Source organism: Cuculus canorus, chromosome 2, assembly GCF_017976375.1.
Source record: "Cuculus canorus isolate bCucCan1 chromosome 2, bCucCan1.pri, whole genome shotgun sequence".
Lineage (NCBI taxonomy): Eukaryota > Metazoa > Chordata > Aves > Cuculiformes > Cuculidae > Cuculus > Cuculus canorus.
This window is the reverse complement of record NC_071402.1, coordinates 125,778,912-125,851,000: the sequence shown is the minus strand read 5'-3', so window position 1 is coordinate 125,851,000 and position 72,089 is coordinate 125,778,912. Positions and strand designations below refer to the sequence as shown.

Genomic DNA, 72,089 nt, shown 5'->3' with positions numbered 1-72,089 from the left:
CCCCGGGTGTGCAAAAGGGCTCCAGGCTGGCTGCACCATCAGGCGCTGCCACTTTCCAGCTCTTCCTGCCCGCAATACAAGCACCAGGCAGCATGAGAGCACTTTTCATGCATTGCTGACAAAGAAGCACAGTCGACAAATTTTTTGAAGGCAAAAAGTGTCATTGTCATCAATAGGTGTAATACTTTTCAAAATACTCCACAGTACCACACACCACTTCTTTTTCTTCTTCTTTTGTGTGATCGGTACCAATTCTCATTCTTCAATTCTCCCTCTTCAGGAAACAAGGACTGCTTGGCCTGTATTCCTGCTGCTACATTCTGTAGCTCTGTGGCCTTCCTTTCCTAGACTACAAATGATGATTTTCAAGCTAAACGAAAGCTAAAGCCTGCTTCTGGCTACAGAAACAGACTCAGAAAAATAAAATAAAATAAGTAAAATAAAATAAAATAAAATATATTAAATTTTAAACCTGTTTGCACTGGTAACCTTTTTGATTTGTGTCCTTGGAAATGTTAATAGAGCTGAAAAACCTCTACCATTGTAGGCAAATAATGGCCTCATTGTTATTCAACTCATCGTGAATGCAAGGGATTGGATTAGATTGGATTGGATTGGAATGGAATAGCATAGCATAGCATAGCATAGCATAGCATAGAATAGAATAGAATAGAATAGAATAGAATAGAATAGAATAGAATAGATTCTGCTATGTTATGACTAGCATTGTACATGACAAGCTATGACCTAGGTCTATGGGGTCCACCCAGGAGAACAGCTCTCTGCAGTGCAGGTCCTGGGCCTACCCAGGAGACAGGGTCAGAGATGGACACACCTATAGCATCACTGAGGTAGGGGCTGAATGTCGCAGACTGAGCTGAGACATCTTCCCTTGGCAGGAGACAGGATAGTTGAGGGCCCCAGGGGATGTTGGTCCCAGCCATTGAGGTCTATGAACACCCCAGAACCCTGACAGAAGTGGATCCATGCTGCTGTCATATAGCCCTTTAGACATTTATGGTTGGCCGCTGACTGCCAAACAGAGGTAGTCCCGTTCACTACAACCGTTTGAGCCCTGACACTCAGCCAGTTCCACACCCAGCACACCATCTACCTGCTCATCTCACAGTTGGATAGCGTGTCCAGAAGGCTGATGTGAGGGACTACCAAAAACCTTACAAAACCCCAGAGAAACTATACACACCACTATATGCTCACTGGCTAGGCAGATGACCTTATCACAGAAGGATATCAAACTAGTTAAACAGGACTTTCTCCTTGTGGCCCCATGTTGATTGTGCCTGATGATTGCATTGCTCTTTAAATGCTTTTCAATGATAATCACCCAGCATGGTCTTCTCCATGCTTTTTCCAGGTAATCAATCAGTTTTGCATATAGAGTTGCACATGGGTTCTAAACCTCCAGTAGAAGGAGGTGAAGGAGCTGTTATAGCAGATTAGGTGAGGTGTAATGATTCTAACAGACCCCATGGATCACTGCACTGTAATTCAGGGCTTTGTGTTCAGTGGGTTGTTTACCATCATTTGAAACAATTGACCCGAAACAAAAAACTCTGCAAATAAGCATCGAGTCTTAACATTTCAGAAAAGTGCACGTTGGTGAAATCATAGTTACGTAAAGGAAGTGCCTTTGCATAGCTAAGAAATAGTACTTTTATTAAGTAATTTGGTTTGGATTATGTGAGCAGAGTTGCAGTTTGGGTTTTCAGTTAGATTCCATTTATTTGATTAATTGAAATTAACAGACACATACCTGTAAAACTAGAAAGGAGAAATTTTTCACCAGGTTAAGGAAAAGATCTACTTTATATGCTGAACATTTAAACTCTATACTCCAGCTGTGGTTCTTTGCCACAAATCCTGCTAAGGCACTAAAACCAGACATTCAGGGGAGAAACAGCATCTCACCTTGTTGTCACAGACGTTCTGCAATTGCCGCAGGAGCATGCTTTTACTGAGCAACATCTCTGATTATACCATATAATTCCATGTGTTGTATCTGATTAGTTTAAAGTTTTGGATGCTATTGGTGAACAGTTCTTGATTTTGTGAAGTTAAAGTATGGTCAATTTCTAGTAAATGCATCTCTCTGAATTCAAGATTTTGTATTTGGCAACCACCTCATTGTTCCAACTGGAATATAAAATCTGACAAAGAAATAGATGGGTGGAACTCTACAGATGAGGAAATTTAAGGCAAAAGACACTACAAAGATACATCTGAGATGCACGTAAAGGTGAATAAAGAGGATTTACTTCCTTAAGAAATTAAGTATCTGGGGAATAAGAGTTTCTCCTTAATGTGCACACACTATGGTCAGCAAGCTAAAAATATCCCTCATTTTTGTAGACAAACCATTTCAAAAGAAGCCGAGGGAATTAAACCTATCAGGATAAATACAGTTACGGAGGCTACTATGAAGGAACCAATATGTCTGGAAAACATGGACACTACAAGACTGCTAAATTTATTGTTTTCTTCCACTGTCTGAAATTCAAAGGCTGCTTGAACTTATTACCCCATTTTTTTAAAATACAGATCTAAAGGCAGACAATGAATTGTGACTTTGGTTTCCTCAGAACTGCACAACACTGTTTGTGCTAAACTTATTGGGAAGGTTAAGAACTGAAAGCCCACTGGTTCTTTCCGTCATCAAGCACCACAAGTAGGCTGGACATGATGCAACATTTCTGTTGAACAAAAACCAGCTGAAATAACATGCATCCAGCATCCTTCTAGTCACCAAAAAAAAAGGTTTGTGTCCTTCCAATGTTAATAATCATAGTAGTAATGATCCAAGTGGAGGCACTTAAAGCTTTTGCTTTTATAAAATAATGTACAGTAGTCCTTAGATAAAAAGCAGAATTTGCAGGATTCCCTTTGAAATTATATTGTTTCTTTTAGTTGCCATGGACCCACAGGTGTCACGCTTGTCAGAAATCTGCACATCACTGAGATGTAGAATGTAGAAACATAGAAAAACACTAGTTAAACCCATCTTTTTTTAACGAGTTGTTGCCTTACAGCAGGTTTTAATCCTTCAGGGGTAGTTTAAGATACAGTTTAAGCACTTAAACATGTTGTTAGATATAGCATGATTAAAATATCTGATGTGTAGCTGCTTTTATTTCAAATGCCATGGCTAAATCCACAAACCCTAACCAAATTGCCATAGGCAACAGTAGTGGTCATTCAGTAGATGGCACTCCAGCCTGGGAGTCATGTAGTTGCCCGCACCCAGCCCTGTCAGCCCCCAGCAGGTGGAGTGGCTGTGACCACACTGGCTGAGCAGGCATCTGTGAGGAGAAAATGATGGAGAGACACAGGATGTCTCTAAGCACAGGAAATCTCTAAGGTTGTGCATGGTGTGAACGGTGTCTCGGCCATCTATAAGGTGCAGTTGACAGCAATACTAAGAATTGGGGTCACATTAACAATGCACTGTTTTTCCATGTTCAGTGCTCCACAGTTAAATTCCTGCTGACACTCTAGGTGCCATTTTCAAAGTACCGTGTACCATCTTTCTGAAAAACACTAATACTAAATAGTTCTTCAGATGTATTTGCCTCCATCTTCATGGATGTCTTTGAAGAGATGGAAGATGCCACCAGCCTGGCCATTGCGACATAACATGAACAGTATTGTTTCCACTATTTCTGTATGGCCATGTCCTTGAGATGCTTCTTTTGGGATAAGATAGTCCGAGCATGGAATGGCAAGCAGTGGCCAAAGAATTTCAGAAGCGAACAACATCTTCTCTTAAGATAGTTCCAGGCACTGATGTCTCCTTCAGGAATCTAATTGTGCTCACTGCTTTCTAGTGACTAATCTATTTGCCGCCAGTAGATCAGCAGTTGGAGTTGCTGTCATGAAGATAAGCACCTCCATCAAGAGGATGTTGTGTTCATATAGAGGGAAATAAGGGCCTGGGGAGAAAAGGCAGGAATGTCTATGTTCAATACTATCTGCATAAATGAAGTTAGATGTTTGAATGGAGACTTTGTTTTCCTCTGTCCCATGGCAGACATGCAAGATCCATGCTGAAGTTTGAAAACATATTTTTAGGATGAACAACTAAACTATAAAATTTAAAAAATCTAAACTTAAATTGAATAGATATGTAAGATAACATCAATTAGAACATTAAAATCCCTTACCAAAGATATTATAAAGGACTCTCTCAACCTTCTAATAGGCCTAATAAAAAAGAACAGTTTCTCAAGCTGGTTTTGGGGCAGTCACAGCTGCCTTCTTGCTTGTGATTTCATGGCTGTTAGCCAGATAGATGGCGGTGTGATGTCCTGAAGATCCAACTTACTGTTTGCTTCTTTGGCTTCCCAATGGTTTTACTGAACATTGAGACAGGAGGCAGAAGCTGTTAAACTTCATCTAGGAGAGTTTTGAAGCAGCAGTAGGGAGCAGATGTGGAAGACTGAAGACTAGCTGTTACATGGCAATGTGAGCAATTTGCTTGCTCTGCACATGTGCAAGGGCAACAGAAGACCCATAGGAAATGCTGGTAAACAGATTTGGGAAAATTTATCACTGGCTGGAAATGTTACCTCTGTAAAATGCAGATATTTCAGATTGGTTAAAAGATTACACACTGATAAATCATTATCTTTCTGAGAAAGCTGTTGCGCTAAAACAGCACTTGAAACAGCACCTACTGAAATGTTCATGTTCCTTTTGCAATTACATCAGTAAATGCTGGACTAGAGTCACAGAGCTGACCTGCTGATGCAGGGTTGCTGACCTGCTGATGCAGGGTTGAGGATGGAGCAAAGTGGTTGAAGAAAAACAACACAGAGAAATGAGAGCAATTTACCCTTACAAATAGAACAGATATAACACACACTCGGGATGTTAAGTGGAAATAGTTATGGAGCATTTCACTTTCTTTACACAATTGCAAGAAACCTACAATACTGAGACCATTGCTGGGCTTGATTCCTAGTCCCTCAGTCTTCACCATAATGAATACTAACCGCTCCCAAGAGCTTCTGTATTTTAAAAAAGAGGTTATTTGATTTGATTTGATTTGATTTGATTTGATTTGCAAAAGCAAAAGCAAAAGCAAAACTGAAGTTTAAGGCAGTACTAGAGCTTGAATTTGTGAAGGACAATATAGGTATATAAAGCCACCTGTGCGGGAGTAAATTTCAAAGACAAAATTGCAAACTTAAGAAATCATAGAATCCTAAAGTGGTTTGAGTTAGAAGGGGACTTTAAAGGTCACCTAGTCCAACTCCCCAGGAGTAAGTAGGGACATCATCTAGTAGATGAGGTTGGTCAAAGCCCCGGTCAACCTGGTCATAAATGATTCCAGGGATGGTGCATTACTTTAGGTAACCGGTTCCAGTGTTTCACCACCCTTGTTGTAAAAGATTTCTTCCTCATATCTAGTCTAAATGTATCGTCTTTTACTTTAAAATCATTTCCCCTTGTGCTTTTGCTACAGGTCCAGTTAAAAAGTTTGTCCCCATCTCTCTTATAAGCCCTGTTTAAGTATTAAAGGGCAGCAACAAGCTCTCCCCGGAGCCTCCTTCTCTTCTCCAGGCTGAACAACCCAACAATCTTAGCCTTTCTTCTTAGGAGAAGTATTCTAGCAAAAGTTTGTCCGCATCTCTGGAGGTTGTGGAGAAGAGGGAGCTGGCCTCTTCTCCCAAGTGACAGAGGACAGGACAAGGGGGAATGGCCTGAAGCTCCGCCAGGGGTGGTTCAGGCTGGATAGCAGAAAAAAATTCTTCACGGAAAGAGTCATCGGGCACTGGCAGAGGCTGCCCAGGGAGGTGGTCGAGTCGCCTTCCATGGAGGTGTTTAAGGAACGAGTGGATGAAGTGCTTAGGGACATGGTTTAAGGGAGTGTTAGGAATGGTTGGACTCGATGATCCAGTGGGTCCTTTCCAACCTGGTGATTCTATGATTCTATGATCCTCTTATAAGCCCCTCTAGCATGGCTTCTAGGAGAATCTGTTCCATGATCCTCCCAGGCACAGAGGTGAGGCTGATACTTTCTGTTAGTGGAGAAGTGAAATTAAAACAACCGAAGGTGTCTCACTCTTCCTTATCATTCACTCTTACTTGCCATTTGAAGCGGCTCAATTAGACCTGCTATGGACTGCTCACTGCCTGTGTCTATTTTGAATAACCACAGAAACGGAACCAACTTCATCTTGTGTCTGACCCAGTCATATCTCACTATGAAGACAACTCAGCAGGCTCTCACTTAAAATTTGCATGCCTCTCTGTTCCCTATGCTTTGTGAGAAATTAATTTTGTAGTTGCTGAGACTGGTCTGAGTGGAGGTCAGTATGGAGAGGCCTGGATTCTTGCTGGTAACATGCTCTGAAAAGGTAGGTGAGCACTACAGGTAGGGGAGACTTGCTTATGTACTCCCTTGAAATCTCACTTCTAACTGTACACCATATACTATAGAACGTATCTGATATAATCAGCATAACTGCACCAGCAAGAAAAATTACCCTTCTCTTAACACACAGAGACAAAATGCTTTAAAAAAAAATTTTAAATTATTCAGGTAATATAAAAAATTTCTAAGAAAAGAAATGCTAATGAGGTGAGAGAGTGCAGCACAGTACAACGTGGAAATACCTATCTGAAATTACAGCAGGCACATGGTAGAGTCCCACATCAGAAGCTGGGCTGAGACAGGAGGCATTACAGACCTCCCTAGGAATATTGCTATACCAACAAATACTAAGGTCAGGCCAATGCATTTCGTAGTCATTTAACTAAGAAATTCTTACCACTCTTCCCATGACAGAAGTTACATTAATATCCAACACCAATGATTCTGACGTAATTAAAAACCAAAACCAAATGTTTCAGAATTTGGAGTCAGAAAGAGGGAATCAAGCCACAGGTGGAAACTATAGAGTCACTAAAATACCTGAAAACATGTCTGATTAAGTAACATACACTTCAGGTAGTCCTTGGCCTTAGCTTTTGTAGCCACCTAATACGATGAATAAAATTCACATTAAGTCATTAAGAGCAGACAAAGATGGTGTACACCTTAGGACTTGTCTATAGAGCAAAGAGCTCAGAACAGCTGCTGCAGGGTATTCGTTCTGAAGCTCTCCCTGAGGGGATACTTTTTTGCAGTAATTATATACTTGTGTGGTTTTGCTTAATGCACATGAGAAGTGAACTATGTTAAAAGAAAACAAAGGCATCCATCATGGAAAATAAGAGCACCTGCTTGCGTAATTGGTGCAGGATAGCTGCTGGGCTTTGGATTCCCCACTTCAGACTGCTTCATATAGCCACTTTATATAGATCAATCCAAAGTGCACTAATCTTTCACTGTGCAAACTTACAAAGTTAAGGAAATGGAAAAACAGACTGCACAGATTTGTGATGAGATAATAGTTAGCCAGAGGCTGCTTGTGGTGCCAAACTACTGCTCTAAAGCACACATGTGGTCTCACAAAGTTCAGGCTGCCAACTGCGGAGGAGCAACTAAGGTCCAGTGCCACTCATGCCCTACAACATGTTTTTTTGGCCATAAACAGCCTTGCAGATATTTATGAGACAATCAAAAAGCTAGTGTATATGATGTAATTTATATTGTGAGTTCAAGTATGACATGGACTTGACTGCTTATTCTATATAGACTTTAGAATGAGTCTGAAAAAAATTGCTCAATTTCTCCACTATAATGCCTTTAAGGCAACAGATACACTCTTCAAAAAGGGACAGAATACATGCCTGTTGTAGCTGATCCGGGCAGCAGCAGTTATCTGATGCACTTGACTTACTACTGAAAGAACTAAACAAGATTCTCTAAAATACACTGTCAAGAAGGGATTCTCAACAACAGGTGGTTTTGCTTGCCCAACTCCTCTGTTTAACAAGCCAGATGGCTTGGTATATTTCATCCACGTGTACTTGTAAAATTTATTTGCAGCAATGAGGTATTGATAGCATTAAAAGTAAAAAGCATCAACATGTTAAATGTGGTACTAGTGGTTGTCTATGTGTAAAAGTCATACTCCACATGACAGTAGTACCATTCTAACTATGCAGGTGTGTCTAAAATAACAAAGCCTTTCCAAAGAGTTCATTAAATTGGCATTAGGAGGTTATATAGATAAGCTTACGCCTGTGCTAAGGAAGAGGGTAAGTTACACTAACGAATGATAGCTTTAAATCAGCATGATACATTAGTACTAGGAATTGTCCCAGTGTATTTATTCTGGTAAAAGGATTACCCCACTAAACGGCACTTACGTCAGCACAAAGCCTGCATGTAACCAGGCCACAGGGCCAAAGGGAGGTAATGGCAGAAGAATCCCTGCAAGGGAGCAAGCTGCCACCTTTCCCTGGCCTGGTGGGAGCCATCCACAGAAGCACTGGGAAGGTTCAAATCTTTCTTGTCTCCTGCTAAGTGAGGTTGTATGATACAGCATCTTACGAGTCAACTGCAGAGTCAGTGAAACTCAGCTGATGCACAGTAACTTATTCAGCTGCCACATCTTCAGCACAGGCACAAACACTGTCCCTTTGCTGTCAAAGTACCAATGGGAAGTGTTCATTCAGTGTGTAACTACAACAAGTACACACTTTCCAGCTATTAGATAAGAGGTCCCTGACACCATAACATAAATATTTTCACTAATGTCTATCTCAGTAAGTCTCAATTTTTCCAGTCCTGCTCCTCATATTTATCTGTCTGCTGTTCTTGATCTTCTTTTAGTACCATTGGTAACCATCTCGCTACCGCTTCTCTTAAAATATTAACCACCAACTTGACCCCTCCCATCCGTGCTCATCTCAGCTAAAATGGATCAACCCGAATGCCTCCGAAAAGGACTAATTCCTCCCAGCCTCTTTATCATATCCCTTAGTTCACATTGCTCCTACTCTTAACTTCCTTCTTCCTGTAAGCAACAAAAAGTTGTCCTAGCAAGTCATTGCAAGGACATTGTCTAGCAGTCAACTGCAGAAGTCACCTCACTGGGTCAGACCCACTTGCTCCTGGGTCTGGGGGTACTGTAAGCAGAAGAAGCAAGTTCCCTAGGTTTCAGCAGTGTGGTGAGAATTGTGGTGCTTGTTTGGAAATATACAGGTACAGTCATCTTAAAGCATGGTTACCTTTAAACTTTATAAAGAATCATTAATTTTTTCATGTTTTTTTCCCAGTTGTGGAATAAATGGCACATGAGAACTTATCATAGGTTTCTTTGCATTGAGAAGAAAAAAACAGGAGACAAACGCAGGAAAGGTACTTACTAACTGAGAATGTTTGAACTGAGACTATACAAGTCTTTTGATTCCATCACCTTTTTTGAAAGCATCAGGACAGTGGTGGGGAGTAGATATCAGTCCACACAGATATTGCCTTTTATGTGATATGTACATTTTCTGTGCTAACCACACACCAGCTCATGGATAAGCCTCTGCAAGCCAAAAGGAAAAAAACAGTCTGACCTAGATGGTCCTCACTCAAGGTACAGAACTGCTCTTGGCTGCCTTTCCAGACACTGGAGGCACAGGTGCTTTCAGAGGACAAATTAAATCCTAGGCAATCTAAATTGTCTGAAGGAGATGTTTGCTTCTGCTACAGAGAGCTGAGGCACGAGTAAATCCCAAGGCAAAACAGGGCATTCAGCTCTTTGACCTTTGTCCATTGCATCCCCATACTGAAGGCTAAAAGTGGGAGTGGGAACTGGGAGACATGGAAATAAACACTCAGCTGGAATCCTGGTCTACCGTTTTGCAAGAAACCAGCACACAACCAGTAAGAAACCACAGATGGAAAAATAGCATCTGAGGCTCTTGTAGTCAACAGCTGCTTTATACTGTTGTCTTCTCTGAAACAGTCATAAATATCAAGCACAATTTTGGGGCTGTATATTTTAATACTCTGGCATTTGCCCTCGGTGTCAATTTTTATTTGGATCTGTGCAAATAAACGTAGTGACTCTACATTATTTTGTTAAATCTGACCTAAAGAAACAGAACTAAACAGAACAAAAATTACCTAGAAATATACAGAAGGAAAAACAAAGACCTTCTAAGAAACAGGGTTAGAGGGAAGAAGGGAAAACAAAGTCTGCATTCCTTCACTTCTATCGAATGTGTAAAGGAGGAGTCCCCTTAAAAATATTCCTGTTTGTTTCATGCTTGCTTATTTTTACTTTAGAACATCATGCAAATCTTGCAGGCTGGCCAGACAGCTCTCTGCAATGCTGAGAATGGTGACGGATCATAGCTCTTCCCGATGGTTTTCAGTTTTTAACAAGGCATTTAGCTTCTGCTCGAGTTGAAAAGATGGTGTAGAGATTTCATTAATAGTTCTTATCTTCTCAGTTGATAACTCTCTTCCTCTTTATGCTAGGACCACCAAGGCCTTCCATTTTATCTTGTCTGCAAGCCACATCTAACACAGAAAGCTGAAATTACAGGGGGAAAAAAAAAGAAAAAAAATTGAATGAAAATGAACATTCCTTTTTCATATTACATGCAAATCCAAATAATCCTGTCCCTCTCACAGTCTGGACCTGATTTCGCTTGGACAGACTTTGTTTTTCTGAGCCAGGCACCTTTGAGACTGCAAACTTAGCAGACACAACTGAATATGAGAACACAGCACTTGCAAAACTAAGTTTAAAGCTACTAAATTAATGGCACTGAAATGTCCAGTGTACTGACAACTTGACTCTTCTAGTCAAAACTCCTCCCTTAGCTGTGCTCACATAAATAGACAAACCAAAGTCAAGAGCTTCATTCCTCCAGAAATTTTAGATATCACAATATTCATTAAAGCTGCTTGAGGGAACATCCTACTCATGGGTATGAGTATTTAAATTATTTTCAACTGCTCATCGCTATATGTACTTGGGAAAGGGATACCAAATATTAGCAGGATATGGCAAATGTGCTGATTTAATTATTTATTGCAAACAAGCTACAAAGAAATAAGTACTTGCCAAGCACACTGTGACAACTTGATTGAAGGACAATTGTTATTTTCCACCACAGAATGAAAAACAGTATGGAAAAATATTTGAAGAGTTCCTTCCTTTCTTCTCATTCTTTTCTTAATCCTTATACCTGCCACAACATTAAAATACCAAATATCTTTTAGAACTGCAATCAGCAACACAATTCCTGTCATTTTTTATTGGTGGTTTCTAAGAGTAATAATGCCTAGGAATCCCACCCTAGCCTAAAGCTGCATGATTTCCTCCCCTCTTTAGCTACACAAAGGAAATGACACGTGAGTTTTAGAAACATATTTATTCTTACTTTGTGTACAAAATAATATACCACGTGTGTTCGTTCTTTAACTCTAGTTCTTTGGTTTGAAGAAGCGTACCTTGTAAATTTAAGAATCTTCCATTGAATCTGAAAATTTTCATATCATGATCAAGTAGGTGGGATCCAGATAGTCCTGCAGCATTTTCTGGATGTAAGGCTTTATTCCAGTCTAATTAAGCTGCTGAGGGATTATAAACATGAGGTAATAGAACCAGAATTTTAATCACTCTGTGATTTAGGCTATGTCTATATTAGGGAATAGGGGGATGCAACAGAAAAAGCTTTACAGTACAAACCAGCTTGTGTGGAGGACCTGACCTTCACACCCTGTGGGCTCTGAAGGTTTGTCCCAGTCTGGCTCCATCAGCAGCTAGAGTGCAGCTTTAGGTTACATTTCAGGTGAAACATTTCTTTTGTGTCTTCTGGGGATGCTCCACAAAATGAACTGAAGGGCAGGAAGGGAAGGCAACCAGAAATTTGCTTCAAATAGTACATATCTCATCTGAAACAAAATGCTAACTTAGACGAATGCACACTTAAGTTTGCACTTCTGAGTAAATGAATGGTCACTGCTGTGGCAAATTTAATCTGAAACAAGTCAAAGCGGTGTCAAGACAGCAGAATAATAACTCATTTCAGTGAAAATTTCAGTGGAAATTTTGAGAGAGAGATGTTGTGAAATAAATTCCCCCCTTTTTTTTCTGAAATGTTGAGAAAATACCTTCTGTGTAGTCAATATGTCTCTGAAGTGCATTCTGTTTATCACAGTGTAAAGAGGTAAGTTCTTGGCATAGAGGAAGATGTCCCCTCAGACCAGCAGTCCAGCCAACACCAGCAGCAGGTCCCGTTGTTCACGCTAGCACTGCAGCTGCACCCTGAGAAAGGCTTGTGAAAAGCCCTCATGCAAGTGAATTCTTATACATCAATCAAGACACAAATGCTGCTGGCTTGAAAACAGCTGGACAAAAGCAGCATGAGAACTTCACAGGAAATGCACAGGAATTTCCTCTATGTAAATTCTAAACAGGTAACAGAACAAAATTGGCAACGCCAGTTTGATAAAACTTGCTCTGGCCTCTGATTTCTGGCTCTTTCCTCAGTATATCAATCCCTTTTTTCCAGTTCTTTGGTCTTTTCCCCCTCCATATTTTGCTTGTGCTTCCTCAATCTTACCATTTGTTTTCCTAGGATGCTGTATTTTACATTTTTTTATTTAGCATCTTCCATAGTCCTGAATTTTGCTGTTGAGCTGATGGCTGTTTCCCCTGCAGTAGGTCCAGAGGTATAACAGATGTTCTGAGCAGTAACCCACAGGTCCCTCTGGATGTCTCACCAAACAGTGTAAGAAAGCTCAAGGCAAACTGTGAGCCAGTTTTGCTGGCAAAAGGAAGAAGGAAAAGGGGTTGGAGCACACAGCCCCATCATCCACAAATGAATAAAGAGCAGAAAATAAAATAGGAAACATCAATGAAGATGGTTGAGATTAGGAAAATGTTGTCTATGCCAGCAAAAATTGGGTGCATTGACTAAACTAGTCTATGGAAAAAGGAAACCCTTTTGAGGAAATTAGACTGGTAAGTCTTGGGCATGTCTTGCTCTTCAGAACCATGAAATATGGATATTGTGATGATTGGCATCTGGTCTAGTTGATGCAAAATTTCCTATAAAAATAGGAAGGAAGAAAAGTTCTGTAGGAACATCATTCACATATTCATTCTGCTGCTCACTGCAGTCATCTTACTAAGGTCTGATGTTCTCCAGTCTCCATCCTTTCATGGAATATATCTGCACACCATATCCTGAAGAAAGGCAGTAATTTGTTATGATATTGAAGTGAGACAGAAAAAAAAATCTGGAAAAAGAAATTAAGGATTGAAATCCTACAAATAAGCAGTTTGGAAGTTTGAAAACACCTTCTCCAAAAACTGGTTTCTGTCATAAATTTTCTTTCCTTTTTAATTAAGAACACTTGCCTGGACAGCCTCTGTTTCTTAGATTTACCTATACGTAATCATGATTCTTTTGCTGGCAAAATTTTGTGGCTTAGAGGTAGCACTAGTTCACACTTATGCAAACATAACTAGGATTAATAAATTTCATTGATAATAATTTTTATTATGCTAGGTTATTAAAAAAAATCTGTTCTCTGAAAATGAGTTTATACCAGCGATCCCACAGAGAGCTACTTAACTGCTATTTAAATGCCAGTTGGTCTCACTCATTTTTTTCCCTCTGGTCTTTTCCTGTGCTGGCCTTCCTTTGTGAATAACTTCTTGGACAGAATGGTTGCTCAAAGCTGCTGCTCAGCACAGCGTCTGACAACAAGAGTAAAAAAAGGTGATATTGAGCCTCGGTGCTTTCACGATGCTACCGCAAAAATCATCTCTATGATTCCAGCAGCCACTTAGGGTCTGTAGGGACTCTGCTGGCAGTGATGTTGAACCACCCACCATTACCAAAAGTGACAAATATTTGGGGAAGAAGGCTGATGTAGACACCTCACGTAATACCCCTGCAATTCTCTATACTTTTACTACGAAGCAACAGTTGACCATGTTGATCCCTACCTGTCTCTGCAGTATTTTGCTTAAGGGCTTTTATCAGGTGAAAGTTTTTGGGTACTCAAGACAAATTAATAATAATTATTTTCTTTTAGAATGTTTATCTTAGAACTTGCTTTATATTTTAACATCTTATTGGAATAAACAGCCCTTTAGTTTACATAAAAAGACTAAGAAAATAAGATATTCTAGGCTTCTCAGTATTTAGGAATGAAGCAAATATGTATAGTAGTATTGAAATGATTCCTCCTTTTTAAAACAGAGGTTGCTTAGATTTTTTGGTGATTCTTTATCAAGACATAGGTAAGTAAAAATCATTCAAGTTCTTCAGAAACAGAAATCCTTACCGCTCCTCCTTGTTGTAACAGAAAATTAACTCTTTTCCCTCCACTCTCATTAGGAGCTATTTCCTAAGGTATTTTATTTATTGCTCTTAAAACAATTTCAGCACACAAGAACAGCCTCAGCAGCAAGAAATAAGCATTCTCACGGATAAACAATTTCCCCAGGCTCATTTCCATAAGTCGGATTCCAGTACGTAGGAACCTGAGGTTTCAGAGATAGAAGTTAATGTGCTGTTTGCAAGATGATCTCCAAGTGCTGGCACACGATGTTAATCATGTATTTCAAATCCCTCTTGGAACTTTTATTTTGAGGAATAAAATACATGATTCAGGTTAAACACAAAACAATAAGTATGGAAACAAAATTACCGTTATTTTGGTTTCCTGAGAAATCGCGCAAAGCTGAAAATAAACCTTAAGGAGAGATTTTATTCACTCTTATAAAATTAATTAACAATTGGATTTATCAGTCTTAATTTTGCTCTTTTTTTTTCGTCTTTAACTAAAGGGGTCCTAAACCCAACTCTTTTTGACGAAAGCCATTCTTCGCACCTCTTCGCGCTTCCAGAAGACGGGCGAAGAAAATGGGGATTAAAAATTAGGCTGCCGCCGGGAAGCGCCCTCGACACCCCCCGGGAAAACCTGGGCCGCTCCTAGGTTTTCCTAGGATCCCAGCTTCTCCTGCCTCCGCCCTCCCTCCCTGCCCGACAGCACCGCCTCCCGCTGCCCCCCCCCGGCGGTGGCGAGAGCCGTGGCTACAGGCAGGGAGGGGGCGTGGCTAGGAGAATAGCTATGAGCATGGCTATGGGCGTGGCTAAGAACAGATGGGCGTGGCTACGGGCAGGGAGGGGGCGTAGCTAGGAGCACGGGTATGAGTGCGGCAGTGGGCGTGGCTATGATAATTACTATGAAAATAGTCGTGGGCTTGGCTATAAGCACGGAAGCGGGCGTGGCTATGAACAAGGTTATGTGTCCATCGGTGGGCGTGGCTATAGGCGTGACAGTGGCTGGGCTATGAGCCTAGCGGTGGGCGGGGCTATAAGCATGGCTGAGTAAGGCTGTGGGCGTGACCATGATGACGGATGGGCGTGGCTATGAGCATGGCTATGAGTACGGCGGGGGGCGTGGCTATGAACACGACCACGCCCCCTTGGTGGCGCACCGCCCCCCCACGGCCTGTGGGCGGTGGCGGGAGCGGCGCCGGGTCTGCGCGGCGGAGGTAGCGGTGAGCGGGCAGGCGGCGGCGGGGGTTGCTGTACCGGTGGTTGTCAGTACGGGTGCGTGCCTGTGTCTGTGGCTGGGCCGGTGCGGAGCCCTTCTCCGGGTGCTGGCGAGGCGCTGCTTGTTGCGGTAACGCGGGGTTTAGGCAGCGGCTCGCGGTGCCCGGGCGCGAACGGCGAGCGCTGCTGCAGGGGAGCCGGCTGCGATAGCGCTTGGCTCCTCCCTCGCTCTTTCAAGTGTATTTGTTCCGCTGATCCGCGGTACGGGGCTACCCTGGGGCTCAAAGCAGCGGGAGGGGCTGCCGTTAGTAACGATTAATGCCAGGCGGTGAGGAACTTTGGTTTAAATAATTGCTAACCCTGTTCTGAACCAAACCTTTTTGTCTTGTTAAAGCAAGTCCATCGCCTTTGGCAACTATGACCTTTGTATATGGATGTGCGAGAGCTCTGCGTGTATATACATTACATTATTACCTACGTAGGTTAAATAATCGTGCATATCATTGCATATAATAGTTATAAATATATAATACATATCATATAAAGTAGGTAATGGCACAATTTTATGCTAAGCACATCATATTTATTTTACTTTTTTGTTAGTTGGGAGGCTGCCTTAGCGTTATCCTTTCAAAAAATTTGGAGCGTTATCCTTTTAAAAAATTTGGAGCGTTATCCTTAAACTCAAGTGGCCTGAGCATTTTAGGATATGTATAAAGAAAGCCTAGGAAAACAGAGTACGCAATTGAAAAGCAATTTATAAAGCAAAGGAAGTTCTAGTGATGGGGTTGCTGGGTTTGACACATGAGCAGCTGCCTGTGCTCTTCCTTGAAATACCTTCAAGGAAGGTATTTGGCTGTGAAAAAGGCCAAACTCAATACCAATTTGGTTATTAAGCAGGTATTGCTTTAATACATAGTACGACATCAGACACACAGGGAATCATTTCACCTAATGTGTGTCCACTGAGGCTGGTTACAGGACTTCTATATTGGTTAAACATACATATTCATATAGATTCTGAGAAACACTGGTTACATATTCTGGGAAATATTGGTTAGACATACATAGAACTCATTATCATATCTTGTCACCCACTCTGGTATGTACATTGCAGTTACTTTGTGGCTTCAGAATCCTCTGATGCTCTTTATCTTATCTCCTTCCTCCTTGTGTCCTCTTGATGAGCTCAGGTCTGTCCTTTGTTCCTGCTGGGGAACTGTCCTTGTTTCAACTAGTAAACGAGCCAAACTCCTGCTACAATCACATTCTCTTTCCGCAAGCCGGCCAAGATTTGATTCTTACTATCGTTAATGATTTATTCCTTTCTTCCTTCAACTGTGTTTGCTGTTTGTCTGGCACCCACCTGCTTGGTTTGCCCTGCAGAGACAGGAGTCACAGTTATCAGCGCGACGGGCAGGGTGCTCTCACAGCTCCATGTGGCATTTTTTTTTGTAAATATTGGCTAATTCTGCTAGCAGCAGTGAAAAAGTAAAGGCAGGCAGAGGTGTGAAGCCGTGCCACTGAGGATCAGGGTCTGGCCAGCTTGCCTGCATTTGGAGCACCCTCCTGGTAGGTGCCCACATCACCCATTGCCCAAGGGAGACGGCAGCTTGAGTTTTTATTTGTCACTCTGCTTTCGCATTAGCAGGAAATAGCTGAAGCAGACAGTCTTCCTATTTGTACTAAGGAAAACTGAAACTAAAAGTATTGCAAGGCAGAGCTTTTCTGAATGACACAAACTGGACTTGGGTTAGAAAAAATGGAAATGCTGATGTTTGTGGCCAAGATGAAAATGCTGTTTATGCCTACTTCAGCCTAGGGTATTATGCTATGCTTATAATGCTTGACTTGAAATCCAGAAGTCTTTTGTTTATCATTTATATTTTATATTAAATCAAAGAAGTAATTACCTATTAATTTCATTTTAAAGAACTTGCATTGGTGCATGATACCTGGATTCATATACTTGTAAGGGCTTATAATACATGTGAACTCTGCGATAGATTATTATCATTCTTCACAATTTTATTTGCAAAATAATTGTGTTTAGGTATTTTAAAAAAGGAGAAAAATACTCTGTAAATGTTTCTACTAATGTATTAACAACATGATCTCTCCAATATGTTAGTGTAATTAGAAGACAGTAGCAACTAGAAGCCTCATCCAGTTACTGGTGCCGAATGGTAGGAGCTGTGCAAATACAGGCAAAAAGGAAGACTTTGGTCCTAGAGAACTTATGGAATAGAAAATGATACTATTTGTAAACAAGACACTGTTTGTGAACATAGAAACAGTTGTTTTGTTTAGTTTAGTTTAGTAACTCCAAATGTCCGCACAAATGCCAAATCCACTATAAATTATTGTTGTTCCTTTTTCATTTTGTGTTTTTGTAGTTTAACTGTAGTTAACTGCTATGAGCTGAGCTACTGGAATTAATGATTTGTTGCCAGCTTGCAGATGCTCTTCCCCAAAATGAGCTGTTTCATGATAGAATCTGCTGCAATTGTTTTTATATTTGAATGTCATAGTAATTTATTTGAATTAGGCAGGTTTATTGGTTTTTTTTTTGGGGGATGGTGTTTTGGGTTTTGCCTTTTTTTTTTTTCTTTCAAGATATATTTGTGGTACAGTGAGCCAGGGCTAGGCTAGTAGAAAGCTGGAGTATTGTCACCACATTGTGTTGCTGTGTTTCATGAAATATTGTCTAGCTCCTATCTCAACAGACTGTTTTCTATTCTTTTTCCTTGTTCCCTGCCTTGCAGGCAGAGCTGGGTAAACATTGCCTTTACTCTTCACGGCCACTCCCTTTGATCTTTTAATACACTTAGAAGTTGTTTACAGCTCTGCTTTTCTGCATCAACTCTTGGGGAAGAGCTGTTGTCAAGGCAGCACCTTTAACCAGCCCTGATGTACCTGCTGCAGCTACCTTTGTGCTCACTGCATGCACACTGCGCTGTGATGCTTTTAGCATAGACACAGCATATGGGTCTGACGCGAGCAGTGCCATGGAGGCTCTAAGTGTGCTGGGGCTTCCTTTCCCAAGCACAGTGACAGGAAGAGCCAAAGCACCGGCCATTTGGGTCAAGCTGAGTAATTCTCAGGCATAAGAAGAGAGGTACTGCTTTACTTCGAGCCAGCAGTTGATAAATATGTCGTGATGTGACTTCTCTTGGTGAGCTATCACCATCTAGCCAGGACCGGTGATGTGATTGATGTAAGGTAGTAGCAATGAGTGGATGAGGACCAGAGCATAGGCGACATTCCCAGATTTTTATTTTTTTTTTAATGCTGCACATTAACCTCTTGCAGAATAGCTTTTCCCAGACAGAAAAGGTCGTGGCAGTCACTGTTTTGAAGCTTCCTGCATCCTGTTCCTAGTTGAGCAATTTACAGCACTTCTCGATGCTTCCTTGCTTCCTCTGGCTGCTTATTACCCCTTCTGTAGAGCAGCATTGCATTTGGCTCAAGGGACTGCTTCTTCTGATACCAAATATGCTTGCTTGATTGTGGTGTTTCCTTCCATCCACCCTTCTGCTGGTTCTCTGATCCCATGGCATGACAGATGCTGTTTAAAATATTGATGTTGGGCCCTTCTGACTATAAAGGGCTAGATGAGTCTTGCAGCCCTATTGTAGTCAATTTTTGCTCAGTACTTTTCCTAATTGGCATAAATTCAGGCAACTTCAACCTTTTCTGCTTTTATCATACCAATTTGTAATTTCTTTGAAAGAAAGAAAGAAAGAAGCACTTCTCTGGCAGGTTGATTAAATAATTATATGCATAAAAAAAGACTAAAAAATCCCCAACACCAAATACTAAAATAAATCACAAAGTTTAAAAGTTGCGAGCATTTGCTTAGCAGCGTGGACTGCTGGAGGTGTTTCTCCCTCCTGGGAGTACATAGTTAGGATATGACAGGTGACAAATTCAGTGTATCATGTCTCTGCAATATATCACATGGATCTTATTTTCATGCATGTGGTATGTAGTATGATAAGCTTTTGCCTTTTGTAAGCAAAGAAATATGAGATCTGGATAATTTAGGATATCCTGATTTTATTTTTTCTCAAACATTTAGCGTCTTTTTATTGCTTCAGGAAAAATAATTCAGCCGCTTTTTTGTTCTTCTGCTGCTAAAAATGCTGAGAGAAAAGCACAGCTATGTGTCCTACAGGATTTCCCTGCCTTCTTGGCGGGAATAGCTCTTGTGATAGAGAAGCAAATCATGCTGTAGTTGTTTGTTGATTACTGGGAACTGTATGCACGAATCTGGTGCATAATAATTTGGTTCTGGATCTGTTGCTAAATCACTGTGCAGTACAGCACGCGGGTCAGGTGCCTGGACACAGGTGGCTGATGCCTTTCACAATGACTGCCCAAGGGATCCAAGACATTTGTATGAGGCTGATGTCATGAGATGTCCTTCAGTCGATCCACCCTTTTCTTGGATAGCAGCTGAAGAGTAAGTAGGATGCCTTGTGATCATCCACGAAGACTCTGAATGTTTATGTTTTAGCCATCTGAATCCTACTTGTATCTGTTTCCCCAGGGCAGGGGAATCAGTGGGAGATTTAACAAGCAAATAATCCAATAACGTAATCGCAAATGGCCCCATGTTTCCCATCATGTTCCTCCAGTGATCCTCTTTCAGCTTGGAGAACTTCAACATATTATTTCTGTTCTTGAGGTCTACGTAGTGATAAGTCTTCACAAAATCCTTAAAAGCGCTCAGGGCTTCCAGTCCCAGAAACCAGTTTCCTTTTCCACTTTGCTGGATGTGTAGTATTTATACACACACGTTTTTTCCCTGACTATACTCACTCCAATACTTAGGAGATGTCCACATAAATAAAATACAGCCTATATTCTTACTACTTCTGTTTTGCAAAAAGCTTATTGTTAAACAGGGTATGTCTTGGGATTGGTGCTGTGCAGGTGTTGCTCAGGGTGTCTGTATGCTGGCACTGCATGCTGTCTCACTGGCACCTCAGTACGAGTTATTTCAGAATGTCTCCCAGTACCACAGAAGAATTAATCAATAGAAATGAACTGTGCAGAAACCTTTATGACTTGGCATTACACTGCCAGCCTGATGGGTTTGAAAGGAGTTCCTCTTTGCTCCAGCATCTTCATATCCCTGGTATTATGGTTTGCCAAAGTATTGTTTAGCAATATGCATACTGATGAGTTGCATTTGTTTGAGAACAAATAAACCAATGATTTTGTTATGGTGTTTTTTTTCCCCCAGTAACTCTTGTGTATAAAGTTAGAATGCAGTTTATTTTCCATGCTTACTTTTTTTGTGGTATGAAGAAATTAATGTTTCTTGGTATTTAAAGGATTTGTGGCTTACGAAAATTACTTCTTCCTCTCCCTTTCTTCTTTACCAGAGTTGTCTAGGAGGCTAAACTCACTTACACAGGTATTCTGCGCCTTAAAGCAAAATGGATGTTTTGCTCCTGTAACAAAGCATCTGTTTTATTACAGAGCTGACAGTGAGTAATGTACCCTGACCTCTTTGTGTGTGTGTGCTGCCAAGACATCCTTCAAGTTCAAGTTCCTGCACCTCCTTTGCCTCAGGGAAGCCCTAACTGCTCACATACCTTGCTCCATGTGTACAACAGTCACCGGGTTATAATTTTGTGTCTTCTAATAGTCTTGTTGTTTTAATTGCATAATGGTGGTGTGTGGTTTTAAATTAGTCATAACTTTGGTACCCATTTTAATGAGATCTTCAGCTGTCTTCCCAGAGGCGAAGGCTTTGTTTTCCCAAGACTAGTGTGCCTTTCCCCAGAAGAAATGAATTTCTACTATTGAGTCATGAGAAGGCGAGGTGGTAAGAGGAGTGTTGGGGAGTATTTATAGAGAAGAGAAATAGCTGCAAGTCTTGGGTGCTGGAGAGTATTTTGATAGTGCCAGAGCCTATGACGTGCTGGGCGTTTGCCTGTATAAATAGTCACATCAGTGCGTAGTGTCATTGCAATCATACTTGCTTTGAGAACATCTGAATGTAATAGCCTTGTCTCTCATAGTGTGGAGGAACACAACCCCAAAATACCCTCACGTGTCTTGAGACATGTGAAACAATGAGACCAGCATTTAATGGTTGCAACACCAGTTGGTCTGGTCACCAAGAATTCAAGATTGTGTTGCGTTAGTGATGTCTGCTCACATGATAACTGGTTGCTGTAAGAGTGTTTGGAGTTGAATCAACAGGGTTGTTGGGGAGACAAGAAGGCAAATCTTTATTCCAGATAAATAAAAATCCTTTATCTTGCCCTCTCTGCGTGGATGAGGGCGGGAATTGCTGTGAAGATGATGGGGAAGGCAGCCACATGGGTGGCTTCAACAGTCTCTCCTCCTCCCAGATCGTGAAACTGGATTTAGTCAGTAAGATCCAAGAATTGGAAAGGATTTATATCTAAAATGTCCCTTTGGGGATTTATCAAGAACTGTTTGACACAATAAATACTTGTGCAGGTACAAAGCCTTCCTAATCTACTCGTCCACAAGAAAGCTTTCTGAGTGCTGTTTCACTCATCACCACGGGTAGATTTGGAAGATCTGTTTGACCCACTGGCCAGGAAAAGGACACCTACTTTAGCTGTGTAGTCCAAGGCTGAATTTTGAAGTAGGAATGCAAGATTCTCTCCCAGCTGAGGTCAGTGAGCTTTGCAGAGCTGAATCACAGGGATTTAATGCAAACCCTGGTAAGTAGGTGTTAATAGTTCAGGTCAGCCTGCAAAGAAAGCAACTTGACTTTCTCAAGAAGGCTCCCCTGTACCAACCATGTAACTAACTAATGCAAGACAACTGCAAAAAGAATTTGTAGTAATGAGGACTATCTTTAAGAAAACATAAAGGCAGTCTTTAGGCTTCAGTCTACATAAAAAATTTACCTTTTTGCCATTACATATTTGAATTTAAATACAAGACTTGAAAAATAACGTGCAGTACTATATGTGAGGTCTTACACAAAACGAACAATACTATGCTTGTAACTCTACCAAAAAGATTAAGAAAGTCAGTTGCAATCATCTTCAAAATAGTACTCTTCTGAGATGACACAAGGCATCATACAATGCGGCAAACATTCAAAGCAATTCCGCAGATAGTTTTCTAAAAGGCTGTGGTGGTTCTCTGTTGTTTTTGCTTTCACATCTTCTACCGACAAAAAATGGGTTCCTTTAAGTGCTAACTTGATCTTTGGGAAGAAATAGAAATCACAGGGAGCCACGCCTGATGAATAAGCTGGGTGCTTAAGCACAGTGATATTGTATCAGCTAAAAACCAGTTCACAGACAAACTGTTGTGGGCTGATACACACTGATTATTTTCCCACCAAGGCTAAGAAAATGTCTATATTTGAACATATGTCCACTTGTACTAAGTGAAGTGATAAAGTTGAATTGTTTTGACCACCTGAGGATGACCAGTGTTTCTGTCATTCTAACCTTGGATGGTAATTGACTTGTCCTTGACATCTGAAATATAAATCTGTTGGCATTGTAGAAAATTATATTTGGTTTAGGTGTATATGATTACTCCTTGACTGGATTTTACTCCTTGACTGGATTTCTTGCGAAGCTTAATCCTAAGGAGCACTGTCTTTTCCTCATAAGCTCAGCTAAACTAGATAACTTTCAAACCTCAAATGGCCTTACACTCTCTTTAATACAGATCTAATTCTTGTTTTCAACAGTTAATAGCTAGATCTTACACTTTAAAAACTTGTGTTGTTTCTAGACTAATTGACAACCATTCTTTTCTTCCTGTTCTCCTGCTAGATCAATGAAATAGACCATGTCAAGCACAGTACTATCCTTACAGAATCCTGTCCAAATATTTAAAGCATTTGCCTGTGCTTAAAGTGCTGCAGGATTTGAAACTTGCCTGTAAAGTGGAATTTGTTGTCTGTAATGCTTACTTCCATCTCTGTTGGCCATAGTGATCCAGTTGCACCAGTTCTGCAGAAAGAGTGCTAGTAGTGACCAAGCAGGCCAGATCCTTGCAGTGAGGCTTTTCTCTGTGCGTTTCCAGCTGCAGAGGATGTGCGGTTACTGATACTTTCTGCTCCTGCTGTAGCCGGGCCATTTGTTTTGCCAAGTGGCCTTGATTATGGTTTCATTATGGAATGCATGTGTAGCCCTGGATGGAAAAGCTGTTGTTCCCACAACAGTGTTGTGTTTCTCCAGAATGGTAGAGCTGGAGAGGATCCCTTGGTGCTTGTCAGGTCCCGGCAGCCACACAATAGACATCTATTATAGATTTAGCTAGAGGACCACAAAGTAGGATTTCAGTTATATCCATACATAATGTGTAGGTTTCAACTGGTTTAGCTAAAGGTGTGATTATATAAATTGACACTTCTGTTTTAAGACTAGATTGTGGTTTTGTTTTTGTTTTTTTTTTACCCTGGAGTAAATATATTTAAGTGAGCATGGAATAAGCTTTACTTAACACGAACTTAAACCAGTTACATCTCAGTCACTTTTTTCCCATAGGCTTGTAATACAGTCTAAACTGAACAGGTTTAAAATGAACTTAAATCTAAGTGTTCTTCTCGTTGAGGTAGTGGCTGCTTTGTGAATTGGAAGTCTTTTCTCCTGCTAAAGGCAGAAAAAATTAATTCAGATTACTTAATGGTCTACTTGAATTCATTGTTAGAGAGCTATCATATGGGTTTGGGCACTGTGAAAGCAAGCTGTGGGCTGTCTCTGTCCTGCAGGCATAAAGTTTTCTAACTTTGCTCACATTGCTGCTTGTCCTTGAGCAAGTGTTTGTTCCGGGCTGGCCAGCAACTCCCTCGACTTGGCTGTGAAGGCAAAGCAATTATACCCAAGTCTTCCTTTTCTTCTCTTCCTCTCATTTTTGTGTGTTTGTCATGTCTTCTGTTCTTTCACAAATTCTTAAAGGAGTTTTCTATACAGGAGATCTGCTTGTCATACTGAGAATTGGCTAAGGGGCTCTTGCCAATCTTGTGAAGTCATGGTGCAGCAGTGCGGTCAGTAACTGGGGTGAAAGTAACCAAAATCACATCTTGTCACTTACTAGGCACAAAAGAGATGAAAAGCAGAAAATCCACGCATATGAATAAATTGCTGATTTTCAGCCTGATCTTCTATTAGTCAGGCTCATGAAAAGTTCCTCCTGCCAAGTGCTGTTGCTGCTTGGAGTTGTTTGCTTTAGTAATGAGTAACAGTGTTTAGAAGCTATTTCCTTCCAAAATATCATTTTCATGCCACTGCCACAGCCTAGCTCAGAAAGAGAGCTAGGCTTGTTGAACCACCAAGCTGCCCAGTGGAAAAATTTATTTAAATGGTTAATTTAACTATTGATAGATCCAGCTCAAACTAGTGCGATATATGGGTGCAGCTACACAGATTCAACATCTGTAGGTTTCTGCTGTAATAATGAGCTTATCTGATGGGCTCTTTAGGGGAAGAGAGCCCAAAGAGTGAATTGCCACTGTGCGAGAGACTGGACATCTGATCCAGCTGGACCATTGTAATCATCCCTCATGGGCTTGGTCAACTTTAGAGACCAGAGAAACAGAACAGTTTGGCTGGAGTTGATCTAAATGCTTGACGAGCACGTTGCATTGACTGCAGCATTTCCTCTCTTCCCCGCTGTTTTGAGCTGCAGCTATAGAGACTGCTTAGGATCAATATGACTCAGGACAGTATTACTTAACTGTTCATTTATTTTTTTCCCATATCTGTGCTTGGTCTTTCCCACCCATCTCCCCAGACATACGTCATGAGACTGGGACTTTCTAATTCTGTGGTTGGTCAAGACTATCGCTTTTGCTTCACTGTCTTCTCTGAGACAAGACCAAGCACTAGCATTTGCTAGGCAGGATTGGGTGACATATCACAAAAATAGCTGTTTTGATAGATTAAGAAAATCTGCATCAGGAAGAAGGCTAAGTTAAAACACGTAGTGCTATGTGACAGCAATTCAAGCAGCAGAGAAAAAAGAATATAAAATGAAAAACATTTAATATGAGCAAAATGAGACATTTCTAGCACACATAATTCAGGATGAGTCAGGAAGGAAAGGGTCAGGTGATGTCAGCCTCTGCATTGGCAGTGCTGAGAAAGAGATGTTGCAATAAGACTGCATGGCATTTGCTGACTTTTGCTATGCTTACTCAGCAGCAAAGATACAACTTCCATCAGCCCTTCTTTTCCTGTGATAAGTCAAAATCAGTTACTACAAAGACACTTTGGGGAGGAAAATATTTTTAGGGCAGTTTAATTTTATTTAATGCAAAGAAATATTTAATTCCTGTAAGAAACGTGAGGTTTTGGACAAAAGAAAAATATACGTTCTCTGAACATAAGCCCTGCTTCAGAAACAGCATTTAAGAGTTTAATCAGTGTTCTGAAATGGTGATACTTTAGTCTCTATTTACAAATCCCTTCTTTTTGGTTTGTAATCCAGCTTGTAAAAGTAACAGCTGTCTGATGTGTTGTTTGCAACTGGCATCATGTAAAAATACCCAGGTGTGGTTTATTTGTCTGGGCATGATTTTATATTGCTGGTTCTAATTAGTGTATCTAATCAGATCTGTGTATGGTTTGCGTATGCACATATACATCTTCACTTGTCACTTTTGTAACTCAACAGAACTTTAACTTGGAAAGTACGCAGGTACTATGTCAGTAAGTGATTTTAGCCTGAAAATTACTTGCTTCTTTCCCTTTGTTTTCTGAGGTAGTTTTACTGCCAGTGTTATGCCCTATTTGTGTAATTATCCGTAAGAAGTCTAGTGCCTATCCATTGTTTTCCATGATGAGTATGGCTGTAGTTGAAAGGTGATTGAATTCCAAACTGCCAAAGTTGCGGCTACTTCTGAAATTGGTTTCTGCTAGCTCAGGCAGATCTCAGTTCTCCAGAGCAAGCGTGCTTATTGGGGCTTTACTTGGAGGTCACCAGTGAATCCCTTCAAAGACTGCCTCATCTCTTTCTTGGCCTTCTGAAAGTGCCCTAGCAACAAAACCTGCAATTATTTATGCCACAAAATAATTTGATGTAGTTTAAGCTAATTATTATGCACTATAGTATTTGGAAAGAGTAGCAAAGGCAGGCTCGCATGGCAAACCGGCTTGACAGGTTGCCCGGAGAACACAGAAGCTGGAGCTGCAGGAGAGTTTTTAGTGGTCCCCAGGCTGCCTGCAGAAGCTGTGGCAAGTGTCAGCCCTGAGTAACAACTAATTACCATGACAAAAACTGGCATTCTGTCTTTACCCACACTTATCCTTCTCCAACTACTGCCTAAATGCCCAGACTGACAGCATTAGCCGTACTGGTGTTCTCTAATGGGAGAAAAAGAAAGTAATAGTTGCTCTAGGACTTTGTAGCTGCACCTTTGCAACAGTGGCTAGAACTCAGAATTTCAAGTGCAGCCAGAAAGACGTGATTTTTGTCAGTGCGATTCTGTGTAGTGGTTGGAGGGATGGGCTATGAGTTTTGTCGGGGATTTGGGAAGCTCTTGTTCTTTCAAAAGCAATTTAGACAGTGTCCTTGGTTTCTGCTCAGCAACAAAGCGATACTGCTGCTACTGTAATACAACACTGATGATGCAGGTAGCTTGAAGCCTGGAAAGTGAGAAGAATTTGCTCAAATGGTGCTTTACTTTATTGACTTCACTAAACAGACTGCAAGCCCCTCAATGGTGTGCAGAGTTTGCTGTCTTTCATCTTCTTTTCCCTTCTGTTGAGCTGAACCTTGTGGTGATTTGCTGATGGAAGGTGAGGGAGGTAACCGTCAAGATAGAGGAGAGAAGGAAGGATGCTCTGTCATGTGCACAGTCTAGAGTTACAGTCCTCACCATCCTGTTCATGGACAGTGATGGGCAGAGGGGAACTCGTGATTCCTGATGAGTGCAGTTGTTTTGGTCCCAGGTATTAAACTGGAATAGGTAAAGTAGAAGGCATCTGCTGAGGCTGAGTTACTTTGGATTGACTGGAAGTCTCTGCTTGGGGAACAGCATTTGAATAGGATTTTTCCTGTCAACAAGAACAGTAGTTCTGTGATGGCCATGTACTCAATTCTTTTAAGTGCCAGGCTATGTTATGATGTGGTCAGTTTAGCATCAGACTGGTACATTTTATATGTATAAATGTATGCTAACTATATATAATTTTCACATTATCTTCTTCAAAACTGGGGAATAAGCACTCAAAATTTTGCATGTTTCTTACACTCCAAAGCTCCACTATCAGTCATAATCTAAGTCACTGCTGGACTAGATGAATCTTTCCATTGCTACATACAATATGGCTGGTCTTACAATTTCAGGCAATTTTGTTCCATAAAAGAGTTAACATTGCTTTCTCCCACTTGTTATCCTTTCCTTTGAAACCTATAGTAATATTTCACCTCAGCTTCTGACTATCTGTGAGTTAGTAGTAAGAGGATATTTGGCCCCTCCATTTCCAACTCATTTTCAACAGCAGTGAGACAGGCACCTCTCAGGTCCTCTGCTTCGTGCAGGAGTTGAAGATGTTCTTTCCCCAGCAGTGACTCTCCCTGCCAATGACTGACTTCTCAGAATTAGTCCAGAACCTGAGACTTTTGCAAATAAATAAATGGTCAAAAAAAACTGGTATTGTCCTATCCGAAATCTAGCTACTACTTATGTTTTAACATGGGATTATTGAGTTTATTATAGCCTTTTTTCAACTCTCCAGAGCTAGCATCTTCTTTTATCATAGCTGTATTCATCATATCCTCTTCCCATCGTCACCTCCTGTATGTATATTTTCCTTAGAAATCCATATGGATGACTTGCCTTCTAGGATCATAGTGTGATCAGGTGCACGCAGGCGTGTTATGTGATGGTGAACTCCATATGTGGATGCAGCTGTACTTTCTACAGGTTGTAGATGAAAATTCTTAGGATTTTTTTTTTATTAATATTAAGGTAAGCAAAAGATAAAATGCAGCAAAAATCTTTAAGTATTTAGAGATTTAATTGTAATATCTCTCTCAGTCATGTTGAAGCCTTGACAGAGTTTCACTTGACGCTCACTATGGGAAGAACCTTAAAAGTACAGCTGAGATCTTTGCTTGTGACTGAATAGGACTTTCAGTTATCACCAAGATCTAAAAGTAGAGCAATCTTCCCTATTAAATCTTGAAAGTGATCTTTTAGATATGTATTTAGAAATAATGAAAGGTGGGTGGATGGATAATTCTTGAGCTGCGGGTCGACACTTATTGCCTGAGGGGAAACACTGGCTGCGTGAAATTTGTGAGCAATCCCAGAGCGTGCAAAAACATTGTAAAGGCCACTGCTCAGCAATGAGTGAAATTATAAAATTTCAGTGCAATTAAACACAGCTACTAATGAGGTGGCTGGGAGGGCTCACATTTGTTTGTGCTGTTCTTATAGCAAATTGTCAAGCAGTACCGCAGGCAAAAACCTTGAGTTTTGGTCTTTCAGCTTGGGAGTGTAGAGAAGTGACTTCCTCTTTAAGAGCAATCCATTTCCATGATAAAAGGGTATTCCCTTGGATTATTAAATAATATCTTTTAATTAAGATTTTAAAATATAAAATCAACTCTAAAGTATGAAATAAACTATAATACTTAATAGTATTTATCTGTGATCCTTAAGAAGAGCACTGCAATTTATTTTCCAAAGAAAAAGCACTGCAGTACTTGGGTTTGGTTTCTTTTTTTCTTCCCAGATTTTTTTTTTTTTCGACTACAGGAAGTATGGCAAGTCATCCTACGTAATCTTTTTGTTTTAAGGTGGTTGTTGGCAGTTGTGGAGCTGTTCCCTAGTGGTTTTGTTGGTTATGCAATTAAGAACTGTCAAAAATATGTACCGCAAGGAGCAGGTGTCAAGTATATAAAAGTAGTAAAGAAAAACAGTCTTCAGACTGATAACAGAAGCAGAACAAAAACTTATTCAAAGCAGTGTTGGTTTTTTCCCAGTCACAGCAGAAAGCATTTTATCAAAACTACAGATCTACCACTGCCTTTTTTGATTCTTTTTCCGAGCACTGCTGCATTTCTCTGTCAGTGAAAATTTTTTATGAGTAAAAAGACAAGCAACCTTCCGTTTGTTTTCTGAAGGCTGCTTCTCTTCATTACCAGTATTCTGGGTAAGGTTTTTCTAAAGATAAAAAGACATCTTGTTAAGCAGACAGTTGAACTGTTCTGCTTCACTGACTTGTAAGTATGTTAAAGAAGTCCCAAAATATGTCTTGCTACTAGACAGAATACTGCATTTGGTGTGTTTGCAGGTAACTGCAGCGTGATTGGGGTGATCTCGGGCTTGCTGAAGTGTCTGTGGAAAAGGTAGCTTTGGTGGGCTTGTATTTCTGAATTTTTTTCAAATTACTTGATGAAAAGATTATATATTTTAAATATTTTAGGAAGGTTTTGGTGCTGAAATATTAATTTTAGTCATTAAATATTCAAAATTGCAATGGCTGCTTGAAATTTAAACTGTTCTTTCTAACCTACATCAGCACATAACTTGGTCATTAGAAAACAGGACAAAAAGAAATGTGTTATTTCAGTCCTGTCATTCACTAACAGTGTTGGGAATGAGATATTTTGGGCTTGCATGATTTCTTACTTAAAGCAGTTAAGAGACAGGAGAGAAGGAGGCTGCAAAATCTGATAGAATAAAGATATATAACTGAAAAAAAAATAGAATTGCCATTTAAAAAACAAAACGACATTCAACTGGAGCAGAAAGGGGAAAAAAGCGCCCCCCAACTATATAGATTTACAACGGCACAAAATGAGGAGCGATAGCAGGCAGAAGCAGCCCTTCCTCTTCAAACAGCCTGAGCCCTGCACAGCGTTTTTGTGGTTTGGGTTTGTGCTTGTATGAGAAAAGCAATTTGTCTCCACCAAAAGGAAATCTCCTAACGTACTTATGTATTAGCAGAAGCTATAACTGATGAGACAAATAAATGCTTGTGCCTCTTTGAACTGCTTGGTGCTGCTGAGCCTGCTTCCACCTTCAGCCTGAAGCACGTGTGCCAGTTATGCACAAATACATTGAGTAAAAAAAAAAATAAAATGTATTGGGAGTGTGTTTTCAAGATTCCTCTGTGGTTTTATCAGCACCATCCCGGCTGCAGAAGTGAAGTGGTGGCCTTCTCCTTGTGGAAATAGGAACTATACTGAAGGCACGGTTTGGGGTGCCTGTATGGACATTTCTGTTTGGAGACAGAGTATCCTATTTGGGTGTAACATCCTATAAGAATTTGACAAAGGTATGTTTGTTCCAGAATGTAATTTCCTGGTCCTACAAAGGAATATGTGTGTGCTTATCTTTGTGCATTTTAGGTGGAGTTGTAATGTAAAAGGTGTGTTTGTAAGAGGCATTGGGCGGAGGGTGAGTTGTCCAAGAATCCTTAGCTGAGCTTGATCGAAATATGTAATTATATAGTGACAACAGCATCTCCAAGCTCTGTATTGCCAAACCTTAGCAAGCCACCTCCAAAAACATAACCATGTGTCTTCCCTTGTCACGTGTGAGCATTTTGCAGCCTGCTGACAAGAGCTACGGAGGTGGTTGCCTAAGAAACATGCAAATTCACCTTTTCCAGCACAAGGTGCCTACCCAGATCAAATCAGGAATTTGCTCAGCTTCTCCTGCTTGAGTGGCACCCCTCCTGACTATGAGGCTAAGCCAGGGAGCTGTACTCCTGGGGCGAAGGACAGATCCTCCTTGGGTCCTGTTCAGTTTGGAAAGAGGAGGCTGACTTCTAACAGCCAAGGAGGCAATAGTGTGTTTTTGTAGCTGGGAGTCAGTGCAGGTGTTAGCTGGCTGTGGCTGGTTGGCATGTGGGAGAAGGTAAAGGGGAAAGGCAAATTGTAAATCCTTTTTGCCCTGTTGTCATTTTTAGGCAGGTGGTGTGTATGCAAACTAGCAACTGAATAAAGCTGCTCTGCTCTTCCTGTGCATGTACCTGTCCTGAGGAAACAAACTGGTTTATGAGACTGCAGAGGTAGTTAAAAATTTATTGGGATTTCCAGGGAAAGAGTAGGTTTAAAACAGATTAAAGATGGAATTTTTTTATTTGGTGTAATTATACACTTCCCTATGTGGAGGTGTTAAAAACATGGACACTGAAATTTAGCCCTAGTAATTTAGCCTGCTACCCTGCAGGATCTGGACAGATTGTTTCTCTGCTTATCTCGGTTTCAGAGAAGCAGTTGAGAGGGACTTTAAATTGTGCTGATCCAGGTGTTTTAGTGTCTCCTGGACTTGCCTGCAGTCTCACAGACATGTGCTTGGGTGCCTGGGAACAAGGCATGGGCAGCACTGCCTCGGCTGTTTGTGCCCTGGGGATGCTCGCTGTGCAGAGCTGTTGGGAGGTGGGTCCAAGGATAAGCTCTGAGGCATCTCTCAGAGCAGTGAAGAAAAGCACTGATTTCCAGAGATGGACAGGCATCACTGGACTGTACAGCAAATACCCCCAGAAGGGGGCTAAGCTAGTGCCTCTAAAATGGGATTTTTTTTTTTTTTTAAATAAAGAATTATTTTTAGATCTAGTTAATACAAACATGTTTTCTGGTATATATGGCACTGAGCCTGGCTATTTCCACTGTCCAGAAAAAGTGATAATGACCTTCAAATAACTACTACATGCCAATCTGATGTTTGTCTGTCTTTCTTTTTTTTTTCAGATTGATATTAATTTTAGTACAAACCACTGAAGATGACACCAAAACATGAAAAACAAGTAAGTCACCTCTAAGCTTTAATAAAAAAGAATTCTGCTTTGGTGATTGTGGGTTAAATTTCATTAAGATTCATCTGGGCTGGGAAAGATTGGTTGTATTCTTCATATTCTAAGGGCCAGGCTACAGAATATTCTGGAGTGATGCAGTGCCAGTTTCTCCTGTTAAAGTTTTATGGAAGAATCAAATATTCATTGAATCGAAGAGAAGGAGGTTAAATGACTCTATACATAAGGGGCTCTGACAGTAAGATAGCAGAGAGGGATTTGGATTTCTGTTTTCTCTCCATCAGTTATCAGGAATTTTCTAGAGCATAATGGTTGGAGCTGAGTCTGAACTCTGATTACCAGATGCGTGGACCACAAGAATCACGCTTGCATGTTCTCTTTTGCTCCATCACAACGAATGTTAAAAGTTTCAACGAATGATTTTATCTCAGCTGTTAGTCTCTTATCAGCCTTGCTACTCAGCGTGCGTGGAGTGAAGATACCAGCACTCCCAGCGTGAAAAGCCCCATGTCTTTTGTGGCTGATCCTTTTACAAACAGACGACCTGGTGGGAAACTTTTTTCTCTGAAGCTTTGTGGAAAATGACTCTTTCGGGGTTATTGACTAATCAGATGTGTAACAGTGGCACCATGGAGCATGAGGTTATCACCTGATACTGTTCTGAGCACAGCAGTTTGAATTAAAATGCAGCTGGAATGAATGAAGCAAATAATCATCCAATGCAAGATTATTTTTATTCCTCCTCCTTGTGGTAGATTTTTTTTCCCCATATTAAAAATACATGTTTCCATGTCAGATTTCCTGTTTTCCTAATAAGATGTTAAAAATAGACTTAACAGAAGCACAATTTTTGTGGTCAGATCCTGTATAGGAGAGCTACTGGCTTATCCTTCTCTCTGAGCAATCCATTGCATGATGCAGAAATATTTCTAACGGGAAAGATGAGGGCAAGTTAAAAAATAAATAAATAAAAAAAATTCATCTGTTTGCTTCAGCTGCTTTTATGGTGCATTCTTCCTTTTGAGGCAAATCCAAATGGGAAAGTTTCAGTTTTCAGTGCTTGTGTCTACATGACCTCAGTGCTGCCCTTTTCCTCTGCTATCAACACTCATGTTCTTTGCATAAGACTATAACTATGAGGAAGTAAGTGTAAACCAGGCATGGGGGTCACTTTGGCCATTTTGTCATTTTTGTGTGGCCCTAACTGCTTGGACTGCTCCAGGTCTTGAGGACAGGGTGGCTAAATGCCACTGGTGCCATGCCTAAGCTGGCTATTTTAGCTAGGAATTAAAAGGTACATCTAGCCAGGGATCTGCTCTGCTAATTCCAGCTGATTATGTAGTTATGACTACTTTTGAGGCAGATTTGAAGTCCTTCATGAGAATGTTTGGGCCAGCATGGCTGCTGGGATCCATATCAGAGCTAGCATTTTGGATAGGAAATGTTTTGCTTATCAATTTAACAGTTTCCAGGGATAAGGAATAAATGTAGAAGTCACTTTTTCCAGTAGCTTTCTGTTGAGTCTATATTGTTCCCACTGCAATAGGCCTCCATGACTTAACTTAGACACTTCGAACTGACAGCAGTAGATTCTGGGTTTGAGATAATTATTTCACTTATGTGTTATAGGACACATATCATTCTTGATTACATGATAGGTGTGCATATATTGTGCCCCTCAATTTAAAAACAAAACCAAAACACAAAAAAAATCTTCAAAAAACCCAGTGTTGAAAGTGTATAATGTGGCACTAGCTGGATCCGTAGTTCTGGAAAAACCAAGCAGAACTGAGTGGGGGAAGAAGACACCTTGAAAAGCACTGCAGCTGACGAAAGAAAAAGTACCTGAAATCTTGTGTCTCTTTGGGCTCTGCACCCTAGTTTGTGCAGCTGGATGGCAATGCAATCTTTTGACAAAAGATGAAGTCAGTGTTCATGTGGGCTGTGGGAGGGAGAGGCTAGCCTCACCCTCCCCTAGTTTAACAGTGTATTGCTTGAAGATAGACATGTCTATTGAGAATATCCTAATTTTTATAGCAAGATGGGGAGGGAAGGGAGAATATACGGAAAGACAGTTGTCATTCAAAGCTGTTGTAATCTGGTGACTGTTTGTGACCAGTGACCATAGGATGGACTGAGCATACAACAGCAATTTCCCAGAGGAATATTCTGCCACCTAACTCTGCTCACACCTAAGTGTAGCCTACATGTGACTATTAGCCTTTGCAAAAGTACTTTTATGGGGATAGGGAAGGCACAAGCACCTTTTTCTGGCAGTGTATCTGCATCTATACCAGCCAGTTAGGGCTGCTTTGATTAAATCAAAATTGTTGTCCAAGGTAGGGTCTTGTATCCTGGAGAAGCCTTTAAAGATAAAAAAAAAAAAAAAAAAGAAAAAAAAAAGAGGTAGTCTAAGTGTGTAACACCACTGTTTCAGAGCAGCAGAAACTGCTAATGGGAATTGGGATTAACACTTACTGGATTCAAGATGTTTATACAGAAGTAACCATAGATCTTGAGAAAGACTGTACATTTTTGGTTTTGTTTTCTCATTGCTTAATGTTTGTCTTGCTTAATTCTGGACTCAGTGTTGGTATTCTTTGGTAAATAAAGGGGGGAAGGAAAATAAAAAGAAACACCTAGTCTTCTGTTGAAATCCGAGTGTTTCAAATTGGAGCTGACACTGGCTGTGTGAGGGCTGCAGTTTGCTGAGATGCTCTGCTGTACCATAGGTCATTTTTACTCTTGGCTCAGTGGTATACTGCGTAGACATCTGCCTGCCACTGAAAGGCCTCCTTTATGGGTACAGTCTGAAGGGTGCTTAACTGAGTTGGTATTGAAACTGTGTGACTAACAGGAAATTAAAAGTATACAGGGTTTTCTGTGTGAACCACGTGGTCTGGAATGATATGCTAGGTAACCCATAGCTAATGCAACACTTTATTGCACTCCTTTGCTATAATAGAGGTTTAAGGAAGCATACATTTTGTTTCTGTACAAAGGAGAGAAGAGTTATAGAAGGTTACTTGGATACGAAGTAATTTGGGGAACCTGGACAAAAGGAAGTGCAATGAGAAGCCAGTATGGCAGTGGATGAGAGGAAGGGGACTGAGGTTCAGTTACGAGCAGGCTGCCTGGAGCTGTGACTCCTGAGCTGCAGCAGCTGAAAGGGAGAACAGCATCCTGTTTAAAGCTTCCTGGCATAATTTCTCTTCTTCCAGCTTGCAGGACTGATGAGCTTAGGGCTCAAGAAAGAAAAAAGTGTGTTTAAGAGAAATAGTTGCAGCTATGGGGAAGAGTGAGATGCAGGGAACTGGAGGGCTGACAAGGCAAAAACTTGCTTGGAGGTGAGACTATGGGTATGAAAAGATGTTACAGTGGGTACAAAAGTATGCCATGTCTATGTATGTATGCTAAATATGATCAACAGTAAAGCAAGAGGAAAAAAACTGGGAAATGTTTTTTTCTTTTGTTCATCATGTTACTCAGGAGGGCGAATAACTTCCTCCTCTCTCCACTGGTGTTTTTCTGCTTGTAAAGGCATGACCCTCAGCTTGTAGAACTGATTACAACTCTCTTAATTTGTTCCTTTTGTGTCACGTTGGTAGAGTGTTAAAAAGTTGCAGAGAATACAAAGCAGAGGAGAATCTGGCCTCTGGAGCTCTTCAGCAAGGGAAGAAGCAGAAGAGGTGGTAGGAGCCTTTGTAATCGGCTTTCTTTGGCAAGATGCTCATAACACACACCAAAAGGTTATCCAGCAATAATGTAGAAAGCATGCCTGTGACTAGGAGCTAAGCTAGGTGAGGTAAAACTACGGGCTGTATCCAGACATTAGGCGACAGGCTCCCTATCCCTGAAACAGTACCACCTAGAAATAATCCCTGAAGTAGTACTGCCTGGAAGTCAGTGTGGTAAATGATTTAATCCAGGCATGAACAATTCCCTGCCATTTACAGAGTGTGTCAACTGTTCAGGGAAAAATGTCTTTTCTGTCCCAGGTTGTCATTGCTCGTGTATTGATCCATTGAAGGTTGCCACTGGTGGCACACTGAAGTGTGCATGGTGGGAGGAGAGGACTTGGCTGAAGAGTAGGTGGTTTTATTTCTGATGTCTGTGGTTTGATCATGGAGAGACACCTTTTGAGAGCTTTCAAGTTCAGGATATCTTGATTTGTGCAAAGGTGTACTAAAAAAGTGTGTTGTTTACCAGAGCTACTGTCCTTCCTAACACAGTTGATTCCTGTACCTGGAGGTCTTGTGCAGTGCATTCCTGTTAGGGGGAACTGATCTAAGGTTTAAAATGATCTGGTTTTCTTTAACTGCGTAATTGTTTAAGGAGTTGGCTTAGCTCTTTGGGTGAATAGTTTAAGCAACTGAAGTAGGGCAGCCTGTTCTTTTGCTTGGGAAACAGCAGGTAGTTAGGCACACTTTCAACCTCTGTATTTTAAAGAAACCTTTTCCATCTTACAATGAACATACAGATTTACCATTTTTTTGGTTTTTGTTTTTCTTAAACAGAATACAGGGTTTCACATGATCATTAGCTAAGGATATTCAGCAGCATTTAATTCTCCAGGTTCTTCCAGTTCCTATTATTGACAGCCAGTAATGCCCACAGGCCTCACATACTCCTTTGAGATACCTCTAAGTCATCATATGAGAGTAGGAGTTACAAGGAAATAGAAGTTGTCATATCTCATTTAGGACAAATACTCTATATCACTGTCCTTTGAAAATGGGGAAGCTGTGTTGCCTTCTTGGGCAGATAGGGATAGTAGTGCCCTAGTCTTGCATCCTCAGTCGTACTCCATGGCTTGTGTTGTTGGTGGATCCAAAATGACACGCAGCATTAAAGAGGAGGAAGATTAATCTCCTTCCATGCAGCATCTGGGATGCTTGGCTTGATACCTTGATTCCCTGTGTCACATCTGTGTCTAAGATAGTGGTACTCCCTTTTCTGCTGAGCTGGAGCAAGTTGTTTGAGGTGTAGAAAAAAAGGCAGTTCTTCAGCTCCTCATGAAGGTACTGAGCACTGACCTCTGATTCCTGAAATCAATCGGTATGAATAGTAGGTTTTTAAAAATATAGATAAAACGAGAAAAAGAACTTTAGGAGCAAATAGAATGCTATATGTAAGTGTTGGGTACCAAGTTCAGGTTTGTAATACATTCTTTATGAATGTTGATTACAAGGGTGGGAAAAACCTAAAATACCTGCCTAGTTCTCTCTTACATGTATGACTGAATGTCAGGTTTTTAAGTTGTAGCTACTGAGATCACCAAATCTCCCATGCATGAAGCATGTATGAATTTCCCCAGTATTACTTAATCTGAAATATTCCTTTTCAGCTTGCAGTTTGGCAAGAAATTTCCCGGACGTGTGGTGTAGCTCAGATGATTCATTGCTTTTTGCTTCTGCTTTTATAGGGTTGCAAAATCCAATAAAACAGCAGTTCAGCTTTTAATCTGCGCACAGTAGTTTGTGGAACAGCAGAGCAGTCAAGAGTCTTTCAGACTGCCTTTGACTTCCGAAATTAATTGCTTGATTTTTATTATGCATTTGCAGGAATTTGTAACTGTGTTGGTGCGAGACCCCAGGACACAGAAAGAAGACTCATGGCATTCTTACATAGACTATGAGATATTTATTCATGTAAGTACAGAAATACCAGCACACATATTTTGGGCTCTTATTGTTGTTTCTGTCCAAGCCATGGTTCTCTTTGGGGTATTAATGGAGTTTCTTTGTATCGCTTCTGGGAGGCTGGAGGATATTATTCTGCTTTCAACTTCTGAGATGTTGTGGAACAGGTATGGTGGGTTGGCTAAAGGCCATGCAGTAGGTCTGTGAATTTTGTATTGTGTCCATGATGTCTTGCAATGGAGATTATTTTTAACTTTGCTTACCAGATAGAATACTGTCATAGTCAGTGATGTATTACCCTTAGAGAAGGATTTTGATGTTCAGGTATGTGTGGGAAAACATTTCTTTCAAGAATATGTCTAGTTATTTGTATGTTAAATTCTTCTCAGTTCTTCTTGCCGCATTTTTTTGGTTGCTGCCATGTGGTTGTTTTCAGTGTGCCTTGACGTTCATGGTGTGCTTGTGCTTGGATATATCAAGTAACTACATTTAGGTTTATGCTTGTAGCTGACTGTTAATGGGAGTGCACTTAGAATTACAGATCTCTTGTGTATTAAATCTGTCATATACATAACTTTGTTTTGTTGATTATTCTTCTTTGGTGCATGATACAGGAAGGAGTTATCCTAATTTTCTAAATCACGGTTCAGGGATTTTAATTGCAATGTCAAGATTTTTTTGTGAATTGTGTCAAGTATGAAGAAAAGAATTTGAGAGCACCAACTTGCGTAAATAATGCTTGTCACAAGATCAAAAGTATTTCCTTCCTGTGTGGGAGAATTAAGCATAAAGTGTAATGACTGCAAGCAGTCAAAGGATGGCTTATTTAATGTCCATTGTGACAAGTACTTCTCTCCTGTGTGGCAGTGAGAGCTGTGAAACTCTTACATTTTGTAATGTGGTTTAAGTACTGTTTCAAAAGCAATTATATTTCTGACTAATGGTGAATAGAAATTCTGTAGATTTGGCCAGGTGGGTGCTGTGTTACTGTTTAATAGGCATTGGTGTTTCTGGATGGAACTATATTACTGACTTTCCCAGTGACTGCTAAGTTAGGGTGATGTCATTTAGACCCAGTGTTCTGTGATCCAGCACTGGACGTCTCTGAAGCTGACGAGCAACAGATCAGGTCCCTACCAGTGCACTGCCAGGGCTTCCAGAGACCAAGTCTCTAGGTCAATCCTTCCATCCAGGCTACTCAACAGATGCAAAATCTCAGGTCTTCCAGGCTCTTCGACCAGTTGGGTTCTCCTTGTGCCCAGCTCTTGGAGCATTTGGCTTCTTAAAGTGTGAGATATCCCAGGTACTCATCTGCTTCAGAAAGCTGACATCCTTGGGCCTTCTGCAGCCGGCATCATGTGGCTGTCTAGGAGCTGTGGCTTGTGGCACAGGATTGAGAGCAAGTTGGACTGCAGGGAGGTATATAATGGATTCCTCTCTGATAGGTGGAGGAAAATTTTGCAACAAGCATTTAATTTCTATGAATTGTTTCTCTTTTGGTGAATTGGCATTTCCTAGTGGAGTATTAGTGTTCATTGGGAAACTTCCAAGTGCCGCTGCTTGCAGAGAGTGGTCACATTGGTTTCTTTCATTTGATTTAAGTAGGATTGCACACTGGAAGAACTCAGATAACTATTTGCAGGATTATAACTAGAACAGCTAAACATGCCCCCTTTTTTTTTCCTGCAAAGATTGCCATTATCTGCTGAAACTTTTTCCTGAGGTCTTCACGTCCTGAGGCGATGAAAAAATATTTCCCAGAGAAGCAGTAGATACTGTCACCAGTCCTGTCTGAGAAGTTCTTAACCTAAACTAAATTCATGTGAGGCTTTACATTGGTGTCTTGGGGATTAGCATCTCGGATGTTGCTTTTTTTAATATAATGCCTGCAGTTGAGCTTAAGCTGATTTACAAAGTAAAATGTTTTTTATTTCCCAACAGACAAACAGTATGTGCTTTACAAGGAAAACATCCTGTGTTAGACGACGCTTTCGAGAATTCGTTTGGCTTCGGCAGAGGCTTCAGAGCAATGCAGTGCTTATGTAAGCAACTTCATTACAGCTTTTTAATAATCTTGACAGTCAGTGAAGAGGAGGATTGTTCCATCTTAATTCTGAGAACTGCAGAAATTGGATCTGGGAAGTGGCCTGTGTTTCTTACTAGTACTTAGTAGCACAAGTTTATTCTGTATAGGGCATTTTCTCTGTTTTAAACCCCAAAGAATGTGGTTTGTACTGATAGCCTTTGTTTGGTGAGCCATCCTCTAATTTATAGCAGATTCAATCTGTGTTTCCTTTTGCTACACACAGGTAGCAGAAATAGCTACCTAGTGTAGGTGTACATACCTCCTCTCTGCACTTTTAGGATGTGTTTAGGTTCCATAAGAGCCATAAGAGACCCAGCTAGACATGCAAGCAGGCTTAACAACTGGACCAGAACATTCAGATTAATTTATTTTTCCCTTTTGAAGTGTATGAGAAGACCTTCAGTTTCTCAGCCTTGTGTCCCAAAATTTGATTTAATAAGTTTCTGGAACATGACTCATGATGTTCACATACTTGGGGTTTTGGCATTTGCTTATTGCATTTTTCTCTGCTGTTTCGCATTTGGTTTTAACTGTGTATTTTCTTCTTGTTTATAAAGACAGTTACCTGAACTGCCATCTAAAACTCCCTTTTTCAATATGAACAACCCCCATCACGTGGACCATCGCCGACAGGGTCTGCAAGAATTCCTGGAAAAGTAAGTACATCCTATTCTAGACATGTTGGCGTTTTTATGATGTCATCAATTTTCTGGTTTAAAATAGCTCATCTCTGGTACTTGAGAGCCACCGTGTGGTCATCTGTACTTGCTACACATTTGGTTTATTTGCAAAGTCATATTTTGTACACGTGACTTCATGTCTGGTTGTGAGGAAACGTCAGCTGGGGCTTTTCCATTGTGTTTCATTGCATTGATTGTAAATAATGGTTTTGGGTTAATATCACTTTGCAGTTGTGTACTGAGGTTGGGTACTGAGGTTGGGAGATCTTTCACCGTGATGTTTGTTTCTAGCTTTCAAGAATGAACCAGGTATTCTCACACAGCAATAGACTTGCTATTTATGTCAACGGTAAATCAGTTTTTGTGGGCTAAGCCACTGGGAGCCTTGGAGAATTCTGCAGTGAGATCTCCTAACGCGGATATTTCCTATAATACCAGTTACTTTGTTTACCAGTCCCACTAACACAGACAAGCTCTAGAGTCTGTCATCACTTTCAGTACAGCTGCAATTTGTATAAAATCATTCATCTGTGCAGCTATGTAAAGGGTTAGTGTAAAGGAACTGTGTAGTCATAGCTAGAGTCTGGCCTGCGTTATAAGGAGGTACCATATGAGTTTCAGTACTGCATCCCTCAGTCTCTCTGCTGTAACCACTTTACCTTCTACAGTGGCAGAGACCCTTCTGGGGTAATTTTCTGCTTTCTCTGCCATTCTTGTAGTACCCTGACACTAGTGGTGTGAGAGCAGGCTGCTCACAGCTGCTGGGGCAGGAATCGTGCCATTTGCAGGCTATCTTTAGCCACGGCTTAGGGTAAGGACATGGTGAAACGCTGCAAGGAGAGACTGTTCATCTTTTGGTATCAGTGTTTCCATGAATCAGAACTGCATAAGCAAAGGAAAGAAGCAGAACATTCCAAAAGCCTCATGGTCAGTAGGTAGAGAAATATTCGACCCACAGTTTTTCCAGTCAGTGGGATATAGTTATAAGCCTCCATAACAGACAAGAAATCACTAGTCCTGAGGCTGTTAGGCTTAACGGGTGAAGGCAAGGAGAGCTAACAGCTACAGGAATAAAATTTCTGTATACAGTTACATAGGATCTGTGGCCAAAGAATAGCAAATAAATACTGCTTGAAAGCGTGTGAGACAGAGAAGGGAGAGCAGAAAAAGATCGTATTTTTTTCCTGCACCTCAGGAAAGAAGAACAGTGAGATAGTGACTGTGCTTCTAGAGGTGATAACATTAGTGGTCAGCCAAAGGGTATGGTTCCCTGTGTCTGAGCAGTTCTAGCTTGGATTACTGCATCTCCAAAATAATTCTCATTTTAGAATGGCAAAGAATGTTACCAATCTGCTAACTTGTCACTAATCTGGTAACAAGTTAAAATATTTCAGCAACAAAAATACTTACAACACTGTGCAAAACAGAGAGGTGGATTGTCTTGAAACAAATCCTTGTTCTCCAGTTTTGTGGATGTCTGTAGCTTAAATGGTTACTGAGAGCTGAAAATGACAGCATGTGGATTGTTTTAACTTGCTGCTGTTAGTGCAGGAGTGGGAAAAGAGGCATATCTGTTGTAAGGTAATGATATAAATCTTTGAATTTGGATGGTGTTTAGAAAAGGTGTCATCTTTCTCTCAGCCCTGGGGAATAGTTGGGAGGAATTGCAGGGATATAGTTATGTGATGAATGGGCTTGGCATCAGACGTGCTGTGCCATTGCCCTCTGCTGGTTGGCACCTCTGCAATGCTTACTGAAGGGATCTTTTTACTGGCTCAGCTAGCCTATATGATGCCATTTTCCTCTTTTTTTTTTTTTTACTCTGAAGCAATGGTTGTTATTTCTTTCTCTAAAACTGAGTTTGTGGGACTCATTAACAAAAGAGTGTGTTTGTGTACACACATACGCACATGACTTTACTAAAGCTCTAGGTCTGGATGCTGCATGTTCTCTAGTGTGGCATTCATAGGGAACCATAGACGTAGACTTCCCTGTTACGTTAGGAATGTGGCAGGAAAGGAGACAGAAAATAGTTGCGTTGGGTGGCATAACCCATAACTGCAAAGCTGAATGCTCCGTTTGCCCCAGCAATAATGGCAGTCGCCGAGCACAAGCTCACAGCTCCACTGGTATTTCTTTGTGACAGTAGGAAGAAATGGGCTTTGAGCCTATGTGGACCTGTCAGAGGAGAATTTTGGAAATAACATTTTTCCAATGTCTGCATGCAGTGTGGGCATCCCAGCCTCTCTCTGCTCTTAGTGCCTTGTAAGGTTATCAGAATCCAAGCCGCCTCTGAAACGGAGATTAGTTCTTTCAGTCTCAGTTTGTGCCCAGTGCCCTTGCTGTGTGAACAGATTGCTGTAGTGTCTGCCTGGGCAGGAACCACATATCTGAGGAGTAGAGATTGAGCATTGGAAGCTCTCTGGTGTTCAGCTTCTGGCCCTGGGAGCTGCTCCGTATTACCTGTATGTGGACAGCTCTTGAGTTCTCTTGTCCTTCTTCATGTGTCACTCCAGAAAGAGTTAGCACAGGGCAAGGTGCATAGAGACTTTGTGAGGCCTCTCTATGCTGAGCACAGTAGCATGAGAATTAGACCAACAGCTGGACACTAAACCAAAAGCACTAGACTTCTTTGGTGAAATCTAGAAACAGATGTCCCATTTTGGTGTGGCTTTACTGCACATTTGCAAGGTAAGACGTGCTTGTCTAATGGATTATTATCTCTTGAATGATAAAGAGCTGTAAAGCTCACTTCTTGTCTGAGCATAATTTAATATTTCAAGAGGTCATTTGCATTAACGGAAGTCAGCCAGCCCCTCTTCAATTATAAATTACTTCGTAAGAATAAGGAAAACTGTGTTTTTCCTGGAAAGCATCCTCATACCTTTGAGGATGTCTGTAAATTCACAGGAAAAGTTTACTATTAAATTGGAGGTCAAAATTAAAACACTATCTTATAACATTAGGCTCTCTAAGATTCTGTTTGCTTTCATCCCTTTTTAGCTGCACAGGTTTAACTTTGGGATTGAGATTACTTCCATAGAAGATCATTTGTGCTCACTTATTAGAAAACTAAGAAAAACATTTTAAATGAAGTCGGGTTAAATTTCTGACACTTTTTTGTTGCACACAATTGAATCCCCCAAAATTGTGTGGTTTAGGAAAAGAATTAGTCTTCAGTTAGTTTTCAAATATGCAGTTTATGATGGGGTGGAAGAGATACTAGGAGTGTTGAGAAATGCAGTGATTGGATCCACAGGGGGTGAAGGGCATGCACAGTGGTGCTGCTCTGCACAGCTGTGCATTGGGTTCACTTGGTGCCAAAGGAGCCACCCAAAACTCAGAGCCGTTCTCTGGAGTCAGCTGGGGTTTTGCTGCCTTCCTCACTCTCCCCATCACAGTCCCACAAGCAGGAGCTGGCGCAGGGTTGGAGGACTCTCTGTCAGAGGTGTCTCCGCTGGGTGCGCTCTCAGGGATGCGGAGAGTGGGAGACTGGCTCCAAAGGGGATGGATGCCGGCTTGCTGGGGCTCAGGTAGGAGCATGAGTGGCTCTGGGGCAGGTAGGGTCTCATCGGGTGGGTGGTGGCTGCCTCTTTCCAGTGGAGCCTTGGTAATATTTCCTATCTGGTGAGCAAAGAGAGTAACGCCTAGCAGGCTTGTGTCACTTAATCCTTTCCTAACTGTATGCATTATCAGATGCCCAGCAGTTGCTTTGCAGTTGCTTGCTCTCAGTGACGTTTTCTCCCTTATAAAAAATGAAAGAGGGGAAACACAGTTGGCCTCTTTTGAGAGGAAACTGGGGCTTTGTTTACTGTGGGCTGTGAGCTGGGGTGAGGGGCTGGATGCTCAATAGAGGGCACCATAGCACAGGCTGTCATCCTCCCTGCCTCTGCACTCCTGTTTTTTTCCTTCCCCTTGCTCTTTTGATATGATGTAAACGGGCAGAGTAAATTTGTTGAAAACAACATCGGAGTGTTAACCTTCCACACGCATGCAAGTGTGCATCTGTCATTGTATTAGGTTACAGTAGATACAGGAAATCTTTAGTTAGGATTAAGTTGTACTGTTCAGCCATATGTTGTTCTCCTCCAGCAGAACAGTATATAATATACCTAATAAAATCATGTTGAAGAAAACCAGATTTTGGACCTTGTCCAAATAAGACAAAACACATGTTTTGTCTTTTACAAATGTTCTTGCCGTAATGCAGGGAAGGAGAATTTCTCCTTGTATAGTATCCAGCATTTCTTCAAAAATGACATTCATTTTGGTTGTGAAGTGACATTTTTTTGTCCCTGTTTCTTTAAAGGTCTGGAGGTCATGAGCATTTACAGAATACTTACAACCAATGATTCACATGGCCACGAATAAAAAATGATTTTATTATCTCTAATTCATATGTAGAGCCTTATCCTGCAGCCTCCTTAATCATATAAGTAGTCATTATGCATGTGAGCAATCTGGCTGAGAGGAGTGAGATCTTTGACAAGTAATGACTACTGATAGGATCAAGACTCGCAGGATTCAGCCTTTCGTTCGTATCCCAGGCGTGCATAGGAAGTCTGTTGTTCTCTTAAATATGCCCAGTCAGTTTATAGGAATTATCACCATGAGCTATTACTCTTCCATTAGCACGACGGCAGTGAGAACTGATTTACATTGCCATAACCACAGCTTTGCACTGACACTGGCTGTAATAAAACTGTTGGAGAAATACTGGGAGTGCTACCAGTTGTGTTGGAGTTGTGCTTGTGTTCAGCCTCTGCTAAGACATCTGAGTATTAATATTATGACACTCTGCCTTTCCTCTTGCCTTTTTGATTTGTCAGGTGGTGTTTTCACTTTTGAAGTCCTTGGAGACAAATCTATTTTTCAGATATACAACCCTTCAGACAGTGAGTCCCCAGGACAGTGAAAGCCCTGGAGAGCAACTGCTCTGCCAGTGCTTAATACTACTAGTAACATCTGCTGACAAATGTATGGTTATTTCCTCAGAGGAGGAGTATTTTGAATGGGAAGGCATAACGCTTAAGGATGGCACAGAATTTATTTTTCATTTTGATTGCTTGAAGGATGCAATTAAAAAGCAATCTAACCTGTTGGTTCAGAGGTAGCAGGAAAAGCAGAAGTTACTTTTTAATTAAAAGAAAGAAGAAATACTTCTAGAGTATTACCGGGTGGAAGGTGTTCATAGGTTTGCTTTCAGGATGGTTTCAAATGGTTTGTAAAATGCAGTGTTTAGTCCCTTCCATCCCCTTATGAACACACGCATATATACACACACAAGTGTGATTAGGTTTATGAACATCTTTCCATTTCTTTGCCTTGGATTCTCTTCACTCCTGTTGCCTCCAGATGGCACTATAAAGCAGAAAAGAAAATAACTGTGAAATAATGAGTCCAATGTAAAGTAAAATTGGAAATTGAATTATAGCTACAGAAAAAGGACAGTAGCCTTGAGGTCCTGATCAGTCTGTACTCTTATCACTTTTGTTTGCTGTTCCATGTGTTAGGTTACTGCCGAGTTAATAACAGTGCTTTAGCAGTTCAAGGCTTAGCAGAATTGTACTGGACATGAAATAAAGCTAAAATGAATTTGTGTCCAATATCATTGACATTAGTGCTCATTACTTCTCTGGTGTAATGCCTCAAACCATCTAAAATCAATTTTAAAGATTACCCATTATTTTATAAAGAAAATAAAATACATTTCAAACAGCAACAGAGCTGTAAGTGTTGTGTAATCTCATGAACAGTTAGTTACTTGTGTTTTCTCTAGTTGACAGGAAACTTTTGAAGGTCCAGCAAGAGGAAAATCTGTGAAACTAAATGCCGTCCACAGAATTTAACGTCCTGGCGTTTTGCTGGGATACTTGGCATTAGACACGCAAATGGTAGAATTGCAGAAATGTGCATCCCCTCATTGTGCTCATAAGCCTGGGAAAAACAGTAGTTACTGCAGTAAACTCCAGCGTGTTATTTTTCATATTTTTTAAGGGGAAGAAAAGACGAAGGAGAGTGTTTATTCCTCCATGTGTGTAAACTATAAAGGTGGATTTATTGTGTGGGATGATACTTTTACTTTTTGTTGCAATGTTTGCCTTTGTTTGGAAGGTATGTTTATGAAGTTAAGTCTGAAATCCTTTTCTAGTGGCCACTGAATGATGGCTTTTCAAACTTTATTCATGAAGCTGTTGCTGTAAAGGTGTGTAGATCTGTAAATTCTGTGTTTTGAATCCCTTTTACAGAGCTGGCTTCTTTTAAACTGTGAAGTTTTTCTGTATATTAATACACTGCACGCATTGATTTTACGGATGTCTTTTTGTTATGTTTATTTTTAAGTAAATTTTTAAGAATTTCGATTGGATTAGAAAGGATCTCTCTAGGTATGAAAGTGTGCTTATTTTGAACTTCAGCGAAATCTGCTCCTTCTGAATCTGAATTTCAAATGCACCTGGTAGATCATTAGGGTCATTGCAGACATTTCCTCATTGGAAGGTGTCAGAGTTTGAATTATTTGGTTGAGACTGTGCGTGTTTACCTAGGCAAATGAAATGTGCCTTTCAGTTAGATACCTTTCAGTTAGATACCTCTTATTGCTTATTTTGATTTGACAGATTTTCATTGGCTTAGACAAAGCCAGATATCCTTTAGTCTACTTATTAAATGTTATTGTAATATTGGCCACTTTAGAGAACATTTTTCAGAATGTATTTGTGTTTTAAAACATTACAGTCTGAACACACCATTAATCTTATTTGAGAGAAGGAATTAATCAGTTACACTTTTCATTTTAGTCAGAGTACCTATAGAATGCAATATTTCTTTCTTGCTCTTACTAGTTCTTAGATTAATGTCATCTCTTGTTTCCTATTGCATAGCAATGACTTTTTTGATACAACTGTAATCTACGTAAATGGGTAGAAATAAGTAAATATTTACTCTTGATAGTTTTGATGTGTTTAAAGATACTTTATTAATTTTCTGTGGAGTACTGTTTGGCATGGTCATAGGTTCTGACTTTATTATGTGGATAATATTACATGTACATATAAACGAGTCTCTTGTTAATCATTCTAGGATTTGTGTATTAAAGAATGGCTGTTTTAGAGAAATATTGCAGCACAGTTGCGTTTTCTTTTGAAACAGTGATAATGATTCTGCATTCTCAGTCCTTGTAAAAGTATCTACAACTTTGTGTTACGGGAGTGTGTTGTGTTGTATTTACTCTCACTTGATATAAGTAAATACTCTGCTAAATTTATTTGAAGACTTAATTTAAAATATATATAAATGAAAGATAAAAATGGACTTTTCAAAATAGTAACTGGGACAAAGTAGTATTTAAGATTCCCTGAAAACTGTTTACAAATAAATGTAAATCAGCATTCAGTATTAGCATATTTATTCTAGCGTAATTGCATGCATATTTATAAATAAGTGTAGATGATTTTGGCTAGTTTTGGCTCTGTTGTTTTCCGGTATTTTGAAGTCCGGATACCGCATGTGTCTGAAGTTCTTTGTCTCTGTACAACACTTACTTTTCCCACCAAAAAAGCTGGCAACTTGTAATTTTTAGAAAAGCTTAGCTATTTAAACAAAAAAAAAGTTCTCAACTGGAGACTAGATTTTTCTAAGAGTATATGCCTGAACTGCCTAAAAATCATTAATTGATCCATGTGGCAATAACAGATGGTTAAATGGAAGAAATGTCCTTGAAGTGATTCTAATAGCAGATGTGCTTAACTATTAACTTTGTGGTTTTACTTGCCTAAAATTCCAAATAATGTAATAAGAATCTAACACACACCTAATCATTTTAACATGTTCATTACCTTCTGTTACTGATTTAGGATTTATTCTGGTAAAACATTTTAGAATATGTGTGTGTGTATATTTGTATAGAAACACTTGGCTTTTCTTTTTCTAGGATCCTACAAGATGCGTTGTTGCTTTCGGACAGCAGGCTTCACCTCTTCTTACAGACTCAGCTAAGCCCAGAAGATATAGAGGCTTGTGTATCCGGACAGACCAAATACTCTGTTGCTGATGCAATTCATAAGTTTGCTTCTTTGAACAGACGTTTTCCTATAGAAGATGAAGAGAGAAAAAATGGGAAAAACGACACAGACTCTGATTCAGAGAGGTGATTTCTGTATTTTCTTACTTTGAGATTATATATACACACACACACATGCGCATGCTTCACTTTTTTGTTGATGTAATACTAAGATAATGAAAAAATTAATTGACTGAGATTTTATTGAGCTGTGACAGCTCATCATAGAAGTCTTCACACACACCTCCACACTGAATTAATGAATGCAGTAGAAATTCAATTATCTGCATTCTGATTATGTGAATTTCATTTAGTCAGACTTGAATTATTCGCGTTTAAATTATCTTGCTAAAAAAATATCCAACTGCACTCCAAATGGCTAATTAAAAGTCCAAATTTCCTGTCTCTCTCTGTGACTGGAGATAATTAAAGTTCTCCTCTGTTACTCAGGCTTTGAGTGTGTTGTGAAAACCAATTTCCTCCTTTTATTTTTTTTTTTTCCTCTCCCCTTTTCTGCAGTTCATTCTCTGGGCTCAGACCTGGTGATGACAGCATTTCATGTGGATGTAAACCAAGCCCAGCTTCTGAAGAATCATGAAAAATCATTCCTGTGTTGCTATCTTAAGGACAGAACAAAACGATTTGTGCTCTGTTTACTGGTTACGCATACCATGTAAACATGGCTGGCTAGTAACCCGTACTTAAAAGACATGCCGTCAGTACAACCGTATGTTCTTACAAAATTTTCAAACCTTGATACTTTTTTGTTGTTGATTTATTATGTATGTTGATTCAGGTCTACATGCTGCCTATTGCATTTAGGTTTTTGTGACTATTAACATCTCAGTATTGGGTAAGTCGTGCTCCACTGACATATGTGGTAATTAAAGTATTTCCCAAAGTGACTGCATGTCTTGGATCTGAAAAATAAGGGTAGTTTAATTCCTCAATTTAAAAGTTGGTATATCCTATCAAATGTATTCAGAGCATCTTTTTGTAATTACTGCAGAGAAGTTTCTTCTTTAGAAGTCATTTGACATTGCTGATGAAATTACATACCCCACAAGGTATTAACTTTTTAAAGTAGCTCAGCAACATCAGCAAAATGACATTTGTACAAACTATATGCTGCTGACAATTTGAGATATATTTGTCTTCTTGTGCTCTTTCTGTAATGTTTATAGAAAGCTTGGGTTTATCATGCATAAGAACTGAAGGCTGAAGCTCTTGAGCGTGGTTGTTTAGAAGTTAGAAATATTTATTAAAAAGACATCATTTCTAGGTTTGCTGGAGATTCTCAGTTCCCAGGGAATTACAGATACTCATTCCCAGTGAAAATCCTGGATGAGATCTGTTGAAACCAATGGCTGAATTTTGCATTGACCTTACTGGGGCCAGGATTTCATTTTCTGCATGTTTAACTTCAGGCATCTGTATTTGAAGATGCTGGGAGAGATGTTTTAGTTTAGCAGCTAGAAATGGAATGCATCTCCCTCTCCAAGATGATGATAATTACGTAGCTATAACATGCTGTACGGACGTGAACCTCTTCACTCTTTGGGAGTAACAGAAGCTGCTGATTTCACTGTGGCTGTAGTTAACACATTGGAATATTGACTTTTTCACAAACAAAAGGCAGGCTTGAATGCAACTTCATAACCACCAACACTTATTTTGATTAAACGTCAGGTTTGTTCATTGTTGTTAACAGCAGCTGCGTAGTGTCTTGTCTCAGATTCTGTCAAAGGAATATGTTTCACTGTGGTGTTGTATTTATATTTGACATTTAACTGCTATTAAGAAGAGCTTGGGGGTCTGATCACGCTAGCCAAGCTCCCATTAACTTCAGTCCTGTAGTTACTGGTCTTTTTTTTTTTTTTTTAGGATTTCTGTGGATGCTTTCAAAGAAGGAACATTTAAAACCTGTGAATTACAGAAACAATAGATTATTAAATGGGTAGCTGATAAAGGTTAGCATAGGCGTGCGTGGGCATGCTTTTTTTTACAGCATCCAGCTGGGAATCTGTGTAATTTTAGAAACATGTTTTAGTAGCCTCAGGATAACATCACTTAGGTGACTGCTTTAAGTCACTGTATTTTGTTGATGGTAGCACTTTTTTAAGATAAATACCCATGTTTCTTTTTACTCAGTCTTATTGAATTGCACAGATGTATCTGTTCACCCTCTCAGCTTGTGTGTGAGTTAACAGCAAAGCTATTTTCCTGTAGAAGTGATAACATTTAATTAAAGCAACAAGTTATCATTGAAAGTAGCTTAAAAATAGCTGTTACTACCAGGCAGAGATGTTTGATTATTTGACCTTTTTTTTTTTTTTTTTAAGATGGCACATAACAAGAAAACTTGTTTAGCAAATTTATTTAAAAGATGGGAAAAATATAAAACCAAAAACTGGAATAATGTCTTAGAAAGATAGTAATGTTTTTATTTAATGCAGTGTTAGGGTAGTGGTTTGCATCTGTTTTTGGTTTTTTTTTTTAAAAAAAAGATTAAGTTAAACCATTGAAGCACTTTACAATTCTGGCCCACTAATGCTCCTCAATATCTGAAAAAAGTTGCAAAAATACAAAGTTTGAGAGTCTTTGTGGCTGCTTTTTATTTTTTTAATTCTAGGAGCTTATCTGTGTGCCAGTGAGTGTTTTGCAAATGAAGATGTTTCTGAAATAAATATTTGTTTTCTAATAGTTCTGTTGTTCTTTATTTTGTCACCCTGTTAAAAATGCTGAGCCTATTATAGCAGAACTTTTTTCTTAGCTTTGACAGAAATGTGTTTAAATATTTCTTTTGAATGTTGTGTAGCTAGTGCTACTGGAATTGTTCTTTTTAAAGGGGAAGGAAAAGTATTCTATATTCCAGTGTGTCTTTTTGTATCAGCCGTATGTAACTGCATATAAATGCTTAAAGACATTTTGTTTCACTTTGGAGTATTTAAATGGAACTGTTGCAAATTTATATGAAACATTTATTTGCAATATCTCTTGTGACTTGAAGGATTTGGTTGTTTTTCAACACTAATATGTTCTGATTCAGTTGATTACTGATATTTTGATTCTCATTTTTTTTAGTTTTAAATAATGTTAAACAGGCTAAGATCTAATTTAGAATATCATCTAATTACTATTGCTAATTTATATACAATTGCAATAATTCTGGGATCAAAAATCTTTGCTTTGTTTTTTGATTAGAACCTTATTCTCATTTTTGTGATGATTTATTAAAAGTTTTTAAGTAGATACTTACCACTTTTTATTTTATCTTTAAAGGTTTTATTTCTTTCAGTGTCCTAATCACCTTATGAATTACCATGTGTAATTACGTTTCAACTATTCTTGTATTGTGTGTGTGTATATATACACATGTGTATATATACACATGTGTATATATATGTATATGTATATGTATATGTGTATATATATGCACTCGCACTGGATTTGGGTTTGTTGTTATTGGTTTTGTAGCAAATATGAAGAAATGAAAACAACTCAAGTCATATGTGTTATCAAATTCTATAATTTGTAACAAGAATATTGTAAACTGGTATTAAGTAACCTGTTACTTATAGTGTCATTGAAATATACTTTAAAGAAAAATGAGAAAAAGGTCTTTCCGAGTGAAAATTTTCATTTAAATACCGCTGGAGTTTTACAGGCATTGAGAAAATTAATGATCTTAAATGCCCTATCATCTAACACTGCCAAATTCTGTGGCTGAGTCTTTTTTTTTTTTTGTTTTGTTTTGTTTTGGACGTGTGATATTTTGAAATTTTTTTTTTCCAGAGCAGTATTTAAATTATGTCGGAACACAATATTTGTGACTTGGTGCCTTGTAGAAGGCAGAGCACAGCTACTAAAGTCCTAGAATGGTTTGAGTTGGAAGGGACCTTAAAGATCATCTAATAAGTCAGCGTGTTCAGGGGTGATTATAATGAAACATCTATGTTTTCGTGCTCTCCCTGTCATTGCAGGAGTAGAAGCAGCACTGAGATCCAGGGAGAATTTAGGGCATAGGATTTTTCCCCCACTAGCTTTTATGACGATGCAAAAATCTAGCTCAGTATTTCCGATACTGCCTTGATTCTTTTAATGCGCGACCTCAATCCTTTAGGAAAGACGCAATTGTTCTTTTCTTCGCTGCTGAAACTACTCTGTAACGTCTTAAACCGCTTCATTTCCTTCTGGAACAAAATCTCCTTAGAAAAATGATTCGGGTCACCCTCTAAAACATGCAGCCAGCTTTTTCCTTCGGCCCCGATTTTTTTAATGGGCGACCCCCACTCTGTCCGCCGTAGCCCACACGTCTGTGTGGGGAAAAACAGGGAAAAATAAAGAAAAAAACACTAAAGGAAAAGGTAGGCAGCATCCCGGGGGGCGCTACCCATCCTGCTCCTGCATCCCGGGGGGGGATGTCCCGATCCTGCTGGTCCCCCTCCCGGGTGGCGCTCCGCATCCCGCTCCTGCATCCCGGGGCGGGGGGGGGGGTGTCCGCATCCCTCTCCTGCATCCCGGGGCGGGGGGGGGTGTCCGCATCCCTCTCCTGCATCCCTGGGGGGCTCTCCATCCCAGGTGGCGCTCCCCCTCCCAGCCCTTACCTGGGGCCGCCGTCCCCTCCGCTGCGCTCCGCCCCTCCCGTGCGGGGGCGATGGGGGGGGGGGGCTGTCGGGCAGCCAGACCCTGCCCAGCCTTCATCCCGTATCTCCTGGCAACCGCAACCCATGGCAACGGCGATGGAGGGGCGGTGCTGCCCCCCCGCAGCGCCCCATCCCACATCCCCCCCCCGCTCTCCCGGCTGTCTCCCCGCCAGGGGGCGCTGTGGGGCAGGGAGAAGAGCGACCCCCGTTTGGTGCCCTCGGAGGAGAGGATGCTCTAACATATTCCCTTTTTTTCTTTTCCCGCTTATTTCTCCGTTTTACCGCCCCCCACCCCTTCGATTCCCCCCATCCCGGAGCTCCTCCCGCAGCCGCGCGGCTCCTCGAGCGGGAGAAACGGGGAGGCGGCTGCGGGGCGGGGAGGTGGGGGGGGAAAGGGAAAATGGGAAAAAATAGGCAGCATCCCAGGTCGCTGTGGCATCCCGCGGTGAGGCAGCAACGGGCTCCGCAATTAAAAAATAAAAAAAATCCCCATTTAAAATATTTTTATGTTTTATATTGTTATCTTTTAATATTTTAATATTTTTATATTTTAACTATTATAATATATTTTATATCTCTAATATTTTATATATTTATATATCTTATATATTTATATATCTTATATATTTATATATTTTATATATTTTTATATATATAATATATATTTATATATTTTTATATTTTTGTATATATATTTATATATATATAAATATTTTTATATTTTAAATATTTTTTTAATTCAAACCCAATTAAGACCCAGCCACGGCGTGACATTTAGCAGCCTCTGTGGCAGGCGCTGCACTCAAGCGGAGGCCTTTCTGCCGAACAACAAGAGCCGAAAGGCCTTGTGTCACCCGGTTATGTAAGACACAATCTCGCCTGAAAATGCACAATGAATCGGGAAGGATTTATGTAATTAATTGACCAGTCTTAACCTGTTATCGTGATGTAAGGAATTTGGAACTCATTAATTTGGGCCCTGACAGATTTCATATTAGAGCTGGCAAATATGGATTGAGCCTCTTATTCTTGTAGCAGCTGGAATTTCCATGACAGTGAGGATTAGTGAAGAAGACCTATTGCTGGAGTCAAACTGCCTCTTTTGTAATCAGCAGCTCTGCTCTGCGTTAAAGGAGTAATGGGAAAGAGGAAAAAAAATAACAAAAGGAAAAAGAAAAGAGAGAAATGTGTATTTATGCATGGAGCAGGGAAGGGGGAGGGAGAGGAGGGATGTATCCTGGACAGCAAAGGCATCGGACTGGGGCTTTCCTGGCTCCACAGCAAAGAAAATGCTGCAAAGGCAGCTCTGATGTGGTGGAAGGGAAGGTGCCCGAAAGACAGGTCTGCCTCATCCATATGGGGGTTGTTTCTGCTCAGACAGATCTTCAGATGAAACCTCCCAGGAACCACTGAGCACTTGGCGCTGTGCCATCAGAGGTCTTGGGAGATGGTTCTGGGCTGCCAAGAGCGGTTTAGGGGTGGAGTGGTTTGGATCATGATCCTGGGGAAGTGAGGAGCCAGGAGGTACCTGTCTTCCAGCCTGGACCATGACACCCTCACTGCTAGGGAAAATGATGCTTGGGAGGGGTTGAGGACCAGATCTAGGGGTGAGGACGGGCTGCTGCGCTGCTGCAGCAGGGCTGACTCCGCATGTGATGTCCCTCAACTTCCTGTGTACAAAGACAAGAGTAGGCAAGCTCCCTTTGTCTGCTGGTTCATGATGAACTCTCAATATATTTTTTCCATGATGCCTAGCTGTGGAGGGCCCTCATCCCATTATCATTTCTAGGCATTGATGTAATAGTGATAACACTGAGTGCAGACTGTACAGAAACACACTAGGAGCTTTTATTTTCTCTCCTGGCAACCTGTTAATGACTGCCCCACTACTGAATGCAGTTGTTAGAAATTACTTTAAAAGGTTTCCATGAGACATCATCATATTTCTCCTTGCAAAGTGTTTACCTACTCTTGTGACAAATGCCGTGCAAAGATAGAAGGATATTTTTCCTTTTCTAATGACTTCTTTACTTTGTGCTTTTTGGTAGTTGAACGTGTCTCCTCCATGGTCACTTAGATCCACTCTTTCCTTCTGTGTGTCATTTCTGCATAATGATCAGGAGAAGGGGAAAGATATAAAACAGGGGGAAACGACAGTAAATCCACAATTGTTTGCAAAGACTGTAATGGCGAATGCAGATTAACAATAAAATCCAACAATAAGGCCTATGTAGCTTGAATCCTTTGGTCTACCTCATCGGTGCGCGCATTGGCGTTGTCTCCCATCACTGTGCCAAAAGGTTTATATGTGAGTCCTGGTACCAAAACTCAAGCGTTCAGTCCTACATTTGGAAATCTCCACAAGGCTGAGCGTGTGGTGCTGGAGACCTGTCTTTACCAATTAGCACACTCTCCGGAGAAGGAGAACCATGTGTTCCTTGTGGGGCTAGATCTAGCTCTGTGGTAGCCTTTGTGTTGCTCTCATCATTGTCCACAAATAATCTGGATCATAGCTTCAATCTCCTTTATTTCAAAACAAAAAATCCCTCAACTCGGTCCAATAGATTACAATTTGATTGTGCTCCTTCAAAGAGTATATGTTGTCTTGGTGTCTTCTAATAAATTAATCAATCTTCACACGTGTCAGCTAGCTCAGGCTTCCCCCAAATGTAGGGAATATTTTGTCTTTTATGGTGGTATGCAGACCAGACTCAACCATTATCTCACAGACTCTATCTTTGTTTTTTTATTTTTTTAATGATCAGGTGTGGCAAACCACTCAGGTACTACTGCAGATATATGTTTTGCTCGAATGTTCCTCTTATTAAAATCTTAATCAGGCACAGCCAATTTCATATTAAGTGTGCCAGCATATATTTGAGCTTAGCGTTATCTCTAACAACGAAACAAAACATCTTTAAGTTTAAATGGATATGGTAATTATAAATATTTGCACTTTCTTTGATTCCTTCCTGGGGATATATTTAAAATACGCCTGAGTGGTAGAACTTTCCTGTGACACCCTTGAGTTTGGGTGCTGACAAATTTAAAATGAGTATTTACTACTTGTATTTACTAGTTGGGGTTGGTTTTTGCTTTTAGGTAAGAAAACACTCATCAGCTGAGATGAACATTTTGCCAGATTCTTACACTATTTTTATCCTTTGATCACTGTTTAGAAAGCAAGGCAAAAACATGATATAGAAAACTGAATACAGAAAAACCTCACAGATAATCCTTCAGAACAAAAATATCTTTGCTGCAGATATTTTCTGGCTTATACCAATACAGAAGGCCTGCTTTAATTCATGCGCAAATACTAAATGCAAATTTCAGAGCAGAAGTGGTTAAGAAATATCAAGGGTTGATTCAATTGAAGATGATGGAAAAAAACTTTCTGCTGCTTATACTGAGGGTAAAAATATTCTGTCTTCCGAATGGCACTCAGATTAAAAATGACATTCTTGTTTGAGCCAATAGGTGGCCTTTTTGAATGTGCTACACTTAATTTTTTCCTGATAACAGAAAGATGTCTGCTTTGAAGCAGAGAACATTTTCAAACAGTAGTTTTTAAACACAGTAGAAATGTATTTTTGTTTCTGAAAGACAATTGTAGTAGTAGATGAAGTTCTGACATATTTCCTAGCTTTCTAGAAATTTTCAGTACTTACATTTACATTAAATCCCGATTCTTTAATAAATGATAATGATCAATAATGATGATGATAAAGCAGACTACAAAGTCTATCCTTTCTTTTTCATATGTTTCCACTCTCAAAATGACACATTTCCAGTTTGTAAGACCTCTCATAGGTTCTTATTTCAAGTTATTTACACAGGTAATTAAAACATTTTTTAAAGAACAGTATTGCCTTGTGCTTCAGAAAAGGACCACTTGTGATTTTTCAGAAGTCACACCTCTAAGCTGCGCGCCAGGAATCTTGATTCTATTTTATTTCTTATACAAGCAATACATTCTTAAAAGGATTTGAGCAAGGAAAAGGCAGCCAGCAGCCAAGCTCTTTAAAAAGCCTTGGTAAGGTGAGGGTGTTAAACACTTGAAAATGGAGCCCTGAGTTCTTCAGGACATCACTCACTTGGGTCCGGACCCCCTGAGATATTTTGGCAGCTCACTCCCTGAGTATGTTTTCCTGGCTGCATGACTATTTCTTGGGGGTGTTTTTTCCAAGTGTGGGGCTTATGGTTTTGTCCCTTTGAAACCAGCATGAGGCTGAGCACCAGACAGGTATCCCAGGGTGGGAGGCACCACCCTATGCCCCTGCGGTCTTCTCCTCATGTTTGCTGGTGTTTTCTATCTCAGAGCAAATTCAGAGTCACAAGGACTGCTGGTCTGACCTAACTCTTACCTTCTTTGGAGGCAACGGCCATCTGGTAGTAACCTACAACTTGATCTGCACCCAGCACTCTTACCATGACACTGGGCTTTAATTTAGCTGGTGGGAATTTCAAGCTGTCAGTGTCAGACAGGAGTTGACCCACCAAGTCCAATGTACTTATGTGCCCATTTGTATCTGCACACCATTTTTTACTTCATGCATTCGTTTGAAGTCTCTATGCTTTGAATTATCAGACGGAGGTACATAAGGTGTGGGGAGAGTTATTCTCAAAGGCTAACGTTAGCCTAGGGAGGATGATTCCTAACTAAATTTAGTTGCTCTGCCTCATCCCCTGAAGGAGCCCATCACTCCCCTGACATGTGAGAGCCTTGGGAGACCTGATCCTACAAAAGCACGGTACCTCTATGAATGTCCACCTTGGGACAGTAGTACTTAGCCCCAAGAAATAACTTTGTATAGAGCAACCTGTATATAGCAATAGGATGGCTTCTTAATATATGGCAAAAAAAATGCCTTATAAGTGCTGTTTATATGAATCTTCTATTTTATTGCTATATTCCACTCTTTAAAAAGACCCACGACTTTTGCTGCTTCCAGTGATCTAAGACACTAGTAGGGGAGGTGGGGCATGACTGTCTATCCGTCAAAATGTTGCCAACTTGGTCGCAGAAAAAGGAAGTGTTAAAGCAAGTCTGGCTCCCAGATGGTTTGGATTTTTCTGGGAAGTCAAAGCTCCCCCTTGGCACCCGAGTCAGCACATTACTGGCTGGATTTAGGAAGTTAATAATTTGTCCATGTTTATGATAAAGCTTTCCTATCCGGAGTCTCAAAGCCTTTCACAATGAGGAATTAATTCAGCCTTACAATAAACAGGATCTACTATTTTACAGCTGGGGAAACTGAGGAACAGTGAGGTGACACACAGGGATGTCCGGGGCATCTGTTGCAGATAAGGGAAGAACAAGGATCCTTCTGCTGCTGGGCTCCACCTCTTTACCTGCTGTGAGGGACAAAGTGCCCAGCTATTGCCACACAGTGTTTCAGAGTGGTAGCAGAGGGTCCTCAGTTTTTAATGTTTGACTTAAAACACCTGAAAGGGATTGGTTTTCTGCTTCCAAGTGTTCTGCACTCTGGCACTTGGAAAACAAACTCCCTCCGGTATAGTTTGCATCTGAAAATTTTAGGCTAATTATCCTTCAGGTTTCAGCATTCATAACAGAGATTTATGTCTATTTTGGAAAAACGGGATTACTAACTTCTCTCTCTAATTAAAAAAAAAAACGGAGGTGAGAAGAGAGGGACAATTAGGGTACTTCCTGTACCAAAGTTGTGTTGCCTGTTCAGCTGATTCTAGCAGATCTTCTCTACACCACTTGAATTTATGCTGCGTGACCTGGCCTTCTATACAACCATTAAAAATAAGTCTCAAAAATTGACTTCAAATAAGAACACTATAGGTAAATATAAAATTCTAGATTGCAACAACCCATTTGATAAAATCAAGCAGGATCTTCTAAGGTTTGTATGTTGCTCTCTGATCAGGTCTTTTTCTTGGAGCGGTGACTGGGGCACTTCACCAGATGAGTCTGCGGTCTTATCCTTGATTCTGCATTGTTCTGTACAAAGTGATGATGATTTCTGAGCAGGAGATGAAGACTGTGCCAAGGGCAGGGCATTGTGCTGTGCCTGGGGTTGTACTGGCTCTTCCCTCCTGCCCTGTTTTTTGTTAATCACAATGGTTTCCTACAGCACATTTATCTGTGCGGGCGTCTGCCTGTAAATAAGAGAGTTCTTTCCAAAAGCCAGAAGTACAATGTTATCTTTCCTCTTTCCCACAGAAGAAAGCCATTAGGAAATCCCTTGGTTTAGTTTGTCCCTCTTTGTTCCTGGATGATGTTGGAGCCATTGTAAAAAGATGAGGTTTACGTTTCCTTCTAAAGATGCCAAAGTCATTGATGCTTTGGATTGAGGAGCTGGATGTACACTAGTGTGTTGCGTCCTGTAAGTAGCAGAGTATTCTGGATTACTTTAGCCCTTGGGAGTCCACAAAGCATTTTGCTTGTCTGGGAACAGAATACTTGGGATTTTCCTGGGTGAAACACAAGGAAGCATAGAGCCAAATGGTAAATTTAGTGACAAATGATTTGGGGAGTCAGTTCACAGCAGTGGTGGTGATATGCTTGCACTTATTCATGACCATCACCCTCAGCACCCCCTGAAATTTCTTTGAAGGGAGTGCCCTAATTCACACAAGGGAATAACTTGGGAAGAAGACCTCAAAGATTTGGCTTTATAAAGTGAAATGCAGTTCCCAGAGAAGGATCATGTAGCAGTTCTCTATTGCTCTATCTGCCACAACAGGGAGGACAAGGAGGGACCCCTGGCTCAAGCTCTTGTGCCACAACCAAGGGGGACCAATTTCACTGCGGGTGGGGTCAGGCGGGAGAGTCAACTGCTCTTGCTCATCCCCCGTTTGCACCACTTTGATGTGGTTTTCTACTGCCCATCTTTCAGACCAGGGAATAGTGCTTCGAGGCCTGCTGAGAAATGTTTGACAAATTCCGCTACTTGAGCGCACAATGCTTTGCAGCTCCCCTGATAGATATGAGGATTTCAAGCTCCCCTCTTGGTTAGGCAGATATTAATACCACGCACACACAGAAACTCTACAGACAGATAAAGGATTTTACTTTTCACGAGTCACAGATTAACAACCAAACCATCCTCACTTGCAGGAGTCATCCCACAGGGTCAGAAGAACCATTTGTGTTAGCAAGAGAGGTGAGACCTCCCGAGATGTGCCAAAATGATCCTGAGATGAGATTGCTCCACTCTTCCCGGGAGGGCCTGCAGCATCTCACAGGGTCAACTGCATAAATTGTATGTTCTTCAGGGCAAGGACCTTGCCCTGTGATTTGTCTGGGAAAAAAAAGTTTGATGCTCCGTACCGCAAATAATAAATAACCACTTCAGCTGCTGGCTGGGCTTTGGATTATGAGTCGATTCTCCTGCCTGATTCATTTCTTGTTCTGAGATGCCAGCGATGCTGTTTTACTGGAGTCTGTCAGCACCGGTTGTAGCCCCTGCTCTTCCCTTGCTCACAGTGAGGCAACTGTCATCTCCTGTCTACTGCATACTTTACAGCACTGAAGAAGAATACTAATAAGATTTCCAAAGGGCTTGCTGCCACTTTTGGTGGAAAGATTTCCTATGAAAGATGCGCAGCAAAATTCCCAGGAGACAGACAGAGCAACCCTTCCCATTGAGAAGAGCTGGTGTCATCCCATTTCATTGTCTCTGTGTCACCATAACACCCCTGTGACTCTGTCATGCTGCTCTGTGCTACTGTAGCTTGTGCTGCTCAAAGTAATTTCCTTGGCTGAACATCTTTATTTCAGTTTTTTAACAAGGTATTAACTAGTTAGCCTGTGCCTAACTGGTACGTGTTGGTAGTTCAAGCAACCATCTCCTTCCTGTTAAGGTTAGGTAGGCTTTTGCTCTTCCCATGTGTTTTTGCATCACACCACAATTAAAAAAACCCAACCTTATGTGCTGTAGGTTAAGGGCTCAGGATCACAGCAGTGCATGTTACAAGGAAACCTGAAATGCATCTTGCCAGCAAGTAACAGAGACATGTGGCCTAGCAGCCAAGAAAAGAAGGTCGATATAGACTATTTGAATGTTAGGCGATGGGGTGTGCAGTTTACTAGATGTGTTTCTCCTGGGTGAGCTGACTGAGAGTCAGTGTTACTACAAAATTACCAGGAGTGCCCTTTAAAAAACAGTGGGCAGCCCCACTGTGGTTTCTTAGCCATGTCTCACTTGCTGTCATAGCACATAAATCCAGGTTGGGTGGTCCTGGAAGATGACCACCCTTCCCCTGCTCTGGCAGGGCACTCTGTTCTTCCACTGCCCCTTGCCTAGTGAGACCATTCCTCTCCATGACTATCTCTGGAGAGATACAGACCTGCCAGAGGCACCTTGTCAGGCTGCACCTGGCATCAGCAATCAGGAGACAGACTGAATTTTTCAGGTCTGCTCCTGACGGCGCTCCCTAAGTGCAGTTTGGGCATCCTCAATAAGTCTGTGGACATAAACAAGGTTGCTTTCTAAACAAAGAGTTAAACTGCAGGGGAAGAAGGCTTTTAAAGCAAAAGAACCCATAATACTAACCGTTGAAGAGCTTTCAATAGACGTTAGGCAACCTTAAACCAACACAGCAGCTGTCTTTGCAGATCTTGGCCTTTGCTATTTTTACCTTCTCTTGGTTGAGGAAGACACATCTTAAATTAGGAGTCTGAGACCTGCCTCTGTATCTGTAAGTGGACGGTCATCAGGCAACTGCAGGGTTGACCATCAGATTGCCATACCTTTAATTGTTCGTTCATGCACCATATGTACATTTATTTATGTAGTTGAACGAGTGTAATACTTTAGAGAATTTGACTCAAACATTAATTGCATCATCCAGACATAACTTTTAATGAAGGGCAGTGATATTTCTTGGTGTATTTGAATATAAAAATCCCTAACTACTACGCAAGGCATATTGAGTTTTTGTTTCAGATTAAAACCAGGATGCTGATGTACATGAGTTGGCCTGTTCTGAATCTTTGTCATCTTAGACAGCCCTCCTTATTGCCAGCTCGTTTCACAGAGATCTATTTCAAATCAACTCATAAATTATTAATAGTACATGTGTAGGTCAGAGAGACACTAACCCTGACAATCACACCCTAATATTCTCTCTTTAGCATCAGAAATAAGAAAGGAGATGTGAATAATCAATATTCAAGAACCAAGGTACATCTCATACAGATATGGTATATGCACTTAGGAAAAAAAACCCTAGATCTTTGCAAAACCTGTCTGGCTGGCATTAATCTTGCATGATGAATAATGCGGCAATCTATGAATTTTTAACACCTTTAAAATGATAAAATTGTGAGATGTGATATCCAAAAGTAAATTTGTTCAAATTGGAGAATATTTTTGATCAAATGGAGATATTGAATAATGTGTATAAAAATATTTAAACATCAATTTAAATTGCACAGCAGGCAAGACAGTTCTTACGGGTTTGTGACTGGGAGCAGTTTTCCATCACAAATAATTCACCTGAGGATTTAATTATCACCCAAATCTTAAGCAGCAGCTCTTCCGAGAAGAGACTTGATTCTGGAAGTGGTTCGCAGGACTGGTGGGGAACTCTTGCTCCCCAGCTACAGCCAGTGCTGGAGGGGCCACGTGGACCTGGCAGGATCCTTGGCCAGAGAGGGTTGCTTTGCCCAGTTCCTGCAGTGCAATATCCACTACAGAAAAACCCACCAAAACTAGAGCAGGATGCTGTCAGAGAGAAAGTAACACAGCAGCAGAAAGCTTCAGGAGGAGAATTTCACCTTTTACTCACAGCAGGAACTGAACCTCGGAGGGGCTCTTGGCTGGGCACTGCCTGCACCCCAGTGGGTAGGATCAGGCCCTCGCTCAGCTGATAGTGCTCGATGGGAGGCAGTGAGTTGGAGTTTTTACACTGGAACCTCCGCCCCCGTTCACACATAGGAAATAGTGAGGTGGTTGCTGTCTTACCTGAAGTCAGTCCAAATTAGTTGTTGGCATTTGTGAGGACAGGATCAGACTTTATATTTGAAGTCACCTCCCTCTGAGATTGCTTGACAAACACTAAACCAAAATGTTTCATTTAGAAACTGTCAAAAAGGAATTACTAACCTTTTATGCTTATTAAAATTGCTTTTTGTATTCCTGTAAAGGGACTAGAGAGCAGCTGGACATTTTAATTTTCACTCTATGCAAAATAAAAATGACACTCAAGAACTTTACCTATTTTTTAAATCTTTCTAATGAATGAATTTTATTCCATTTTTATTGAACAGATAATAAAATTTGTTTGTTTCCCCAGATTTGAGGAGAATTAACATGTATCTGATTGTTAATATTTGATCCTTATTTAATTATTTATGGTATCAAGGAATGAATCTGTCAAGTAAATAATGAAATGCGTACATGCAGCATATGTAATTAGGTTAGGTGCATAAATCCAAACTGTTCACTCTATAGTTGTCAGTGCAAAATTTATTAATAATGAGAAATGCTAAGTGAAGAAAATCCCTAACAGTCTACTCATTAGTGTAGGTTAGGGCAGTTGCTGAAAAGGAAAGTTATCATTCTTCTCTTACTGTATTTCATCATTTAAGAATGTTAGTAAATCATCCCACATTTTCCTCATCTCTGCTTTAAATCTGGAATAAGAGCAGTCTTTAAGTTGTGTTAGGAAGGTGCACTTTATCATCACGCTGCAAACAGACAGCTATCAAAATAGAGGTGTTCTGCAGCTTTATGTAGTTTAAAGCCAATGTTATGGCCCGTGTCTTGCTCTCTTTAGGACACAGAAGTTCCTGTAGATTGAAAAGGGAAGAACTGCACTGTATTTATCTCCTGGTATTTTAGGACTGAAGGTGATGGATGAATGCTTATATACAAGAGCAAATGTGACTGTACATTCGTCAGGAGAATAGGACGCAGACAGTACAAAATGGTGGGTGACCCGGTGTGCATTTGCTTGTGATGTGTACCATCTCCTGTGTTAGCATAAGTCACATAGCCGCAGTCTTCACACCACGTGTGTCCTGCTGTAACACATGTAGCAGGAAAGCTCATCACTTAGAGGTTCAAGTGTGTAGCCAGGTGTAACAACCATTGCACCATCTGGTTTGAGTGGAGATGTGCATCTGAGTGTTTCTTGGGTGGTGGGAGATTTTGTTCACACAATCACAAACTTTAATATATTGCCAGGGGCAGCAGCAATGAGCTGCATAGCTGTGTCTGGGAGCAGGGGGTAAGTGAGCCAAACTATTTGGCTTCAAGAGCACTCTTGCCACACCTTTGTCTTAGCTTGCCATCAAGTTATTCTGCTTTTTGCAGATTAAGGAAAAAAAAGGTTCTGGTTAATAAAAAACAAAACAAAATTAATCTGTGAGTTTATATGTCTTGGGGACTGAGAAAAATGTGTGAAAGAGATGAAACACCTGTTTGAGACAGAGAACTGTCATTGTGGGACCACAAAGAACATTTCTCGATCCCAAAAGGTATTTTTCAGAGCTCCCTCTCTGAAAGAAGATTTGATTGCTGAATGTATATTTAAAACAATATTTCAATATAATTTTGAAGCTTATCATTAGCATGAGCACTTCATGGGCTAATTCTCTATATCTGAAGATAGGCGTTCAACCCAGCTCACTTTCACTGTTGAAAATTAGATATCTAGTTTGAATTAGCCATCTGGGCTCCCTCCACAGTCATTGAGATTAATCCCAGCCTGAAATGGGTGCTTGAGGCTAAGCCTGAGATATAGGAGGTGAATCACCCTCTGGAGACACCCACTCTCTTCTTGGACTGCTGAAAGCTCAGGCTGGAAGCCTAACTTTTAGGCTGCTAAATGAGATGAGCTGAATCCCACGCTATGCATCTGCGCTGGATCTGACTTCCACTGGGCAGTTTAGTAGAAAGGTTGTCACGTGATGACCGTAGGGTAACAAAGCTCTTGGAGAGTGACCACACAAAATGCTTATGCTGGCTGTGCCTTATTTTTTTCAAAGCATTAAAATAAGAACAACTGGATTTGCTGATCAGCAGAAGCTGACCTAAGTCTGGGCTGTCACTGAAAGCTCCCAGCCTAAAGATGCATATCTGTCTCCCTTGCTTCTGCTGGTCTCAGCATCCAGGCAGCTCAGCGGGCAGCTGCTTTGAGAGCTGATTTGGCTGAGCACTTGTCTTTGGGGGGTGTCGCAGGGTAACTTTTCATTTTTAGAGATCTAGCTGACCATGCAACATCACAGTTGCTAGCGCTGGCACAAGGGAGAAGATGGGAAGGCAGAGGTTGCTGGCTTTGTAAGGTAGGAGGGTTGGTAGTAGTATACAATTAAAGGGAATGTGAAAATGAACCCTGAGCAAAAGGATGCAGACAGCCATTCATTAAATTTTGCATCACACTGTTAGATTTTAATCACTGATTTGAATCAGAATCACAAACCCTCTTATCTGCCATAAGAGCTTCTTTCAAGCTTAACATTTTTATGCCCCATATAGGATGCCACAATATTCATCTCTGCTAGTCAAGCTTAGAAATGCATTAAACTGCCCAAGCAGAACATCGGGAACAGGCATTTAGTGATGCAAAATGGTCATTCTGCAACCCAATGCCTAAGGGACAGATCAGTCATCACAGACTCCCACTTCTGCCTGAAAAGACCAATTAGGTGACTCTGCCTATTCAACTATCAATACAGGATTGCTCCCAACAGGATATTCCCCTGTGCTTTACCCACTCTAATTTTAAATTACTCAAGTGCCAAGACTTCTATCACTTCCCTGGGGTGACCATTACAGAACTGAAGGCCTCACTGTGCGGAAATGTTTCCTGATATTCTGTCACAATTTTCCTATGCTTAAGCTCATCCTATTTTACATAGTTACAAATTCTTGAACAGCTCTACCTTCTTTCATAGCTATGTCATTGCAAAATATAATAAGAGATAAAACCACCGCCCCTTTTTTGGTATAATCATTCCTGCTACGCATCAAATATATCAAGGAAAAGCCAGCAATTTTAATCACCGGTATAATTATTGGTGGTGTTCCAGTGCTGAGGTGCCCTGATTATTCAGCATCAAACAAAGCTTCTCCAAGAGGAACTGTTTTCTGTGCACATTCTTTAAGGAAGAATGATAAAGGGTGAACAAAGGGAAGTCTAGAGTAAAAAAAACCCAGCTTGATGTGTTACTGTGAAAGGAGGAGTTCACTGCTCACACATGAATAATTAGGATGCAACTCGTCACAAGAAGAGCTAATTTTTTCTTCTAGGTTTTGGTATGCAAGAGGCCGGTGGGTTGTGACTGGTTTTGGCCAAGAGGCAGCAGCCTTGTGACACAGCCCAAATGGTTCACAGGCATTGTCAGGTACCCATGCTCAAGGGAATAAAACTTGGGTGCATCTTGTATAGCCAGAAGAGACTTGTCTCCAAGCACTTTGGGGAAATGAAAGGCAGGCCTCCTCCTCTCCTGTCTTTTTATGCTCAATAAAGGGGCGTAATATTATGTTGTTGATCCTTTCAGCTGAATCAATGCCACCCCAAATTTTTGTACAGGTATGTACAGGATGAGCTTTCCCAAGGTCATTGCAGGACTTTTCAGCATGGTCTAGGTAGGATTCCTTTTTTTAATTTTTCCCCCACACAGTGAGTGTCATGTAGTCAAACCCTTCATCTGTTTTATCAGACAAGCAGAACTAGGAGTCTGATATCTTTTAAAAAAAGATACAGTTCTCTGATTAACTGAAGAGTAATAGCATGAAATTCTAGTCTCCAATAAGTAACATATTGATGCTTATGTCTAATTTAATCAGCATCGGGGGGACGGGGTGCCTATTCCTTCACCATCAGTTAAGCAGCAGTTCAAGGTGATAAATCCTATCTGCGGAATGATATTCCGTCGACATTTCTATAATATTAATTAGATCACTGTGTCAGGCTCTAGGAAATTTGCTTAACATTCATTAGAAATTTCTTATAGATAGATAGACATCCCTCCCTCCTTCCCCCGCCTGCTTTCTTTCTCCTGTGATTGACAGATGAGGTCAAGCCGGAGACAACCCCCACTCCCTCCCCACGCCTGAAGAGCCAGGTTGTCGGACTCCATAATGCATGGGGAGTGGGAGGGGAGGATTATGCCTTGAAGAGATGTCCTATTAAATTGCACAAAAGCTCATCTGCCTTCAGGCTCCACCGTCAAGTCTCCTCGGCCTGCAGCCGGCACGCAGAACGCAGGCGAGTGTACAACGCAAAAGCCATTTGCATTACCCTGCAGTCATTTTTATATGTGGAGGTAATGAAGTTGTCAGTGGAGCCCCGAGTGTGGCAGAGCCTGATATTCAAATAGACCTGCCAGCTCTCCCCCCTCCTCATTGCATCCCTCGGCCCCTCGCTCTCCCCCCATCCCCACAGCTGATCTACTGACTCCCTGGATTACTGCTTCGCTGGCTCCCTGGCTCCTGCTGTGCTTGCTCTCTTGCCCCTGTCAAGCGCTTTTGTCTCCAAGTCAGGGAACAGGGAGCAGCAGCTGCCCGCGCGCTGCCGCTCGCGCTCCTGGGCTGGCCCATGCGCACCCACACTGCCTGCGCCCAGGGTGTCATGGGCTGCCTGCTAACAAGACCCCCAGGTCATCCTACCACAACTCTGCTCGCAGTCAGGTCGCAGCAGTGGTCCTGCCGAATTTGCAAGGAGAGCTCCCCAAGGCATCACATTAATCTCAGGTTGAACATCTGGAGCATTTTGTCACGGTCAAAAGGAAGAGGAAGGCTTCTGATTTAGATAGATTTTCTAAGTATGAAGATTGCATACTCGTGTTTTACTTGCCTACCATGCTGAGGAACGGCAGAGCATGGTTTAAACTGTGTGTGCAACTGGGAGGGAAGTGGTGGCCAAGCAGTATTCAGCCCTCATGCTTACCAGTGTCGAGGAGGTGTTGGCAAGGGGTGTTGCAGACACACCTTGTCCTCATAAAAGAAACCACGGGATCATAAATAACAAGGCTGTCAGAACGTAATTTTTAAATCAATTTTTTTGAGGGGAAAATAAAAATCCCTGCAGCAAAGCTGCCTGCTAAGAAAAAGACCTGGATCAACCCCATTAGGCTTGGAAACTTGCTTTTGCTAAATATGGGGGTAGGCTGTCAGCTTGTGTTCATTGGCATAAACCCACTGAAGTCAACGGAATGACAGTGATTTATATTTGGATGAAGACTTGGGGGATGGATACTTAAAAAGAGGGCTGACTTTTCTCTGCTTTCTGCAACTGTACCTACTTGTGCGTACAACCCTACAGGAGCAAATGATAACTTTTAGGCTTGATGGGGAGATGTCACTAGGTAGCTATGCATCTGCAGGACGTCAAATATGCATTGTGAAAGTGAAGGCCACTTAAAAAAATTCATCACCCTGGTAAGTATTTAGCTCCCTCAATAGTCTCATTTTCAGATCAGCAACTCAATCTTTTTTTTTCAGAAAAGGATACTTTCTGTGCTCCTATGAAAATGATCAATGGTCCTTTAGCACAGAAGGCCCATGGGATTAATTTAATTTGTACACAGCATATTAAAAAGACTGGTTCAAGCCTATTTTAAAAACTTACAGGAGGGTCAAAACCACATAGGTTTCAGTAGCAGCTTTTTTGGGGCTTTGTTCTTGCAATGAAACTTTGAAAGATTCCCTAGAACCCCAGCAAGCTACAAATGTTCATGGCATGAAACATCCTTGCACCACTGGAATTCATATGCCTTCAGGAACTCCTTTTTGAGCAAACTGAAATTTATTTGAGAAAATGAACACTTTTACACTACAACTGTTAGTCTACTAAAATTTCCAGTATTCAAGGCTACTCTAAGTGCACCAACCTGAAGATTAAAGGCTCCCTGAGTATAAATTGGCACGATGCACTGTAAATGATTCACAAATGGAGGAGTCCCTAAGTGTGCATTGACTTGCTACAGCATAACATCTCCTACAGAGATTTTACAGCATCATATGCCAATGATCCATGGATTAAGGACTCCCTAAGTGCACATTGACACGATAGACTGGAGCTGTTTTGGTCTATCGTGTCAATGATCCGGGGATAATGACAGTGTCTTGTGCAGATCCACTGAGACCAGAGTTGTTGTGATTCCTATTGGAAGAACTTGTCCCCCTTAAGTTATATTGACTTTTTTGGGTGCTAGAGGAACATGGACAATGTTCCGATCCTTCATAGAAACTGAGGACCGTCTTTAGTGATGCAGATCTGTAGTCTAGGTGGCTTCTGTTTGCGTATATACAAGCATATATAGGTTCACGTAAAAAAATGTGGACAAGTGCACTTTTATACATTCTACATGCATATATCTTTCTTCATACAGAGCAGGACTCTCTCACTAAAATTTCATCACTGTCATCAAGGGTACCAAGGCTCAAACTGAGGAAGAGTTGTTCCAGATACAGCTCAACTTCCTACCAAACACAGCAAAGCTCTCCTAGCATAAAGCAGGATGGGAAGGGGAAATGAAGACCTAAACCGTAATAATGCCTATTTTTTTCTGTGACTTACATCTCAAAAATGCCTCTTTAGCAGTTGTAAAACTCCCCTCTAACAGATGAGGAAACTGGATGTAACAAGTTTAAATGATTGGGTAAACGTGTTACCACAGTGCAACTGGGACCAAAACATGGTCTTTTCTAATATGGCTCAGCCTCAGCAGCAATGGTTTAACACGTTGAAGGTAATACTGTTGTGCCATGTCTGCGAAGACTATGCAAGAGAAGATGACTGGAATGCCTTCAGAGACACGTAAGAAAAGAGTGTTAGAGAGTGATTATCCTCCAGAAATTGCCTGTCATTTGTAGCATCCCGGGTCACCACTCTCACCCTCAGCTACTCAAGCTTTAGAATTGCTAGACCAGAGGAAAAGTTAAGATGACAAATATCAGGTTGCAAATGCAACTGTAGGAGAGGCAAAGTCAAAGAAAAAATTCAATAGACTGAAGATAGAAAAAGGTTGTCTCAGGGCCATGATTATCAGTTTACTCCACATGGCTGACTCTACCTGATCCCACCCAAACAGCAGAACCCTCGGCAGTGCAAGTGAAATTAGTCTAGTGTCTAAGCAACACTTTGTGCTGGGAATTTCCTTTCTGAACCTACTAAGGCAGGTATTTCAAAGGATATTTCTGAGCTGGCTTTGCATTTTAAATCTTGGAGCTCTTTCTTCTCCAGAAGAAGGGATGACACAGACGACTGATATAAAAAGGCTAGGAGAAACACTATACCTGTGACGGGAGCATGAGGAGAAAATGGAAGAGCAGCAAGTCCAGAAAAGGGCTGTTGTCGCAGAGGCAGTGTGTGCTGTTTATGTAGAGAGAAACATGCGCACAATTTCAGTCTACAGGAAGCACAGACTTATCAAACTGAAAGAAAGAAACTTTATGCCCTAGTAGAACATAGTTTCTGGTTTGCATAGTCTTTCTGCATTTTTCTATGAGTTTAGCTAAGAGTTAAACTGATTTCTATAGTAGGTGAAAAGAAAACACAAAATTTTAAATATAGAATTAAAACTGGGGTCCCATCAACCTCCACAGAGCTCCCTTGGAAGACATTTGTAATACACCAAATACTTTTAATTGAAAAAGAGAGGAACTGGATTCTTTGGTGAAAGGCTGCTTAAAGTTGCAATAGATTATCTTCTCAGGTCCACTGATGTCCATTATAATATACTGTTTTATGAAATGTTTAAATTCCTTGACTCCTAACAGTCAAGAGAAAATGTATATATTAAGAACATTAAGAGTATTTGTGTTTTCTGCATAATATTACCTTCACAGAAAGCAAAGTCTGACCTCATTTTACTTTCAGAGGTAAAATACACGCTACTGACACCCTGAGAGAACTGAGAAAGGTCTAGAGACCATTATCAATGTGTGAGAACACAAATCCAAAGTAGCGTCTTCTGCTAATATTCCTGGAATGATAAAATTCATGAAGTTTGCCATTTTATTGGAAGATACCGCCTCATTTATAGCACACATACCACTACTTTAATCTTGTTTGAAAGGATCAGGAATGCCTGATCAATTGTCCTGTTTGTCTAGAGTTTCTTAAGAGTTTCCCCTTCCCAGGATATTACTAGCTGATTTTCAAGAGCGAGCTGCTCCAGCCCCCCCATTCCCAGAAGATCCCTCTACATGAAATTCTGATAATTTTTGGCGACAACTGTGGAGATTTTGAGAAACACAAATTATGGTAAATATTCAGTACCTTAAGGACTAATTTCAAGAAATAAAAAAATTAAAAACTTGTAAGCAGCTTCTCCCTCTGCCACAGAAAGTCAACTGATAGATAGTATTTAGTGATAAGGTAGTCACAACCACGTCAACTCCTGCTTGGGCAGCAAAGTTTAGATGTTTCCTTCCCAAGAACTTTCTTTCCAAAAATCTTATCTCCATTTTTAGCCAATCTCTGTTCTTAGACAACTTCCTCCTCACTTCTTCACTCATAAACACGTGTATCATGAAACCAAAATACAAAAAAATACCCAACAAACTCACAGCAAAGCCTTACTTTCTTTCAATCCCTAGTGTACATAAAAAGGTACTAAAAAATTTAACAAGGCTGACTGAAATCCAAGGAATCACTATTCAATGGATCTCGGGTAAAGCACCACAAATCATACTTGTTTCTGTTAAGATGATGAGTGTTGGTAGCAGGAAGATCCAGCTCTAAACATCTATTTTCTCCCCAAGGATTTTTTTTAGTATTCTTTTAGCTGTGTATAGTTATCTGCACTATGTCTACCTCAGCAAGCAGTGCTGCTCAATAGGAGTGGAAGTGCAGGGTTAAAAAATCACTGCTG

General features: G+C 40.7%; 1 protein-coding gene across 4 annotated transcripts; it reads left to right on the top strand.

Moving 5' to 3' along the window:
- Positions 1 to 15,364: 15,364 nt before the first annotated feature.
- SNX10 (sorting nexin 10) lies at positions 15,365 to 51,889 on the top strand. Of its 4 annotated transcripts, none has more exons than XM_054059776.1 (7): positions 15,365 to 15,440; positions 32,107 to 32,162; positions 37,733 to 37,819; positions 39,752 to 39,852; positions 40,454 to 40,552; positions 48,507 to 48,722; positions 49,155 to 51,889. In XM_054059776.1, exons 2-7 carry the CDS (start codon positions 32,139 to 32,141, stop codon positions 49,231 to 49,233), a joined length of 606 nt encoding a protein of 201 aa, XP_053915751.1. In that variant the 5' UTR covers positions 15,365 to 15,440; positions 32,107 to 32,138; the 3' UTR covers positions 49,234 to 51,889. The 4 variants fall into 4 exon arrangements, with proteins under 4 accessions (XP_053915751.1, XP_053915750.1, XP_053915753.1 ...); XM_054059775.1 differs by having other exon boundaries at positions 15,393 to 15,492; XM_054059778.1 differs by having other exon boundaries at positions 15,413 to 15,434.
- The last annotated feature ends 20,200 nt before the right edge of the window (positions 51,890 to 72,089 follow it).

What these genes read in the sequence shown, in the direction of transcription:
- SNX10 (XM_054059776.1), top strand. Translation starts at nt 32,139, where the DNA reads ATGACACCAAAACATGAAAAACAA. An exon ending in CAGAGCAATGCAGTGCTTAT is followed by an intron (nt 39,853 to 40,453) that starts GTAAGCAACTTC and finishes TTGTTTATAAAG; the next exon opens with ACAGTTACCTGAACTGCCAT. An exon ending in ACAGACTCTGATTCAGAGAG is followed by an intron (nt 48,723 to 49,154) that starts GTGATTTCTGTA and finishes CCTTTTCTGCAG; the next exon opens with TTCATTCTCTGGGCTCAGAC.